This window comes from Mytilus californianus, unplaced genomic scaffold, assembly GCF_021869535.1.
Source record: "Mytilus californianus isolate M0D057914Y unplaced genomic scaffold, xbMytCali1.0.p SCAF_82, whole genome shotgun sequence".
NCBI classification, from domain to species: Eukaryota; Metazoa; Mollusca; class Bivalvia; order Mytilida; family Mytilidae; genus Mytilus; species Mytilus californianus.
Genome location: NW_026262737.1, coordinates 179226 through 251314, shown reverse-complemented (window position 1 = coordinate 251314; position 72089 = coordinate 179226). Strand labels below are relative to the sequence as shown.

General features: G+C 32.7%; 3 protein-coding genes and 1 long non-coding RNA gene across 4 annotated transcripts; 3 read left to right on the top strand and 1 right to left on the bottom strand.

Annotated features, from left to right (window-relative positions):
- The first annotated feature begins 12724 nt into the window (after positions 1–12724).
- LOC127713870 (uncharacterized) lies at positions 12725–18835 on the top strand. The gene is made up of 4 exons (XR_007987506.1): positions 12725–12831; positions 14249–14292; positions 14967–15026; positions 17243–18835. It is a non-coding gene; the product is annotated as an uncharacterized LOC127713870 (long non-coding RNA).
- Positions 18836–24992: 6157 nt separating this feature from the next.
- LOC127713861 (uncharacterized) lies at positions 24993–26875 on the top strand. The gene is made up of 3 exons (XM_052219830.1): positions 24993–25555; positions 25897–26086; positions 26348–26875. Exons 1-3 carry the CDS (start codon positions 25160–25162, stop codon positions 26662–26664), a joined length of 903 nt encoding a protein of 300 aa, XP_052075790.1. The 5' UTR covers positions 24993–25159; the 3' UTR covers positions 26665–26875.
- A 48-nt stretch (positions 26876–26923) lies between these two features.
- LOC127713862 (uncharacterized) lies at positions 26924–28102 on the top strand. The gene is made up of 3 exons (XM_052219831.1): positions 26924–27009; positions 27399–27550; positions 27830–28102. Exons 1-3 carry the CDS (start codon positions 26999–27001, stop codon positions 28015–28017), a joined length of 351 nt encoding a protein of 116 aa, XP_052075791.1. The 5' UTR covers positions 26924–26998; the 3' UTR covers positions 28018–28102.
- Positions 28103–37201: 9099 nt separating this feature from the next.
- Positions 37202–58687, bottom strand: LOC127713867 (uncharacterized). Its single transcript, XM_052219836.1, has 3 exons — positions 53577–58687; positions 49037–53423; positions 37202–37291 (listed from the first exon to the last, which is right to left on the bottom strand). Exons 1-3 carry the CDS (start codon positions 55709–55711, stop codon positions 37202–37204), a joined length of 6612 nt encoding a protein of 2203 aa, XP_052075796.1. The 5' UTR covers positions 55712–58687.
- Positions 58688–72089: the final 13402 nt, after the last annotated feature.

The following is a 72089-nucleotide window of genomic DNA, read 5'->3' as shown; positions in this document are numbered from 1 at the left end:
AAAGATACAGTAAAATTGAAATATATACATCATGAAATCATATTTTTTTACTTCTGAGAACACAAGATGCATTTTCAATAAGTTTATCGGATATATATTTCCCGTCTAGTGAAAGGATTAAGACTAAAGTCAGAGATTTTTCTTACAATTTTATTTATTTCTTCGTAGCAAAAGTTCGGACCATCGTAAAAAGAAAAAGTCGAAACGTAAAACTCTGCTTGAAATACGTGCGTCGCTAAAGCAGTTGTAAGGTACCCATTTCAAATCGATCATTTCTATCAAAGTTAAAGGATAAAAGTTTAAAAAGTCGGAGATTTTTCTTGCTTTTAAACAATTTTCGTCGTTACAACAATTTTCTTCTCCGGATCATCGTTAAAAAGAAAACGAAGAGAAGTAAAACTATGCATCAAACACGTGCGTTTCAAGTTGCAAAGTTGTAAATAAATCCTTTAGGTGTCATGTGACGCCATTTTACCACATCATTTCGTAAAATAAAACAATCAACACCTTTATTAATTAATCCATTGTTGCCTACAGCTGTATAATGCACTCAGGTTAGGGACTTTCCGTTTTGAATTTTCCTCGGAGTTCAGTATTCTTTTGATTTAACTTTTTTCAGCTGATTATTGATTTTCTGTAAAAGATGTTACGAGTTCAATGTGAATTCCGAATATTGTCTGATCAGGCAAAGTTCGAGAAACCCGAAAAAAAGTAAACAAGATGGATGAAATCGATTTTTTTATTTCTTTCGCCAAATTCTTTCGCCAATAATGAATTTAAATCGCCACAATTTTTATTTTTTCGCAAAATGCGAAAATGGCGACCGCCAGCAGACACCCTGCACTTAGCATGTTTATCTATTGTCATACAAATTCATAATATCAAATGAAATTAGTAAATAGGGCTAATGTAGTCCTTATAATTAATTAAAGTAACATTCATTTTTAGTTGAACATTGTTTTAACGTTAATTAAGCTCTTATCAAAAATGTTTGTTAGCCCCTCTTTGTGATTAATGTAAGATAACTCTTGTAAATTTTCTCAACACTTTATCATTATGGGGAGATAATGTAATTCGGTTTTCATATATAGTCTTTTTCAAAAGAATTCAAATGCTTTGCGTAGGTTGCTATCATAATATCTCACTTAAGCATTTGACATAAGTTTGAAGTTTCTGGAATAAACTGGTGGTTATGGTGTTTTATGTTTGTGTTTGTGCGTATGTATCTTGTGTGTGTTTGTGTTTAGGGTGTTACATAGCATACATGCATTTGTCTTCAGGGAATCATTTATTGCAAAGAAATTAAGACAATGTCTGCTTCATTTGAATTCAGACATAGTTATATACATTATATTAAATCAATAAATGAGTGTACAAGAAGCAGGATCAATACTTAGACGATGCAGACAACAACTTAAATAATGTATTCTTAAAAGCAGAATGAAACATGTGTTATTCCCCATGAATATTTTACTCAAATTAAAAGCAGACAGATAACTGTTTTTACATAGTATTTCAATAATATGGCTTTAAAAGTAAACAACTCCAGGATTAGTTAAAGGCAGGTTTACTATCCGTAGATTGCCTCATCGATCGAAATCACTTAACGACGAGGTTTTTTAACAACCTTGACTACCATGAAGGTCTTGCACAGTCGGTAAACTTACTTAACTTGAAACTAAATCATATTTATAAAAGTATAAAAGGTTTTTTTATATTGGTATACAATAATTTTAAACGTTTCAAATCAAACAGATAAAATTATAGATATACATAAATGTCTTTAATAAACCAATGATTAATACTAAGATCTATTAAATTTATACATTTTGTAATGATTAAAAAATCAAATCAAATAACTATACGTAAAGATGTAATTATGAACATGTTCAAGGGATACAATAAACGCATTGAGTCGATAGACTTTTTGGAATTGAAACATAGTTCAAGGAGATCCAACTCTTCCATACAAATGACACATCACACGAATTAATTATTACATTATTCGTACTCATGCTTCAATGAAGATTCTACATTATCCCGCTTAAGGTTAAAGTTTTTGGTCAAGGTAGTTTTTGATGAAGTTGAAGTCCAGATAACTGGAAACTTATTACCCATGTTCCCTATGATATGATCTTTCTAATTTTAATGCCAATTTAGAGTTTTTATCCCAATTTCACGATCCACTGAACATAGAAATTGATATTGAGAGTTAGGCATCAGTGTACTACGGACACATTCTTGTTCTATCTGAATCGTTTGTTTTTTAATATTTTCACTACTTCCTGTTAAGATTTGACTAACAACCCATATCCTGATATCATCAGGTCAATATGCTAATACACGTGGTGATTTCCAGCAGTAACATATCCTATTCACCTCTCCTATGGCGTGTACATATTGCAATTAATACCTTATGGCCGTGCATGCTAACACTATATGAGCTTTGTGAGCAAGGGTGTGGTACGTACTCAAAAACAGCTCCAACAGTGAAGAGGGAAAACAACTGAAATCTATACTGCATACATGTAGGTTTTAGGACCGCCATCACAAACTGATTAAGTCTGTTTCACGACTCACTAGCAACATGTTTTTCAGTGTAGGATCTTTAGATTTCAGGAAATTTGTCTTTTCTGTAATTTTAAGATGGTGTCTTATTCTACATTATAACATTTTACTGCGTGTGAAAACAAAGTGAAAAGTAAACGACGCTTACCCGGTCAAATATCCCGGGCCTCGCACATTGTGGGGTCAATTGATTCCATTAGTTTTTCTGTGTACCTTTGATTTGTCTTGATATGATATGAGATTTGAACAATGGTTAACTACTGCTGCCTTAATTTGCCACACAGATAGATAATGCAGAGGGATATTGTTTCATTAGAACTTTCAGTAGTTTCTCCCTCCCATGTCTATATACTTTTTGGGTGCTTATCTAATCTTTTGAAAATTCTTTGAAGCCAAAGTTAAAGATCTAGTTATGTTAGAGAAAATTAAATCAAATGTTTAGTGATTGAAAAAGCGATCAAAGATTAACAATGATTTTAACAGCTCTAAAATGAAAGTACCCCCTATCTTTAATGTCTGTCTAATAATGCTTAATAAAAAAATAAAGCTAAAGTTTGTTATTCCATAATAATACAAATGTTTAGTATATTTCTGTTGTTTTAAAGTCATGTATTAAATCTGATCAAATCAGGTGCAAATGGCAAAAGGGTCATCGATACATTTTGTGCTACTGTCCTAAGTCAGGAACCTGATGTTCAGTGGTTGACGTTTGTTGATGTGGTTCATAAGTGTTTCTCGTTTCTCGTTTTTCATATAGATTAGACCGTTGGTTTTCCTGTTTGAATGGTTTTATACTAGTGATTTTTGTGGCACTTAATAGCATGCTGGTCGGTGTGAGCCAAGGCTCTGTGTTGAAGATCGTACTTTGACCTATAATGGTTTACTTTTACAAATTGTGACTTGGATGGAGAGTTGTCTCATTGGCACTCATACCACATCTTCTTATTTCTATTATGTTATCAATATATGTGATGTAAGCAGTGGTTTTATTCTGATTACTTAAAAACAGCAAGCTCAGTAGACAATGATTCGGAACTGACGTGACATATTTTACTAATTTACTATTTTTTTTTTAGAAACTTAGGTTCTAAATCAATCGAAGTATTTATGTACGTGGCGGGTGAATATCATAGTTTATTTATAACATAAATAGCATACTAATCAGTTTTATGAACCTGAGTATATAAATCATGTAGACTCGAGTTTATAGTATTGTTTTACATGTTTTATTTGTCTTGGTAAATTATTACTTTTACTATTTAGTATTTTGTTGGTAGTGTCCATTTGACGTGGTTCGGTACTCGTATATCCCGTCATTGTGATATTGTGCTTTGTTAAATTTTTGTATTCTTGTCTTTCGTTTTTGCTAACATGCTTTGTCTATATGCCTTTTTGTTTTTCTTTGTTGACATATTTGGATATTTGGGATTTGACACAATGTTGACTGCTGTACCCCTATTTTTGAGTTAGTACTTCGGTACTGACATGATTCATAACAAACGATCTTAAATTATACAGAAACTAAGGTTTCAACTCCCTCAGGCAAAGTTGGCCTCAGATGGATTTGGCTATGTTTAGGTCCTTTTTGGTTTATAGCTCTTCAACGTTTTCGGTCCTTATACAGTTATACATCGTTGGCTTTGAAATATTCGGCTTTGAGTGTTCCTGGTGAAGATAAATCAAGACAACCGCTTAAAACGCATAAAATTGATATTAACGTGTTGATTTCATTTTTTTGTGTGTGACATTTTTACCTATTATGTCTGTTTGTTTTGTTCACACATCGTTGTCAGTGAAATGGAATTTTATGCGACAGTCTTACAAGTGAGAGGTTTAACTAGTTTTATTTTGTTTTATACAAGGATTAATCCACTATTTCCTACATAAGAAAATGCCTATACCAAGTCAGTAATATGACATTTGATATCCATTCGTTTGATGTGTTTGAGTTTTTGACATTGCCATTTGCTAAGGGATTTTCCGTTTAGAATTTTCCTCGAAATTCGGTATTTTGTTATTTTTATGTTTGCTACTTTTGTTAGGTTCGTTTTTGTTCAAATAACTTCTCCATTGTTTCAGTTTCAATACATACTTGGCTTTCAAACTTTGAGCATTCCTAAATTTGGAAAAGCGCTCCGGACGCATGGAACTTATAACGTGTTGTTTCATCATTTGTCGACAAATGCGTTGATCATTCGCCAGTATATACATGTACGTTTTTTGTTAACTGTTATTTACGAAATCTGCCATATAATCTCCGATGATAATGTCTGATATTGAGCAGGTGAACAGCAATGTGTGTCAACTAGAAATGTTCACGAAATGACGAATGTTGATTTTTTTTGCAGCTAAAGACTTATATAAACAGTTGTTTATCTGGCTTGAAACTTTGTCACAAATATACTACGCCAACTTTAAAAAAGTAGTTAAAAAACTTTCTTTTAATTGAAGGGACACCAAGTACAGTGTGAGCTAAATGTTAATTTGCAGTATTTGATACAGAGAGTGTTGGCTTATTTAGGGAGAAATAAGTCTGATACGGCGGATACCATCTTTAAAGAAACATTCAACCTTTTGAAGAAAAGAAACAAGCTCATATGAATTACAGATTAGTCAGAGAGATGTTTCATACAGTACAAGAATATTTATCTGATGATCTAGCCAGCGATTATGAGAATGAAAAGAAGATAAGAGCAACCATGCCGCAAGACAGTTGAACTTCAAAAAGTTTGTGGACAAAAAGCAGTACGTGCACAAACCACCCGCTGAATCCGCAGGTTCAAATACACGGTCTGCTCACAACACAAGCCCCGTATCTGTTAGTAAATCGCCTTTTTAAGGGATAAACCTGGTTACGGAAGCCAGGTCAAACGGTCAAGAGAAGAAGACATGTTTTACAGGTGTGGTCTCGTTAGACATTGGACTTCAGAGTAAAATAAAAAGACACCAAGACTGGATTTGAAGCTCCCAGGTTAACTTTTGAAGGATTCAGCTCTCATACGGACACTTTACAGGTACAAGATCTTTCTGAATCTTATTTTGTATATGAAAAAGGTTATTCTGATATTCATATAAAAGAAAGACTTAAATAATTAATGCTTATAGTTTTGTTGTTGATGTTATTGGCAATGGTAACAACATATCTTTGTAAAAAGAACAAGAAAACAAATATCTGAAAGAAAAGGCAATCGTTATAGAATGCGGATTTTTTGTCACCTTATATAAAAGAGTTCTACTAAGGCGTATCAGTGAAACAAGTACCGATTGAGCTACATGTTGTTAACCTTTTTTTTTCACTATCAGTTAAGGTAAACAGATATTGATTTTAGACCTTAGTCATGTAGATAGACATATTATCCGATTATATCTTTTATGAATAAGCCCAAGCGTAGCCAGAAGTCTTTGGTACGCGGACACACCGGACTGCACCGTAACTCTTAATTTTGTGCCGTGGTCGACATGGAGAATCTCTCAGTATAAGTAGGACACAATAGTTAAGTTGAACTATATAACAAACAAGGTAATCCCATACGGGTAACACGAATGACCGAATAACACCGTTATTATCCAAATAACACTTGAAATTTTAATATTAGTACATATTGGTAACTTTTAAACATTGATTATTAAATAATATTATATTATAAGTGTATTTTATAACTTAAAAATGATTTAAAGAAGGCAGGTAAGTTCATAAAGATCGTTTTAAATTTAGTGTATACATCCAACATGGCGACCATTGTGATTTCCTTGGTCGCCATGTTGGATGTACACACTATATTTAAAATAATCTTTATAAACTTACCTGCTTTTTGTAAATCATTTTTAAGTTATAAAATACATTAATAATATACTATTATTTATTAATCAATGTTTAAAAGTCACCAATATGTGCTAATATTAAAATTTCAAGTGTTATTCGGTCATTACAAGTGTTATTTGGATAATAACGGTGTTATTCGGTCATTCGAGGTACCGATCCCATACCAGCCTGTGCTGCCACACTAGTGAGTGTCTATGATATCTGTGCTACGTACAAATGTAGAGAACAAACCTTTATAGACGAAATCTGTACGGCGATAAGCTATTGTTTACATAATCATTAGGTCTTTTCTCCTTACCGTGGAATGACATTTTGAATTTGTTTTTATTTTTTTTCTTCCGCCTCCCTTGCCTCTTTTATATCGCTATTGTATTGCAACATGCCGATAAACTATTTGGTATATGATACCGAACACTTATCATATACTTGGAGTAAATAACTTAAATATACTATTAACAGTATGATAATAGCATTAGATTTTCGTGAATTCCATATTTTCCGAAATGGTAGCTTAGCGGGTTGATACGAAAAAATTATTAACTACTACATTGTACCGGTTATAATCTCAATCCTTTCTGTAACGTTATCGCATGGCATTCCGCCGTTACTCGACAAATTCTGGAAAATACACCCAAACGGTACGTTTTTCAGGAAAAACATAACAAAGTAGGGTACAAAACGAATATTAGGATACAGAAAAATATGTTATGTAAAATGCAACACAAATAATACAATAAATGCATTCCAGCATAATATAGCAAGCTACTTTACAAATGTTCAAACAGTGTTCATAATGTTTTGTTGATTTTTTGTTATCGTCAATATAAAAATATATTATACTGTTGTTTATCTCCTAGTTGAGGCATATGATAGAAATATTTCATTTCGGATGTATTCCATTTGGCGTCCGTTGCCAGTAAACGTTTCACTTTTTGAACTTGTACTTGAGGACCACTTTTTACAAGCATATGAGAAATTGTTGAAGCATATGATAAAAAGATCATAACATGTCATATTTCATATCGGCTGTATTATCAGTCCTCGCGGATCGGTCAATATCAGCCCTCGAGCCTTCGGCTCCTGGGCTGATATTGAACCTTGCTAACATCGCTAAGAAAAGAAAAGTAAAACAGTCGGATTACTATCCTGCATGATCTGGAAGGTCCTATCGTTGTCGGAACGCAGTCGTATTCGTTCGTAACAGATTCCTACGGATCGGGAAAGGTCCGATGAGGTCGGTCAAGCACCCTGACGGTAAGGTTCGATCCGTAACATTCGGGGAAACTCAGTTGATTTTGTCTAGTTGGATTACAATCGTGACTATTTCGTGACAGATTCTGCTGTATCGGATCAAAATCGTAACAATGTTCTGTGTTTTCTGGACGGTGTCCTGTGGAACAGGCATGATCTGGAGAAATTTGTCATTGCTGTTTTTTGGTTGATTGAGTCCAGATTGCATCCAGATCTTGCCGAATGCAAACCGTCTTTGTCGAAACCAATCCGGAACAATCCCGTTATTAATACAAAATTCGGCAATGATACCCAAGTCAGAGTTCCGTCAATTACAGAACACAATACGACTGAGTCCAGACAAAGCCATTTGCAATGCGGCACAGTAGACTGTGATGAGATTGCGTTCCGACAGTAGCTGATCATCTCGAATATGGCGACGGTTTTCTAACGGATATTTTCCGTCAGCGTCGGTTCACTGTCTGGTCACTGTTTGATCTCTGGTAGAATCTGGACGCTGTCGGGACGGATTTGGTCGTTTTGAGCCATGCAAAAGATACAAATCGGATTAGAATAGGATTGAGAACGGGATAATCGGAAAAAATGCGGCTGGAAACGGCTGAATTAAGACGCTTCCTGAACAATATGTGATTGCCATATTGGCACATAATAAAGGAATAAAATATTTTGCATTACACTGTACGACAGATGACTTTGCAATTAAACCGACTGAAGTGACCTTTTTCAATCGGATTTAGTATTTTCGGTTCTTATTTTATGTACATTGCAACAATATTGTATAGTTTAAGAATCAAATTGAACCAACCTTTCATATACACTGGAAGTGACATTTTTTAAACCGGAAATGGCAAATAATTTTCTTGATTGCAAGCATTTTTTCGAAACTGTTATTAAGACAATCATTTGACACCGTAATTGGCATTTTGTACACAGGAAGTAGCCAAATTATGTCCTTTTTTCAAAGGAAAATACATGGAAACCATATCTTTTTGTAATCAGTGAGAAGTAATTTTTCAGCTGATCATTTCCTTAACTTGAAAGAAAATAAGTACAAACCATAGATTTTGGGAATCTGCGTTAGAATAGTTATCTTCAGATATTTCTTTTTTTTTCGACATTTACTTTTTTGTAATTAACAATTGTGTTGGCATGTTAAACTCACAGTGCACATAAAACATTATCAGATTATAGCTATCAACATATAAAGTGGACAGACATTCAATAGTTCAATATCTGATTAAATTAGTTTTTTGTTGCAATTTTTTATTATTTCAATATTGCTTTAATGACATACATAGAAATGTACAATTTCAGGAAATACTTGCATTATATTTATAGATGAATAAACTATATAATCATTTCCTGATTGTAATACAAAAAAGCCGAACCTTTCGTTTATTTCCTTGAGTAGACTATTTCATATATATTCTTTCTCATGGAAGTATGGAATTGATTGTAGTCGATGTTGTGTTTTTATTGTTCAGTACTGTACAAGCTACAACTCCAACCCCCGGAGTGTGTCAGATATACCGCAGGTATGTGATTTTTGATTGCTGCTACAAATTATAATAAAGATTAAAAGGGGATATTTGTCACATCCGTTACTAAGTCAACTTAAAAGAAAACCCAGATATGATAGATTGTTAATTTCTTCATGCAATACAATATGATAGTTTGTTTTTAATACTCTATCCCACTCCCAGACGGGCAAGGCTATCAATTCATTTTGATAACTCGTATTGCTGTTTTGTTACATGTACTGACTGATCTCTGCTATCATGTGATATTGGATAATAATTAGGAAAAGTAAATAAGAAGTAAAAACTAATGTTAGTAGTTCACTATTAGTGATTAAACGATCATCAACAGATTATTGTCGGTAAAACTTCCCATATATACAATTATTATGTTCTACTTTTGGAGTTTCCAGGATTTGTATTGAAACACCAAAAAAAGAAAGTAAACGGTCTTCCTTTTTGTACATTTTTATCCCATTTTTTTTTTATTACCAAGAACATAATACTAATGAAACAAGCGTAACAGAGATAAAATTTCGCATCATTTCGTTAACATTCAGGATTGATTAAATTTTTTATCAGAGAGGCGAAATATGTTATTGGGATATTCAAACTCATAGGTCGAAAACAAACTGACATCAGACAAATAACAGTATACAAAACACAACATAGAAACCTTACTAAAATTGGTGGCGATCAAGGGTGCTCCTGAAGTGTAGACGGATCAGGATAACTTATTTATTGTTTATATTGTAAAAAAAAAAACACCAGAAAAATTGCATGCATGCATGATAGCATAACCAGCATTGGAAATGTTTTGTGTACTTTGCTTGTCGTTTTCAACAAACATTGTGTGAGAAATCTTTAATTTTACTTCATTATGTACATCTGGTATTACCATTTTCCGGCTTCAAACTATAAGCTCATATTTGTTAATCCTGAAAAAGTTCATCCCGCAACATTGTGATATGAACTATGCTACATGAATGATGTCTGTTCCCGTAACTCCAAAAGAAGTATGTCTGTGAATCTGTCTGTCTGTCCGTTCGTCAGTCCGACATATCAGTTTTCCACACTTTTTTTCCTCCCTTCTTGAAGATTAAGTAGTTGCAGATCAAATTTGAATTTTGTTCCAGTCTGAGGATTTTGTGCAGAGTAATGGTCCTTGGACTTAGTAATTTCATGTAAGTAATCAGTTTTCCACACTTTTTTTTCGTCATGCTTGAAGATACTGATTTGAACGCTTTAATCTGATATTGAACTAAAAATTTGTCCTTAAAAGTAATTTGTAGTTAATACAGTGATTATTTCAAAACACTAATACTACAATCAAAAGATATGTCCAAGGTTAAAATAAGTGTCATAAAGGAGTTTTTACACAAGTCTGTACAAAAGACAGTTGATTTAGCAATGTTTGAATCATAATAATATTAACATCTTGTGAAAAATCACCAGCACAGTATCAGGACCCACCAGCACAATGTCGGGACTCAATAAACGGACTCAATTATCACTTTTGTCTGTTCCAGATCTTCCGAAAATGAGGACTTGTGTGTTTATCATACTACAGTAGTGTAGACGGTTAATGATTTGGTTTCTTACTTTTGAACCAATAAGAAACAAATTTGAAACATCTTAACAATTTATTTTCATCTGTTATTCAATAAATCGTCAAAATCATTATTTTCGTCTTTGTTTACATTTTTGAATGGTCATCAGCACCGATCAGAACCGAATCACCAGCACTGAACGTTCTTTCGCAGGACAACCTTACCCATCGTTGTGTTGTGTTGTTCACACAAGGGTGTTGTGAGGCTATAGCTTGTCGATGGTGTTTGTATACTAAATGTATTACTTTTTACTTTCGAATTATAGGGCGAACACAGATTGCCTTATAATTCCTGCTCTCTTGCCACCAAGATGTAAGCATAATGTTAGGTACTCCAATTAAATCAGATTTGAAAATATGTATAAGTGTTTCTCGTTTCTCGTTTTTATATAGATAAGACCGTTGGTTTTCCCGTTTGAATGGTTTTATACTAGTATTTTTGGGGCTCCGTGTTGAAGGCCGTACCTTGACCTATAATGGTTTACCTTTATAAATTGTTACTTGGATGGAGAGTTGTCTTATTGGCACTCATACCACATCTTCATATATCTATTTACAGTACCATGTATTCCATCTAAATAAAGTACTGATTTGTTTCCTATGGTATTAATTGTTTTAGTACAATGATGTCGACTGGGCTTCTGTAAAGAACTTTATTATATATATTATACATTTTTTTTTCAGAATAAGAAATGGTGTTTCTTATACGAATGTTAAAGTTGCGATTTGTTGCAACAATCATTACATGAGCAATGACAAGGTTTGTGTTGGTAAGTTTAAATAACATAAGAAATTCGACATTCGATGTAAATTGGAGACAACCTTTCATTTTTTTTAAGACTATATATAAAAAATATGTATGCGGGAAATCTTCAAAGCTGTTGATAAATTCAAAATTAGCCAAGTTGTGCTTCGGAAACGTCAGTAAAATTGTTCACATGTTTGCAAAAAACACGGGTTTTAATATGTTTAATAGTGTTTCCCTGCCACATGGTACAAACTAGGAAAAATCGGGTAGTATGAAATAGTATATAAAGAATAAGTCCAAACTTCTATCAATAAGTTGAAAACACATAGGCAAATTTGAAAGGTTGTCTCAAAAGCATGTTATCAAGTTTATTTAAATGAAAGCTGGTAAAAATCATATTGCCAAGTTTTACACAATTTTTGGAGAACTTCCCAGCCTGGGAAAACCCGAGTTTCTCCATCTTCACGTCTGTCTTTTAGACAACTGTACACCATGCACAATAAAATCCAAGAACAAGGAAACGGTAGAGACTTAGTAAACTAGTGCTAAAATGTCCATGCAACTTTACCAGCCTAACTAATGTGGTAAAATCTGTTTTTTTTTTAATAAATACCACTGCTCAAAAGTAAAAAACAAATTCTGAAACAGGATACCGCACAGAAGTGTCCTGTTTATTCAAGGTTTACTGACCCAAATGAGCATACTTTGACAAAAGTATTTAATTCGTCAATATATTACCTTTCAATACATTTTTAATAGTATTTCAACAATTTCCAATCAAAGGTATCATATTATCCCTAAACCATCAAAAGACACCACCACGTTCTTATATAATTCAAAATACATTTTGCTTTACATTACATGTAGTAAATTCGAATAAATGAATCATCAAAGATATGCTTATACACCATACACCAACAACTTATTTAAACAATAGCACAGCACAACATATTATAATGATTTGTCAAAAACAAACAAAAACATCAATGTACAACAACCTTCAAGGAAAAGAAAATAACAATACCGTTAATTAGAACTTTAAAGACTAGTCTTCAATTAATATCTGAAGAATTTTATTTGTTTATTATACTTTTTTATTGTCGAATTCAATGTTATCATGTCTCGACTTTATTGTTAACTATTTTCAGATGGTCAACATGCTTAGATATATGCTTTCTATCTCTTTTCGCAATTTATTTTCAGAATGTCCAATTGGCCAACATTCCAAGGGTGAAGTACATGTATGTACAAAATGTGAGGATGGACTTTTTGGAAGAAAGTGCAGTTTTACATGCAACTGTAACCCAAATGAGAGGTACAATCATGATCATAGTAAATAAATATGAACATATGACAATATTTATAGTAGATTTGAAAATGAATTGTAAACAACGTCTACTAAAAATACTTGGAAATATAAAGAAGTACCACTTTTTGTTCTTCATTAAGCTACAGTATATTGCTAGCTACAGCTGTAGTTCGAATATGTCATTTTAACAATTATCGATGTCAAGGTTAACGTTTTACTCTTCTACAAAAATTATTCGTCTGTGCATCAATATTATTATACGACGTGAATTCCTCATGATTTTTTATTCTTGTTATATGGCTTTGTACTTAAGTTTATTCAAAATTATGATATCGGCATGCTTCGTGTAAATTTATCCTTTTAAAAAAGTACAGTTTTTACTAGAATTGTCACTGAAAAGCGCTTTTGACGCAAAAACAAACTTAAGATGTCATTGCAGGGCCTTTTAAAGCTGAATATGCGGTATGGGCTTTGCTCAATGTTGAAGGCTGTACGGTGACCCGTAGTTGTTAATTTCTGTGTTATTTGGTCTCTTGTGGAGAGTTGTCTCATTGGCAATCACGCATACCACATCTTCTTTTTTCTATTTTTACTTTTTAGTAAAAAAACAAATCTTATGTATACATTTGAAAGAACAATATCTATAACATACAAAACATGGAAAAATGTTTAATAAAATGGTTTTGATGAATTAGGCGACGGTAGTTTTCCGATGTTCACTGTCAGGACAGGAATGGGGAATTTAAGAGTAGAATAGAGCTTTTATTTTTACAAAACATACATAATGAAATATGCAAACGTGCATTAAACACGGGTTGAAGCTCAAAGATTTATAACTGAGAGAAAAAAAATATCGTTAATATATTAAATTTAAAAAGGAAATTGTCAAACTTTAAAAAGTTATTTCACTAATTGTGCTAGTGAATGGTAAAAATTATCTGAAATCACACCTGAATCAACTTAAAGTTAAGTAAAAATATAGAATTATGTAAATGCATCAAATATGTAACTGTAATCAAATATGCGATCTAAATGATATGACAAATGCGCATTTGAACACAGATCATATTGATGGTGTTGCATATGAAGTGAAGAGAGTTTTTGTTATTTACAAAATAGAAGTGTTATGATCTCAACGGGCACCATCAGAGACAAAATGACGAGGATGATGTAAGCAACGTTTTGTCACCATACACATGATACAGCCTTATATAAGGCAATATGCAAAACCCATACCGTAAAGTATGCTATTGAAGGTCCTGATATGACAAATTAGGAACAAATGAGACAATTATAGATCTTATTTATGCTAAAAGAATAAACTAAAATAAATAGCACAGATAGCAACCAACGACAACTGAATTACTGTTCCCTTAGTATCATCTGTTTATTTTCTTATCGACTTTATTTTTTTCATCTACAGATGTGACCATGTAAAGGGATGCGTTCCGAAAGACATGATAGACGGTAATAATTGGTTGACTTATCCCTGCATACATATTTTTTATACAATTGAGGCTAGCTGTTCAGTTGTGTTTAGAAACATGCACAGGTTATTTCTAATGTCCTCTATGCGATAAAACATCACAATCCCATAGACTTAGAAGAAATGCCAGTCTCAGTATGATACTTTTTTCAATTCAGGACGTTTAACGATCATGTATTACCAAATTTAAGTATTTAATGGTTATTAAACAAATTCATCTTAAAATCCTCGGTGTAGATTTGGAGAAACAAGGTAATATAAGCGTCCGAAATTTTCTTTGGTTTATATCGAAGAAAATCTCTAAAACACGAACAGAAATGATGTATAACAATATGTTACTGTGACTATTTTAGGACAAAATTTAAAAAAGGATTCATAACGAAACCACTGATGTAAAGTTCAGTTGTATATCGGATGGGTATCCGACTAAATTGTATAATTAATGGTACCGTAGTAAACTCTTTAAATATTTTCAATGTCTTTGCAATATATTTGACACTGTCATCATGAACGCATGCAAATGCTTGATAGGTTACACCGATGACAATTTGTCTCCGAATATAGCTATAATTATTTATTTTTAGTAACTTGTGTAGTAAAATTACATACAATTGCATCATACATAAATTTTGATTTTGTTTTTATTATAATGTAGTCAACACAAGGACTGTTGTACTTACTGATAACAGGCATAATGCTAACGTCAAGGAAGCAGGTGAGACAATACATTCGATAAAAGATAGCATGAATTACATGAAACTGAATTTAAGTTCAACTAGGCTTTTCGTAAATTCATTTTAACTCGTCATTTTAAAAATTATTTTACTTTTTTGAAAGATTTGCACAGCAGATATTCAAAGCGTACCATACATGCAATATGCATGCTCCAATGTATGAGATGTAACACACTATTTGCATACCTAAAAATCTAACCTATATGCCTAAATAATTATACATCGTATTTCATCTATACAGCTCGGAGCCTCGTAGGCCGAGTTGTATTAGTATTCGAACTACTAAATCACTAGCCTGTAAACACTGATGTTGTGTATTCGAATACCGCACGTGGCAGGTGCGCTCGACTCCAATCTTAATTGACTAGGATTATCAGTTTTCCTGCCGAATAACGATGGTTCTCCCCAGGCATTCCGGCATCCTCCGCCAATAAAAACTGACCTCCATGAAATAGCACAATCGTGTTGAAAGCAGCGTTAAACAGCAATTAATCAATCAATCAATCAATCATCTTTACAGCTAAATGGCAGATTAAATGGCAGTCCCGTTATATTCATGTAACTTCCTTTGATAAAGATAACCTTTATATACTTTACTGAGTACAACTACTGTAGATTTACATTTTGCGCGTTTTTTTTTTTTTTTTTATTTTCAAGTATTTTGCGATAGGTAAATGTTCGTGAAAATAATTACACGCGAATACAAGTGCAGTTCACTTTTATGTCATCACCACATAGTCAATATCATTTATATTTTATAACTGTACATATTGGTTTTTCTCAGTGTTTAAGGCTGGACAGGGACTTAAAATTAACTATTGCTTCGTCGTTTGAATTATGGTGTCTCTGCAATACCATACATGTATCAGTTATTTCAGCAATGATCCTATCTCCTGAAGAATATGTATATGTCTATTTGACATGATGTTGATATATAAAATCGTTAAAAAAGGGTTCTTCAATTCTGTATGCCCTATTTGTTTTAAGCAATTGTTTCTATTTTTATATTTTAGCACCACCTTATTCTCTAATTTTTATTTTTTAGCTCACCATTCTTTTCTGTTCTTTATTTCTTAGCCCAATTTTCTCTTTGCTTTCTTTTTTTGGTCCATTTTTCTGTAGGTTTGGCCCTTTTATTCTCTTTTCTGTAAACCCCATCCAGACGATCATGTTTAGTAATTTACGACCTTTTTCGGAAAATGGAAGCAATATAAGCAATATAATACTGACTGGTCGGACAAAACTTTTGTTTAAGGACGACTCTTTTCATTATACCCACTTCGTTAGCAGTGTGTTCTCTACACCCTAATATAAAAACGGCTCCAACAGGGTTATTAGAAAAAATAGACTGAAATCAACACTAAATAAGTTTTAAGGTATGACAGCATCACGAATTGGTCGACCGATACGATATGTTTGTGTCTAAACTAACCAGAGACATGTTTTTTCAGTCTTACATGTTGATATACCAGTCGAGTATATAAAGTCGTCTTATCTGTAATTTGACGGATTTTGTCCTATTCTCAATTGTGCAATTTTGAATGAAATGGATTTGCATGACGGGTAATGCATACATAGTAAATGGCGCTTATTTTGTCGACGTACCCGACTCGCCCCTCTTTCTTCTTTGAATTGCCTAACTATATATATTGTGTTATCGCGGGACATTTTATAACTACACAGTTGGTGTTGGTTAATCTAATAGATTGTACAATGAGCGATAGATTTTAACATATTTTTTTTTTTCCTTGGTTGATAGTTGTCTGATTGCCTATCATAGCATATCTCCTTATTTGTATATTCCCAGACATATACGGATTTTTTTGTGAGCGGGAAAAATAAGGTCGTTATAAGTGCACTGGCCTGTTAATTGATAAAGTTTGGCAACAGGTCTTAAATAATATTGCAAAAAACAAGTCATTATCCAATACCAGGTACTCGTATAATCCGAAAAGACCAAGAATATGATATTGAATGATGGATCGATCAAATAAATAAATTGAGGTTGACAGATAAATACTAGTAATCATTTGAGTGTTTTGGTCGTTCGTTTGTTAATTGGCGTATACCCTAATCTCTGTTTACTCATATATTTTCAATTACAATTATATTACCTTGCTAATGGATAATTTCACAATTTACAAATATAAACAACATAAGCATAATAATTTTATTATTTTTTTTTTATAACTTCCAGAAGGCAACAACGTTGTTATTTACATGACCTGTGTTGCAGTTGGAAGCGTTTTAGTTGTCGTATTTGGTCTAATTGTAAAGAACAAAGAGGCAATATGTCGACGAAAACCAAGCACCAAAGCAATGAAAACTGAAATAAAGAAGAGAAAGTGGTCCAAATTTAGTTTTGGAAAAGGAAATATTAAAAAAGAAAGTTTGTATGCCGATATCAATGAGAAATACATGCTAAATTTTGACGGGGAATGAATCATAACGTTGGAATATATTTTCAAGACAATTAATGTACACATGTGTATATATTATTTTTTTGTTTTATAGTTTTCCTTATTATTTTTTTTATTTATTCTTTTTATTAATTGTGTCGATTCAAAAAGATAGATTTTTTTTGTTTTTGTTTTTTGCATTAAACACACTTCTTATTTAAATGACATACAGTTTTTTTTTAAGGCTGAACACAAACTGTTATATTGTACAGCTATACATGTTTTCCTTGTGACAGAACTGTCTACCGTCAGTTATTATTTATCAAATTTGATCTATTCCTTTAAATGTATTACCTTGTTGCTTATTTCCACGTCATGTGAATGCGTGTAGCTGGTTGTATCTTTAGCAATCATACCACATCTCTTTATTAGCTCGCCTGGCCCAAAGGGCAAAGTTAGTTTTTCCCATCACTTGGCGTCGGCACCCGACGTCTTCCGTAAACTTTTTCAAAAATATTTTCAACTGAAATTACTGGATCAAATTTAACCAAATATAGTCACATTCAGCATTAGGGTATCAAATCTTTAAAAATTGTCCAATGATCCCGCCTGTCAACCAACTCGGCCGGCATTGCTAAAAATAGTCTATTATCATGAAAACCGATATAAATAGAGAAAAAGTGAGAATGTCAAGACCTATACTGACTGTCCAATTTCATTATAACTGTCGGACGACTTTTCATAGAGTTATTGCCCTTAAAGACGGTGTTAACCATTTATTTTGGCGTTTTTGCCTAGTAACTTGAAAACTATTTAAGATAGATAGACACTTTATATAGCAATACAGATCGGGAAGACAAGATTAACTGATAAGTCAACTTTTTTTCGGAATTGTTAATTGACTCTTTATCATGTTTATAGGAGTTATTTTCCTTTAATAACAATGTTCCCCTTTTTATAGGGGTGTGGTTTTATGTTGTACCTGAAATGATTGAGAAATGACATAATTTAAGTCAGCAAAACGTCTCTAACCACTTTTTTGTATACTATTTAATTTTCAAACACTGAAACAAGACATGCATACTGCCAGATAACAAAATTATTTGGATGTGAGTGGTTCACACATTGTTCAGTTTTTTTATTTTCATTAGCTGTATACACATACTGCCCTTGGATGAAGCTGTTAGGGTAGATTAACACACGAGGGAAAAAATCATCACCGAAGACGAAGTTGCGGTTGATAATCTTTTCACCGAGTTTGTTAATCACCCTATCACCTTCATCCAAGGGCAATATGTTTTTTTTTATTAAACTGAATGCTTTATGATTCAAGTGTGCACTACATGTATGTTATTAGAAGGACAATTGTAAAAAATAAAGTCATAAATTAAGATAGTTTACTAAATAACAACAACAAAACGACGGAAATGATGTAGAAATAAGAATCGGTAAACCTCGGCCGGAGCGGGTGTAATTTGTTCCGGATCGGCAAACTTCGGGCTCAGCGGGTGTTAATTTAGGCATTAGCACCCGTTGCTAATATCATCACATGTTGCTATGGGTGGGCGGGCCTTATGAAAGATTAGTGAAAATTAACAAATACCGCGTGTCCAATGAAATGAATGGATAATATAAGAAATTTGCATAAAGTATGATAATATACATTATCATTTTCCCCCTTTTAGTAATGATGATGCAATCGCATCCTATCTATTCACTATAATACCGTCAGTGGTTGCCTTATAGTTTGTTGTTATTTCACCTCTTAACGAAAATAAAATTTTACAAACATAACTAATTGGCATTCATTCGCAGTTCTCTTAGGATAGTTATCAAATAGCATTGAGATAAAACGCGAGTCAGAAGAAAAGACCACCTGACTATGTAATGTCTCTCTTTGACGTAGAGGAGTCTGTTTGTTACCCTTTTGGTGTTTTTTCCATGGTCTCGATTTATTGTATCATTGATTACATGGATTGGGATGCTCCCGAAAGTACGGCTTACCATATATGCATACAACACCCGTAGTATTGCCAAACGGGTGGAAACAAGAATAAGACAAATTACTCATTTTGTAACAAATGTCCAACACAAAATGTAATGTTAGAATAAGTTATGTATTCAAGTAAAAGTATTATACAGTATTCTTTATTTAAAAACCTACAATTCTGATGAACCATTTACAGTAACTGTAGCTACTAATGGTGGGCTATTCTCTGCAGTTTAGACCAAATTTCCTTATACCCCACATCTCCTTGCATTTAAATTAAATATCATAACTGATGTATCTATAATTATTCTTCAAAAATAAGCTTGGAATTGAGTTGTTTAAAAAAATTTGATGATTGATAGTTGCCTAATTATTATTCAGAAGCAAATATTTCATGCATATCATCGCCCTTCATATGCATGCAATAGATAGGTATGTTTTGTAGATAGGTCCACTTTGATGACGAGTTGGAAATTTTAAACTAGTACAGGAAAATGAACATAGCTTATTAGATAAGAGAAGAAATTGTGCCTTGAAACAGGCCATCTACATGTACGAACTCATCTATCTTTGTGATTTGATTCCACCATCAATACAAAGAACAACTAGATATAGATTAAGAAATGGTGAAGATATAATTATGTAAAAATAAGAAGATGTGGTATGATTGAAAATGAGACAACTATCCACCAAAGTTCAAATGGAGTGGATGTAAGCAATTATAGGCAACCATGGGGCTTTCAACAAGGTTGGCAAAAAGCGGTCTATATTAGTATTGACCATGCCGGCGGTAAACAGCGGTACATGTAAATACAGGGTAATACTGGTCCATCGAAATTGTGAGTGGATATTACAAGAAAAACAACTCTCTACCTGGTCAATCACTGTTAGTAATTTAATAATGAAAATGTTAAAGTCATTTTAAATGTTCTTATTTCTATTTGTATTGTAAATTCATAATAAACAGTGACTTACAAGTTCGGTCTATTTGTTATTTTACTTTTTACAAGGATTTATTATTAGTAGTACAAAAGTAAACACTGTTTCGTCCCTGCCAAGGGAATTCATCGGGTGGCTTTTGCACTGACTATTGTATTGCAATCACTACATGCATTTTGCTCAGCTGGTTTTGTTGTTGTTTTCGAATATTGTATAAAAGTTCCAAATAGGGTCTTTATGTTTCAGTTTCGTGCTCAAGGTCAAGGTTGTTGTCATATAACTAACTGGTGGTGTTTAACGACCTTGACTGGCTAGTAAAGCCCTCGCACGGTCGGATCGGTGTCCGGAGGCGTTTTGTGACCTTTAAATAATTTGTTGTCGTAAACATGGAGAAAATGGAAAGGACGGCTGCCATTTTGGTAGTGGCTTGATGTTTTAGTATGTTGACTATTTTGTTTAAGTTGATTGTCTTCACAACGGATGCTTTCAGGGCCACGTTGGTCAGCTGGGCAGCCCGCTAACCACACTGATGAAGTACTGGTCGATGAGTCTCGGACGTAGTATTAACGATGACAGGAAGCATTATCAGGACCAAACTCGTGAGACAGTGAAATGGTGGTCCATTATCTAACACAACGGATACAGGCTTTCGGACGTCAGTCGGCATAACACTCCCCCATCCATATATATATAATGGGTTTTAGTGTGTATGCTGACGCGGGTATTTACACCAAGCAAAATGTAGACTGTACAGCGTGGGATTGGTTGCAGTCATCGAAAGTAATGACTGCGGGGTCATCGAAAACCCCAATTATGATTGTCAAATCAAATCAAATAAAGTTAAATAAAAGTCGATAAAAAGCATGCAATACAGTAACACATTAGCTCTTTAAACCTTTTAAAACCGACATAAGATTGTGGACAAGTTTGATTTAAGGTACATTTTTGTAGCTCAGTATTTTCAGAGGAGAATATTTTTGTAAAAATGAACGGAAGACGACGAACAACGGACGATGGGGGCCAAGTGATGAGAAAAACTCACTTTTCCTTTTGAGTCAGGTGAGCTTAAACCAACCATAAATTCCAAACAGGATTGCATCGTTCTTAAATTAAAAAAAAGTGTCTAACAATTCATAATTAAGTCTTACACAAACGGGATAAACTAATTAGACATTTAAAAAAAACTTCACTTGTGTTTTTCAAAATAAATAAATACTACATATTATTTATAAAAGAGTGCACGCACTGAAATGTCGCGACTGCTTGAACGATCATTATTGAATTTATTTTGAAGGTCTATAAGATAAGGGTTTTACTAAAGTATCAAATAAACTTAACATTGTTCATTGAACCATAAAATAGTCAAGGTCAAATGAAACCTGCCAGACGGACATGAACACATTACAATCATTAAAACCAACCAAAAAACTTAACATTTACAAAATAATCAAGAAAATAAGTTCAAAGTCCCATAAATAGCTATGTGTGCGCCATACGAGCAAATATAGTTGACCTATTACTTATGGTATTAGAGTTACGGACTTTTACATGAAATGTCAACTTTGGTCATAGTTATCGACCATTATCAGTGTGAAATTCACTTGATGAATAAACAGCTAACATGTTCTTGGATTAATTTGCACTTCTCATGAGTGCAAATTGGAACCACACTTTTTTAAACGGTAGAATCATCATATTTGGCAATAATGTACCCCTGGGGATAAATAACACTATACAAAAAAAAATTGGTGTGGCTCGCCTGGTTCGGCAACTGGAGTGAAAACAGTGACAAAATCCTGTAGGATATTATTTTCTCCCATAGGATTTTTAAAAATCCTACAGGATTTTGAGAAATCCTATAGGATAAAGTCATAATCCCGTAGGATTTATTTAATCTATAGGAAAATATATTTCCTATGGGATAAAATTAATATCCTGTAGGATTTTCAAAAAAAGTGTTAAATCCGATGGGATTTTTTTTATCCTATAGGATTATCATGAACGACTTTTTCTCAGAAACAAATGTCCCTTAGGATTATTTTTCCTCCTAAGGGATTTATTTTGTCCTGTGGGATGTTTTTTCTCCCATAAGATAATTTTTCTCCTACCGGATTTTATTTTCTCCCGTAGGATAAATTTTGTCCTGTAGGATACTTTGTTCTCCCTTAGGATAAACTTTGTCCTATAGGATTATTTTTTCTCCCATAGGATAAAATTTGGATACGTTTTGTCATCTAAGATGGTTTTGTCAGTTTTGTTGGTATTTTACAAACGTTTACAATACTGTTATGATTGTCAATGCAAATAATTTGTGTGGTCCAGACTAAGGAGCATCACAAATCAATAGGAAAGATATTAAGGAGACCTGACATGAAATCGGGTTTTTGCTTTATTTTCTATAATTTGGCTTGAAAGATGTTTGTGTAAAGGTTTTTTCAACTACCTGTATCCAGTTTCGTATATATAGGTCAATTTGATTGACATCTCGTTGACCTGTGAAATATGCAAAAATTCATTGCGAAAACGAGGCTCTCGAGCCTGTGACGTCACATGCACTTTACGACCATTCTGACTGCCAGCATCAATCACTTATCTTATCATTAGAAAAAAATAATCAAAATACGTTTTCGTGCAACACTGACATCAATGCAAACCAGCCATGGTGTATTGTGCAGCTTATGGGTGCAACAACGAAGCGAAGAAAGGCACTGGGATCAGTTTTTTTCGTTTCCCAGCTGATGTTATACTCCGGAAAGCGTGGACACATTATTGCAGAAGGTGGAACTTTGTACCTGGACCAAACCACAGATTATGTTCGGCGCATTTCTCCAAACAGAGTTTTACAAAAGATCCAGATTTTATGTTACAACTTAAAATGACATACAAGCTAACTCTACGTCCCGACGCAAAGCCCGATGTACCTGTACCTGACACCGGTATCAAAGATGGCGAGAAGCTGAGCATCCCCACCAGGAGAGGTGCTTTTGAGAAACGCCGAAAGGCAGAGGTAAATTTTATTTTTGTCTACGGCATTTAATAGTTTCATGTTTTTATTATAGATATGTCAGATCATTTATATGTTATTTAACATTGATCGTGTTTAATTATTTAATCATTGCACACAGCTTCACTACTAATTTCGATTCAGGTGTGCACTCCCCAGGTGTTTGTACACGCGCCATTGATCAGCTGATCTCGTTGTTAGCAGGTGGTCAAGCGGTTAGTTAAATACCTGATTACAGAATTTTCTCGATAAATGTTTTACAGATACGGGGATTTTCATTACACGTGGGATAGAGTGACAACTTTCTAAAGGGGTTTGTGTATTACAGTAAATTAATTCTACTTCAGTGATGACGGTGAAATTTAATTATACAGGTAAATGGGTGAATCGCGTATTGTAAGACACAGGTGTGTGCAATTATTAATATTTATATCAATAACTGTGAAATCAGTTTTGCAAATTTTACAAACTTATTTAACTATAAATTATTTTTTTTAATTGTTATTAAGATGTGAAATTTAAGTGATGAGCATATAATTTATACTTATTTACTTGTCTTCAAGTTTACATATATGTACAATGAGTTTCACTAATTTTAAAATGTATGTTACAGAATCTACAAATGGCATTTGACAGTCATGTGAGAGCCCAGACTCCAGAGCAAAAAGACACAGCCACATCTGTCCAGTTGGATGACACAGACGTTCCTACTACATGTACTCCAAGTGATCCAGTTGAAGTAATACCACAGCCGAACATGACAGTGGAAACATCTCCTCCCAAGCCTATTACATCAACATCTCCTCCCAAGCCTATTACATCAACATCTCCTCCCAAGCCTATTACATCCATCAGGATGGTGAATAAGAAGCTTCAAGTAAGATTGCAGCCACAACGGAGAACAACGGGTCACCAGACAGACACCATGATAACAGGTGTAATGACTGTCCAGATAAAGACTTTTAGCACAATAGCAACCCAGACAGATGAACCATCACCCAAAGAAGCAGAGAACCCTAGCGACAGTGATGATGATAGTGCAGAACCTGAAGATAGTGATGACTCAGACTACAATCCAACAGATGATGAAATGAGGTAAACAAATAAGTTGTATTGTACGTGTTGTAGGTTTTATATTGTTGGATTGATTTAGTATATTATTGATATTCATCACATTCATCAGTGAATATTTTCAATATGAAAATGAAATAGTTACAAGATTTTAATTTTTTTTTTTTAAATCTTGAAACATATAATTAGTAAGTATGACATGTATGATTGCCAATGAGACAACTCTCTACAAGAGACTAAAAGACATAGAAATTAAGGACAATATGTCACTGTACAGCCTTCAACAAAAAGAAAAACCCATACCACATAGTCATAAGTCTATTTCCGTAATAAACGATTTACATATAATATACCAATTAAGGATATTCACTCAGTCGAAAGGTTATATATGAACCATATAAGTAGATCATATCGAACGTGTCCTCAGACTTCATCCTCTCTCAATATAATTTGAGAACCAGTCAGTCCATATTTGACCTTGTCAAAAGTCCAATGATCTAAACAGTCATTTAGAAATATTTTTTTTTATTTTCCAGTTCTGATGATGATTCAGATACTGATTCTGAAATGAACTACAAACTCAACTCCAAGGCTACCCCAGCTGAAGAAAAACAGTTCATGGTGAGTGATTCAGCACTAGCCGAGCTCTTATCTGTTTGACGTTACTGCTCTGGGGAAGCTGTTGCCCTTATAAAGAATACCAGAGGTTCCATGGTTGTCACCAACACAGTCTGTTTGAATGGGCATGTATCCATCTGGAAGAGCCAGTCTTGCCACAATACCTTACCATGGGGTCATCTGATGACAGCAACTGCCATCCTGTGTAGCGGGTCCAACTCAAGTAAAGTTCTTCAGATGTTTCAACACCTCAACCTGCAGACGATATCTTCAAGAACTTACAACAGACTGCAGACTTTGTATGTTTCTCCATCTGCTTCTATGGCCTGGGATGCAGAACAGACAGCACTTCTCACAGACCTGTATGACAAAGAAGTAATTGTTGGTGGGGGTGCAAGATGTGACTCTCCTGGTTATTCGGCAAAGTACGGGTCATACACCATCATGGATTTGGAGACCAGCAAGATTTTAGACTTCCAATTAGTACAGGTATGTTGAAATAAGATGAAAATCATCAGTCCGAATAAAAAAGAAAGCTTTTTCTGAATATTTTAATTTGGAAAAGACGATAACTCCAAGTATCTGAGAAAAGGATATTCTGGGTAAACACCAACTAAAGAGAGCATGCAAACAAATAATGTATTTGTTTTTATATGAAGTTAGTCAGAAATTTACAACATTTTCAGTACAAAAAAAAAAACATTGAAAAAAAAGTTTTTTAATCTTGTTTACGGTTGTTGTATTAACATTGTGGCCAATAAATATATTTTTGTATACATATATTTAAACCAAAGCAGTTCATGTTTTAAAACGTCCTTATTTTTTTACAGTGTAACGAAGTGAAAGGCTCTGCACATATGGAGTTGGAAGGTTTGAAGAGGTCCATCAGATACCTAGAGGACATGATGCACATCAAAATTAAAGATCTAGTCACTGACAGGCATTCTTCAATCAAGAAGTTCATGCGTACAGAGCAAGGCACAACAAACCACCTGTTTGATGTATGGCATGTAGCTAAAGGTAACTATAAATTTGTCATTTAAGCCAACAACATATATGATAAGATTTAAATACTTTTAATGCAAGAAAAATTATTATATTATTTTATTTATTAAATTTGAAAATTTGTGCAGTACATGTACTAAGCTACCTCGTCCTGAACATGCATGAAATATTTGCCACTGGACGTTGAGCAACCAACAATCAATCAATGTACTAAGCTACAACTCATATCAATAATTTTGCAAAGTCTGTTTATACATTATCTCTTTTATTTTGCAGGAATATCTAAGAAGCTGGAAGCTGCTGCAAAGAAGTCGGGCAGTAAGGACATTCGTCCATGGATCAAGTCCATAGTCAACCACATCTATTGGATATCGTCTTCCTGTGGTACTAACGGAGACCTGAAGTTGGCAAAATGGAGGTCGATTGTAAACCACATCAGCAACAAACATGAGAACCACTCCATACTTTATCCGAGATGTGAGCACCAGCCTATCACAGTAGACCGACAGTGGTTAAGTGAAGGTAAAATCTGTTCTCTTTATTCTCATAAAAAAAAATCAAGAAGAAAGAAAACCAATATAGAAATATCTTAACCTTGTTTTTTCATCGAAGTAATTTAATATGATACACATATATTAAAACAAGGCGGGTGTACATAAAACATGAAATGACATATTTCAATATGATAAAAAAGAACATTGAATAATGAATAAAGTTAAATGATTAGAAAAAAAAATGTAATGTTTATTGGTAATTCATGTTTCAGGCTCAGTTCCATACAAGAGACTAAAGGACATTGTGGAAAGCAGGTATCTGTTGGTAGATGTACCCAAGTTATCACTTGTTTACCAGACATATTCCTTGGAGGTGTTCCATTCTTTGGTGAACCACTTCTGCCCAAAGAGCACCCACTTCTTTTACCCAACAATGCTTGCAAGGTAATAACTGATAAAGTTAATTTTATAAAAATTAGAAGATGTGGTATGATTGCCAATAAATCAACTATCCACTGGAGACAAATAACATAGAAGTACTAGTAACTATGATTTCTATATATAGGTCACTGTGCAGCCTTCACCAATTAGCAAAACCTGCACTGTATAGTAAGCTATAAAGTTTGTATTTTGTATTACCAATGCATGCAATACTGTATTTCATACAATGAGCCGTTACTGGACTAGAATTGGATAAAACCAACTGTGTGATTTATAAGAGAAACTGTTTAAACACATGTTGTATTTCATTATTAAAATATTATACAAACAATACACTAGTTATGCAAATGTCAGAAATATTGTCTGACTAATTTATATATTCATATTTACAGATTGAGTATTGCCGCTCTTCATTATAACGAGAACAGTGGGCGACAGCAAGCAAAAACCAAGACTGGGGAACAGCGTTTCAGTATGTGTTACCCAAAGGCCAAAAAGGGTACTGAGGCAGTGGTCAAGCCAAAGAAGACTGCAACAACATTTGGTAAGTATTTAAATAACATTAATGGTAATTTTACTGCACCAGATGTCTATTTGTACATTTAAAGTATCTTCAGTGATACACTATGTGAAAATTTAAAAAGTAAATTTAAACCAGGACAATGAATCCAAGCTATGGATAAGGGAAGTAACTAAGTTTGATATTGAATTCAATCATTTGGATATACATGTATATCATAAATACTTCTTTGACAATTAAAAAAATAAGTTGTGGCTTTCTTTTTTATTTGTTTATTCATAGCATTATCTATTTTTTTTTCAGTTTACGTGACACTTATCAAACAGGCTGTAGTAGGGAGACGAAGAGAAGAGTACACATCTTATACATCTGCTACTGGTGATGTGCGTGTTTACAACAATCACCATCCAGATCACATGACATCAACATTCACCCCGTTCAGGAAGATCGACCTTATTCAGAGACACAAATCACGATTTCAAAGACAGTAAATAATGACCCATCTCTTTTTCAACCACGAAAAAGAAAGAAAAAAACACTTCTTATTCAAATTTTAAAATTTTAATAGTTAAATAAATGAATCTGTCATACAACTGCATACTTAAAACCACAATATGTCTCTGATGGAAAAGTTTCTCTTATTTTTTTCACCACACATGCTGGTAATATCTTTCTGTTGTGTCTAGTCTATGCCAAATCCATTGAACAAAACGTCTGTATGCCATGAAGCGGTACCGCCTGTAGATAAAAGTTTCATGTTAAAACTAACGATTGTAGTATACTTTATTTCAAGCATGATAATTGTAAATATGAAATTGTTCATAAATAAACATATTATTGTATTTGTATATATGAATGTTGCATTAATAAGAATAGTATTGTCATTGTAAATATAAAATTGTTGCATAAATAAGAATATTATTGTATCAATTGTATATAACTTTTATTATGATGGATGTTAATAAATTTGTCAAAACTAATACTGTATTCTAATTGACTGTTAAAGTTGTACTTCTATATACTGATGGAATTTGTGTTCTTTGCTTCTGTCGGGTGAATGAATAATTTACAGATTTTCATGCATAATGACATCTAAATAAAAAAGAGATGTGGTATGACTGCCAATGAGACAAACATCTACCAGAGTTCACAAGGACTTTGATGTCATAAGGCATTCATCAGATTCATATGGTCACTCTTAGTACATTTGCCAGGTCCTGTTCGTGAGGCTAAGTGATCTCAAAACAATGTAAGAGATTTGAGTTGATTCAGTCAATGCATGGGGTTACATTTTTCTACATCATGACAGATCGTTCGATTTTAAGTTATGGGAGCTCGTAATGAAAAGTTAAAATGAGACAGCAGCCTACCAACACGTGCAATATGCAAGTTATCACGAAGGTTTTTATTGAATATGCAAGTTATCACAAAGGCTGAAAATGAATATGCGAGTTCAACATAAATGTAGTAACAAAGAAAAAAATATTTACTCATTTATTGGCTCGTTGTCATCAAAAGGTCCTACATTTTCCAGGTAAGCATACATGCTAACCTGTAAAACGTGTCTGTTGAGGCAGTTGGCAACAAACACATCGTGTTCTGTGATGCACTGCAGGTCTTCTGGTTCGGCATGTGGAAACTTACAGCTGATACATTCGAACAACATGTACATTCTTCAGATGTTGTCATGGGTTCACAATTCCCACAGTCACACCTATAACAGCCGAAAACAAAATATAGGCCTGTACATATATTACCAAACTACTTCAATATTGATAGGATACTAGATGCCGTGTATACGAAACAAATAAACAAGTTAAAAAGATAATGACCAGATGCATTTAGAATTTCCCCTTTTACATGTATATTTCTACAATCTACATTATATTAAAAGTTGACCTAATAAAAGCAATCTGTGTGATTTTTTAAACATAAAAATGTACGATTTCGGATGGGAGGCGCACGTACAAGTATACGACTTTCGGTTCAACTAAACATGGGTTCGGGCCACTTTCAAATTGTTTATAAAAAGAGATAACTTAATTTCAACTTTGGTTTGAAACAAAAATAATATAAAAAGGAACAATAATGAGTAAATACGAACCAGTCGGTGTTCATCAGGCGGTTTTCGGCCTGAGACAAGTCGTCGATGTCCGAGGTCTCTGACGAGGAATTATTGAGTGTCTTCTCCGGAATTAATTTCGTTGCCTAGTGGTTCGAATTGGTACGGACGTATATCTACTAATCTAGAAACATCGGGAATATCACTGTCACAGCTGCCCATACTTCCTATCATTTAATTTCTTACAACTCTTCAACCGCTTACCACTGTCTGACCCAGAAAGTGCCTGTGACGTCATCGGGTCACGTGATCGCCTATCTAATTAAAATTTATAGGTCAGGGGACGCGGTGATTACAAAACATTTAATTAGTTTAATTTGGGGTTTTTCTACAATTATTTTGTTTGAAATGTGTTTATATAGTATAATTGAGTTAAAATTAATTGATTTTTGTTTATTTTAAAAATCGTGTCAGGTCTCCTTTAAGACAATAACAACTGTTAAGCTTGTATTTTTGGATTGCAGTCTCATATATATCACAGCGATTCCGAAATGATTTACTTTTATCAAATCATTATTTTTTCATTCTAATTTGTTGAATCGTACTAAACAAAATGAATGACATTTCAATATCATATAAAGTTGTCGTTAATGCAATATATACAATGGCTATTTTCGGTAATTTCCGTTACATGCATGGATTTTTTTCATTGATATTTGCTGAACGTTTAGTGGCAAATATTTCATGCATGTTATTGATAATCCTATTGATAACAGACCTAGATGCATAGGGTCCTTGAGAATATTCAGATAAATGTTCAGTTTGGTTTTGATTATGTTCTTTGCCTGCACTACGTGACAAGCAAATGCAAAAAGTAATAAATGTTCTCTGTCCAGTCCAATTGATTAATAAATATTGTTTTGTTTGTTTGTCTTAATTCAAAACTGTGCCTGTTAACTTCAATGCATAAAAATAATAGATATTTTGGCAAGATTGACAATCGTTCTTAAATTGAAATACAATGTATTACATGAAAATAAACACTTTTATTTTAGTCATCCGTCATTTCCTTCACACGTCTTAACTTAGAAATCACCCCTTGAAAATCTATTCTTACATGTCTTAGTTCCATAATAAAATGGCATAATCTTATATGATAGACCGTGAAAAGTAGATCTAAGAACGAAAGAAAAAAATTTAAAAAGAAATATATATTACTGTTCATCCGTGTAGTGGTTTTCAAAGAGATAACTGAAAAAAGGCCGTTAAGGTTTCCATAATTATCGAAACATATACATGGAAATATTACTTTATAGCATTGTGCAATATCTTGCCTTCGTATTATGTTTACAAGGAATTATTTATGAAGTTGTTTGATAAATGTTGTTTGTTTTACGTCTTGTGGCAAATATTTCATATATGTTCATAACAAGAACACATTAATTATCAATACAATAGGTAGGCCCTTCATAGCAAAAATAAAAGGTCGAATGTGAGAATGGACATGAAACTTGGAATGCCACTGAAAAAAGAGGGTATATTGGATAAAAAAAAAAGAAATTTAGCCTTGCAACAGCTGGCCACACACGGATCCCTCAAATAATTGTTGCAAGAGTACCTAATGTGCAGAAAGCGTTCGTGCATGAAATCTACTCTGAAGTCAACCATCGATATTCAATTGACGTTTTCAATGATATCAATTGGTTAAATACTTTTTGCTGGCTTAAATAAAAGGGAGAGTTCTTTGAGATTGGATTATTTATTGCACTTTAATTTTTTGGTATGATATTCTATTTTTCTAACAGCTTCGGATTTCTCGTGGTGGTGTTTTTGCCTCTAGTGCGGGAGGTCGTGGGTTCGAACCCCGGCCGGGTTAATCTCGTTCAGAACAAACATGCATTTAACTTTCCGCTGGACATAAAGCCATCATCATCCACGTTCATCATCTACTCTACCGTTTATATATATATAGTGAAGTATTTTTCTTGTACTGTTTTTGTATTTCATGTACCTGTTTTGATTTCCACTGATTAAGATTAAAAATGGGATGGTTTAACTTTTCATCCACACAAAAAATTTCTGTGCTTGTTGGGATATCTTTAATGATAGGTAATATTTAATTACCTCCTTACTTTATTTATACATGGGGCGGTTTTAGCTTGATATTTTGTATAGGGATCTCTCTTTTATAAAATACTGCATGTTGACTCTAAATTTCTTGATTTTCTGTGTCGTTGGGTTGTTGTCTCATCATTATTTACCCGTATCCCCTTTTATTTGAACCCAAAGGATTGACTTGAGTATAGAAATATTGTCCTCTCTTGACTTTTCCCGCTCGACAGTAAACCTTGCTGAAAAATAAAGTCCGTTTGGAATAAGATTGATCTTTGGCAAGGATAAAAGTCACTAAAGTTGAACCATGATTAAAACCTTACGGTAAGCTATTACCGCCCCAACCTACCCTTTTTTTTCAACGGTAGATGAATGCCTCCCCCCCCCTAATCCCCCAAAAAACGAAAATGAGTTAACAGGCTATAACGGCCCCTTTAAGTAAATGATTTATGGTGTTGTTGTTTTTTTTTAAATAAATGCCTATTGCAGCTAAAATTTCCTGGTTTTGGACAGAATAAAATAAGGAGATGTGGTTCGATTGACAATGAGTCAACTATTACACTTTTACTATCCACCAAAGTTCAGATGAAGCTGATGTAAGCAAAAATAAAATTGAGAATGGAAATGGGGAATGTGTCAAAGAGACAACAACCGAAGGCCACCAATGGGTCTTCAATGTAGCGAGAAACTCCCGCACCCGGAGGCGTCCTTCAGCTGGCCCCTAAACAAATATATATACTAGTTCAGTGATAATGGACGTCATACTAAACTCAAAATTATACACAGGAAAATAAAATTAAAGATGATATAAGACTAACAAAGGCCAGAGGCTCCTGACTTGGGACAGGCGCAAAAATACGGCGGGGTTAAACATGTTTTTTGAGATCTCAACCCTCCCCCTATACCTCTAGCCGGATTTGTACTCTAATTTGTACTCATATTATCGATATAACCGCAGATAATCAAACAAAGGCACTTTAAATGTTTGAAATTATGATATTTCACTTGCCTGTTCTTTTCACGATCCTATTTTGGACCCCCTGCTTCTAAGGGGTACATGTGTTATTAGTCATGCACGATTAAATTTTGCTAAATAAGTTGTCTACGTGTCACTGTGATTAGGGTCTCTAAAGACACCGCAAAGGACCTCCTTTGTGCACAAAGGAGCACAAAGGAACACAAAGGACCACAAAGGAGTTTCATAAGAGCACAAAGGACCTAAAATTCTTTTCAAAACATAAAAATATTATAATTCATGAAGAAAAATGTAAAAAAAAACCAAACAATTTCAATAAAAATTGCGATTTTAATAATGTACGATTTGTAGTTTTCACCGGTATCGGTTTGGAACCGACTTTATATCCGGGTTAAGTGATAGTTCATGTATTTGAATTTTTAAATAGTTAAAATGTAACATAACTGATAATAACGTCAATTATTATTCTTGGTATCTTATTGTTGTAATTTTTCAAGGGTAAAGCATTACCAAAACTTCGAAAATTATATAGGATAGCAATGTGTTGTTGTTTTTTTTTTTGTCTCATATATCATCACTTTGTTTTCTTTATACGTATGATAATATTTTTAAGTGAAGTAAGAATACTTGCATTATAACAAAAAAGTCAAAACTTTATATTTCCAATTATGATTTAATAAGATTAAATAAACATGATAAATAAATACATATGATTTAACAATAACATTTAAAATTTCGGTTTTGTCCTCACTGCAGCTGTCCTTGGCCGGTGACGTTGACCAGGCTTCTTGGCGAGACGTTTAACTTTTGGTATTGCAAAACCATTTGCTGCTCTTAACATATTGTCACTAAACTTTTTGTCACTGGCAAGCTTTCGGTAAAGCACTTCTTTTTCAATTTGGGTAAGACTGTGCCATTTGGAATGTTGTATTCTGTGTTTTTTGAAATTTCCGAAAAGTTCATAATTGCCGTTTCCAACTATACTGCGTCTTAAATCTGTGTGATGAAGTTGTATCACATTGTATATTTTGTCTAAAAGTTCTGGTAATTGATGTTTACTAATTTATGGTGTTAATAAACACATACAAGTAAACTTGGAAAACCATTAAAAAGGGTTCCTTTGAAAAGTAATAAACATATATTGTTTTTGCAAAAATGTTAAACAAACTTATCGTTTTGTTTGAAATAATTGAAGCCAATTGAGAAATCTTCACAAAATCTGAAAATTTTTCATTCAATTTATTTCATTTGAAAAGGTTAAAAAATATAGATCGAAATCATTATAAATATAAAATGTGGCGTCCTTAAAAATTAAAGCCCCGTTTTAACGGCGTTTGTCTACTTTTTCCTATTACCGAACATTCAAAAACATAATGAAACTCGTAGCCAATATCACCGGAATTACATAAAGTACAAATAAAATGTTCTCTGATTATTTCGCCATCTACAAGTCTCAATAGAAATGTTTGTGTTCAAAGTTCTAAATCTACAAAAAGAATCACTATGTCTTGTTATATAGAATATCAAAGTAGGCTTCGCAACTTAGTTTTGTGCAGACTTTAATCGTTTTTTTTTTCGCCTAAATTTCTTGAAAGTCCTGATTGGGTTGAACATTATTAATAGACAGCTTACATATGCAAATTTTATTTTTAAAAAAATATTGCGCAATTTAAATTCATTCTTGTCCAGTAAAAAATTTCTTGAACGAGTGGAATTCTGAAATAATTATTTTTTAAAGCTTTTATCTTTATAGCGATAGCTTATTTGTGAAAAAAAATCGTACGATCTAATTTCAAATTTCATTTAGTAAGATTTATTCCCCCATTTAAAATTAAATCGTTCTTATCCAGTAATTTGTCTATACATGATTTACATTTATGATGCGGGAAAAGCCACACATATTTGATATTAGTAGGATAAAAGTCACATATATGTTAGAAAATATCATCCTATTGTACACGTTGGGAAAAAGTCCGTGAAAAAGGTTTAAATATTTTTCTAACGTCTTCATATTTTTATTTATATTTAATCTCAATTACCAGATTAAAATTTTCAAACCCCACCATGTGTATATACCCAGAAACTGTAAGGTGTGAAAATGAAATAGATGTAAGAAACTTTTGTCAATTTTATGAGGGTCTGTATGGGGGTCCTTCAACACTTTATTCTATTATTTTTTCAGTCTTTTTCTTTATTCTTTATATATTAGCACTTCATAATTCTCTATTCATTATTTTTTTTCTATTTTTCTGTATTCATTATTTATTTGCCTTTATTCGGCACTTTTTACCCATTTTTCTCTATTCTGTACATCCCATCCAGACCCTCTTTTTAATGAACCGTTAGAAAAAAAAATCTTGAAGGTGGCAGTAGCTTGAATTTACCTACACCAACCACAGGTGTTCTTTATAATCTTTTGTTGTAAATAACAAAGTGTCAGCTAAGATGCGACAAGTGAAAAATGTTTGAGCAATATATTTTTGGACAAAAACGAATTCAATATGACTATAAATTTTTACTACATGCAACCAATAAAAAAAAATGTGGTATGATTGGCGATGAGACAACTCTTCACAAGAGACAAAATGACACAGAAATTAATAACTATAAGTCACCGTACGGCCTTCAACAATGAGTAAAGCACATACCACATAGTAATTATTTTATACAATATCTTAAACAGACAACTTGGTTAAAAAAAATACAAATCGGATTTCCTACTGGCATACTTGTTCTTCTGAAAGAAAAAATAGATTTGAAGAAATTGTTTTTGAAAATATTTTGTGTTGTTTTTATAGTAATATATACAAATCCTTGTTTTTTTACACGTGATAGATTAAGGTATAAAGTATTCAAATGATCTTGTATTACAAAAAATTATTATTTTCACATCATGTGGTAAAAGTATATTTTCAAGGCATTCGTACGAAGCATAACCTTTTTATATCAAAATTATATCTATAGCTCTAAATTAACACATACGGGATAATTTTCGTAAATAATGTGCTAAAAACTGTGGAACATTTAAAAAAAAACATTTGTCTCCTTTATTTTTTTGAAAATGAAACTTCAGAGTTCGATAAATGATATTTAAACTTCTTATACTTTCAGAAAAAAAAAAAACAAATTTCGAACAATTACAAAAAAATAAGTACCGTATGAAGCCTTTGTAAACAGATATCAAACTGGTTAAAAACTAGGACGCCACATAATTTTTTTTTTCCAAATCAATCATAATTCGTACTAAGTATGAAGCAGTAATAGAACTTGAAGTAGAAAAGCAAACACCAGGTTTTGATATTTTTTTTCTCTCAGAATTTACTCATATTTTTTAGTGAAACCATTTGTATTTGCACACATCTTTGTCGGAATTCAAATTAAAACAAAAAACTTATAAATATATCTATTCCTTTTGTCTTCGTTTCTCTTTCTTAAACATTTAACAAGCTGACCACACTCTATCTTATTAGTTGGCGCACATCAAAGACGTGCACTTTTGGCAAATAACTTTGTCGGGGAAAACATAAAACGATAGCAAAATTATTTGTCCTTTTAATAATTGTAAATAAGAACAACACATTTAATTATAAATCATATCAAGCATTAATCTTCTCGATACAATTGTTAATAATTTAAAATAAAAAGATTATGATTGTTTATTCAGTTGTTATGTTATATGGCACGTGTCAATCGGTTCACTGATTTTCGGCATATCAAAGAAAAATGGGCACGTGCTTAAACAATCCTTAATAACTCGTTTATTTATGATTTTTTTTCTATTAAATTTGAAATTTATGCATTAAATATCAATCTCTAACTTAATATGTAACAAGAGTGGACACACAAAATTGTCTCGCCTGTCGAGTATTTCTATTGAAAGTAAATGCTATCAGACATACATTATACATTTTAAGTTGTAAATAATGAGATAATGTTGCTGCTGCTGATGCCTGTATGAACGCTAAAGCTGCTGCTAGTCCTGCTGAAGACAACTATCATAGTGTCTTCATACTACCAATTGTATAGGTTATTATTAGCTATATGGAGATATGCTGGATAACTGTGGTTAAGAGTGAAATAATTTAGTGATATACCATTATATTGATAATGGTAACTAAAGATGGAGGTGAACAATGATAGTGTAATTGTTAGATTTCAATATAAGAAAAATATCTAAACACAAGCTTTGGAAGTTAAGTGCTGAAAAGTAACATAGTTTGACATGTGATAAAGTTATAAGTTATGAAAACATTATAAATACTGAAAAAGAAAGTTATTATTATCAACTGTTACTGAATGAATGGAATTTTCTTGATACCAGATCCACCAGAAATGCTGTTACCTTTTTATGGTCTGTAAAGGATATCTAAAGGAAAAAATCATTTATTAAAAATGTTTAAAGACAAAGATGTATTTTTCTACATGGATATTACAAACAATACAGTTTACAACACATATTATTACACAGAAGACAAATTACAACATTAAACAGTACATTATACATAGTAATATAAATATAATCAGTTCATAGTGGCATTTCTGGCAGCTGACTCAGTAGAGCATCTTCTTCATCACTATCAGTGGTATCATCATCATCATCAACTTCAGTATTGACCTAATAGGAATAATATAATAAGAAACAAACTGGTCATATGTAAAATCTGTAATGCAATAAATCTCCTTGAAATATTTTGTTGTAATGATTTATTTCATTATAGTTGAATTTTATTAAAATTGAGATACTAGTTATTTTACTTTTTTAAATATTTTTTTTTGATATGAATGATTGATTTCAATTGAACATTGATATGAGAAATTAAGATAGAGAATATCATGCCTTTTCATCATTATCACTTTGTTCCACATTACTTGTGCCAGTGCTGTTACTGGTAGATGGTTTATCTTCAGGTAACATTTCTTTCTGTTTAAAATTATAAATGTGAGATTATTTGTGGATCTTATGTATGTCAATTAAATTAATTAATTGAAAAAAAAATTATTGTTAATGAAATGATTGTAAAAGACAGTTTAAGTCCAAACTTTAATAATTTGCACATCTTTTATCAAAAAGTTAGTTTGGGTTTATTATTACCACATTGTAATATGCATCAGAAGGATAACTGTTTTTGAATTTATTATAGCTTTTAAAATTGTAAAATGTGAACATGCCTTCTGAGGGGTTATCAAATTACCGGCTTCTGATGTTGTAGCATCCTGGGAATCCTGTTGTGAAAAAAATATTCATTAAAGCAAAGAAAAATTGACATTAACTTTCTTTTATCATAAATGTTAAAAAGATGTGTGTTAGGGTAAACACATTTGTTAGATTTTGAATGTCTTATCTATTTGGATTATAACATAAAATCTTAAATCTTGTCTTTTCAAAAGAGCAAGGTAATAAATTGCTAATAATTAAAACATTACTTCACAGATTGAAAATGTTATTTGTATTTAAATATTATTTTTTTGGCTTTGTAATATTTTATGCATTCATATTACGTTTATTATATTGTTATTGATAAATCTAGTTACATAAGTAATTGTTTCATCAAGTAAAAATATTAAGTTATTATTTTTAATTTGTGCAGACTTGCCTTAAATTGTGGAAAATTTTCAAATGCTTTTAAAAAATCTTGAAGATGGTCAATCTCCTTTGGCAAAAGTTCTGAATTATTTTCTATTTCATTTAATGATTCTTCCATAACGGGTAAGTTCATGTGTTTATGAGCTTCCTGCAAGTGTTGTGCTGATGTTTGAACAAGTTGCAGGGCACTATCAATATCTCCGATAATAAAGTTGGCAAATAAAGAGGAAAATGAACGAATGGAAGCCTTCATGATCCTTGCAGATTTTGTGATGTTCTTTACACTATCTGCTGTTTTGTAGGGGTTTTTTTGCGATTTAATTTCAGTTCATCAATATTCCTGCAGAGATTTGTGGCATTTAATTTTACTTTTTCTAAGGCTTTATTAATTTTCCCCATTGTTTACTGAAAAAAAAGATGATGTTAATAAAGGAAAAATAATCCTCTCTTTTTAATTTACATGATAAAAGTCAGGTTTTAACGTTAACTTCTACTTTCCTTGATTTTTTGATGAATTAATTTAGGCCAAAATATAATTTTTGAAAAAACATAGATAATATGGATGTAGATGATACAATTGCATATGCTTTATCTTTTAACAATAATTTGGAAAGATTAATTGGGAATTGAAAGTGTAATATAAATGTATAGTTTTCCTTAAAGGGAAGTGATGCATGTAAATTAAAAAGAGACAGTAAAAATTAATCATAATAATGAATAAACATTGATAGCTGTAAAATATGATTAATATGAAAAAATAAACAATATATTTTAGAAATATATAATATATAAAGAATAAAATGTGTATACAAGTCATCATAGAGTGTCTGTGGATTGTATCACATTTCATGCAAATTCCAAATTGGACTATAAAATCATGATATGATATAAGGTAACAAAAATGTCAAATCAATAGCTGATCATACAAAGCTTGAATTATATCTGTTGAAATAAGCAAATATCATTGGATTGTCTGTTATATTTGTATTTCATAAATTGTATTGCTATAAACTAGACCATTAGTTTTAGCATATGAATTGTTTTATTTATATCACAAAAGGGCATTTTATAAATAGATTTTCCTCATGGTTGAAGGTCGTACAGTGATCTAAGATTTCATATTGTCCCAAACAATATTTGATACTATAAACGTTTGATACATATTTTATAGAAATCTGGCAAGAATTGTAAATTTTAAGAGCAGTTAATAGATCAGACACTGACAGACAGACAATCTCTATTTGAATAATCTCCGAACTTGTAGACCAGAGGACAAAATATGAAGCTGTTTCAAATTGATTCTGTTTAATATAAAACACTTGAAATGCATTCTGAATGGATATGGCACATATAAATGAAACGGGATGTACATATTTTTTGGGATATATAGGGAGTTGGAGGCCTATTTATATACCGCGGGCACTCCACGCGGTGTCTTAATTAAAGCCTAAATTGAAATGGCAATTCATGTCTTATAATGAGAAATCATAATATGAACACAATTTGTTTCATTATTGATTAAAACATTACCTGTCTAATTAACATGGGAAATCAGGATCCTCAACTGAGAATGATACTTCATCAGAGGAGTGAAGATTTACAAAACATTCTTTGTATGTATCTTTCAGTAGATATTTAGTCCAAGATAAACTTAAATATTTTCCTGGATGTATTCCATCTATATTTAAATTTGCATTTACTGAATACCTTGTTTTTTTTCCTTTTTTTTTTCTGCTCCTGAGAAAATATTGATTAAAAGCTAAATTGTTTTTTGACAATGTTTGATTTAAAATTTTTATTTCTTGATTTAGATAATTGATCTGTTTTGTAGCAGTTTTATCATCCCATATATACAATTCCGAATCAAATTTTCCATGATTTTCATTCCATTTTTTAAATGAAATTGTTGGGCATTCCACAAATTTTATTTCTGCTTTATTTGGATATCTTTTTACAATCCCTATTGCTCTATGATATTGTTCAATGACTCTATCTACTACCGTAAAATTTGTTGATCGAATTTCAATGTATTTTCCAATTTTTGAACTAATGTCACATGTTCCAGACCAAATATACAAAATTATGTTCCTATGGCGTTTTATTGCCTTTTCAATACGTTCCTCTATGATATCTACTAATTCTTTAGTCCTTGCAGATGATAAACACCACAGTTCTAAAGGAAATTCATAATCTAAACAATTATTCCTCAATGTAAATCCTTTACTGTCAGATACTAATATTGGAATTTTAAATTTGAGTCCGTCAGGTTTTTCAGGTTGTTCATTTATATATTTTTTCAATTTAGAAACACTCATCCTATTCCTAATGAATATAACATTATAAGATTATACTCACTTCAAAATTGTTTTTATTTTTAATGAGTAGATTTAAGAAGTGAACTAAAAATCAGCATTAAGTGAGGGTTAGGTAAACAAATGAAAAATAGATGTGTAATCAATCAATAAAGTATAAATTAAAAAGACATTTTATTGTTGATCATATATTAATTCTTAACTTTACAAAAATAAGTGTTAGTAATTTTTAAAATTTCAACATGCTTATTAAATACATATTGTATACATATAACATCTATAATACTTTGAAATATGATACAAAATACAACTATCCATAGGGTTTAAATATTAAATTTAACTTCTGTTTGCAGCTATTTAAAAAGTTTAATTTGCACCAATGTCACACCTTTTCTTCTGGATCTTGATTGGAAGGTATCTGTTTTTAAGTTTTGTTTTTGGTCCCTTAGAAAGGACATTGATCAGAACAAACCTGGTAAGGTCATAATGTTCTGTTTAATAATTTTTTTCCAACAAGTATTACAAAATATCAATAATATAAAATGCTCCGCTGGGCGCAGCTTGATACGACCGCAGAGGTTGAACCCTGAACAGTTGGGGCAAGTATGGACACAACATTCAAGCTTGATACAGCACTGAATTTGGATTGTGATTAAATATTTGACACAGCATAGGTTTCTGACACAGAATGAATGTGGTCTAAGAACTTAAAAATTTTTAATTTACCTATCCAAACCATATCATTATTATTTGCTTTTATATATAAATTTGAAATAACCAATTTAAAATGGAAAATTTTAAAGAAAAAAAAGGGGAAAAAAAATCCCCCCCCCCCCTCCAAATTTTTGGAACCACCTTATGATTCATCACCCCCAACTCAATCCCAGCTTTCCATTTATGGTATGGTACCTTGCAGTACAATTTCAGAGAGATCCATACACTTGAACACCAGTTATTGTCTGGAAACTAGAAAAATGCTTGTTTTTTTGCCCCTTTTTGGCCTGAAATTCCTAAACGTTTAGGGCAAATACCCCAAAACTCAAACCCAGCTTTTCCTTTGTGATATGGGACCTTGTAGTACAATTTCTTAAAGATCCATACACTTACACACAAGTTATTGTCCTGAAACTAGAAAAATGCTTGTTTTTTGCCCCTTTTTTGCCCCTAATACCTAAAGTTTTGAGACAATTACCCCCAAAATCAATCCCAGCCTTCTCTTTGTGGTATGGTACCTTGCAGTACAATTTCAGAGAGATCCATACACTTGAACAAGTTATTCTCTGGAAACTAGAAAAATGCTTATTTTTGGCCCCTTTTTGGCCCCTTATTCCTAAACATCTTGGGCAATTACCCCCAAACTCAATTCCAGCTTTCCCTTTGTGATATGGAACCTTGTAGTACAATTTAATAAAGATCCATACACTTAAACACAAGTTATTGTCTGGAAACTAGAAAAATGCTTGTTTTTTGCCCCTTTTTTGACACTAATTCCTAAAACTTTGAGGCAATTACCCCAAAAATCAATCCCAGCCTTCCATTTGTGGTATGGTACCTTGTAGTACAATTTCAGAGAGATCCATACACTAACACACAAGTTATTGTCATGAAACTAGAAAAATGCTTGTTTTTTGCCCCTTTTTTGGCCCCTTATTCCTAAAATTTTGAGTCAATTACCCCCAAAATCAATCCCAGCATTCCCTTTGTGATATGGAACCTTATGGTACTATGTCAGAGAGATCCATTTACTTAAACTAAAGTTAGAGTGCGAAAACAAATGTGTCTTCGGATAAGGACGAGGACGCCAACGTCATACCGATATACCACCGCAAATTTTTTTGTGGTTGTATAAAAAGAAGACCCAGAAACAGATAGTTTAGGGGATACCAAGTGTTGACAATAAACCGACATAATATGGACAGACAGACAGATGGACCTAGTGATGACAATAGCCCCAACAGTGAGTCATTGTCTTGAATGAGCCAAAAAGTAGCATGTATATTGTAGTAAATATATATATATTAAAGTTTATTATTAATAATTAGACAACAAATTAATTAAACTGACTTACATATACATATAAGGTTCAAGTTGATCTGTCAAGTACATAAAGTTTGGTGTGATCTTTTATGTCAGTTAGAATGCCACAAAAATGCAGATGATGTCCAACATTTCATAAAAATGCTCATATTGCCCGGAAAGTATTAACATATCTGTGCAGGGTCAAAGAACTGTCAGTAATGATATTTGTGATTAGATAAAGCAACGTCTAGTTAATATATATGTAGGTTTGTTGAACTGTCAAAAGTGGTATCTGTGTTGAGATAGAGGAAATTCAAGGTCATATCTGTAGAGATAGAGCAACATCAAGTTAATATCTGTGAATGGTTTAAAATCTTTCAGATGATATCTGTGAAATATTGAGAATCACAAGAATGATGATATTGATTCACCAAGTTATAACTGATAGTGTTTCACCACTGAGTTATAAGTTGAAAAATGGGCTTATTGCGAAGAACTGTTATCTATATACACACAAAGCAATGTGTGTTATCTATGTAGACATGAAGAACAGCCAGAGCTGTTATCTGTGTAGACATGAAGAACTGCCAGCGATGTTATCTGTGTAGATTTGAAGAACTGCCAGAAATGTTATCTGTGTAGATTTGAAGAACGACTAGAGATGTCATCTGTGTAGACATGAAGAACTGCCACAGATGTTATCTATGTTGACATGAAGAAAAGCCAGAGATATTATGTATATAGACATGATGCACTGCAAGAGATGTTATCTTTGTAAACATGAAGAACTGCCAGAGATGTTATCTATGTAGACATGATGCACTGTCAGAGATGTTATCTTTGTAATCATGAAGAACTGCAAGAGATGTTATCTGTGTAGACATGAAGCACTGCCAGAGATGTTATCTATGTAGATATGAAGAACCGCGAGAGTTGTTTTCTGTGTAGACATGAAGAACTGCCAGAGATGTTATCTATGTAGACATGGTGCACTGCCAGAGATGTTTTCTATGTGGAAATGAAATGAAGAACTGCCAGAGATGTTATCTATGTTGACATGAAGAACTGCCAGATATGTTATCTATGTAATCATGAAGAACTGCCAGAAATGTTATCTATGTAGATATGAAGAACTGCCAGAGATTTTTTCTATGTAGACATGAAGAACTGCCAGAGATGTTATCTGTGAAGAGATGGGGTACTGCTTGAGGTAAGAACTATGTTGAGATGCTGATCTGCTATAAATTACATGGATAAACATGGAGAAATGCCAGAAATTATATCTCTAAAGGGTTGAAAATCTTTCAGATCATATCTGAGAAATTTTGAGTATCACAAGAATGCTGATATTGATTCACCAAGTTATAACTGATAGTGTTTCACCACCGAGTTATAATTTAAAAAATGGGCTTATTGCGAATTACGGTTATCTTTTTAGAAATGAAGAACCGCCAGAGATGTTATCTATGTAGACATGAAGAACGGCCGGAGATGTTATCTATGTTGACATGAAGAACTGCCAGAAATTTTATCTATGTAGACATGGTGCACTGCCAGAAATGTAATCTTTGTAATCATGAAGAACAGCCAGAGATGTTATCTATGTAGACATGAAGCACTGCCAAAGATGTTATCTATGTAGATTTGAAGAACTGCCAGAGATGTTATCTATGTAGATATGAAGAACCGCCAGAGTTGTTATCTATGTAGATATGAAGAACCGCCAGAGTTGTTATCTGTGAAGAGATGAAGTACTGCTCGAGGTAAGAACTATGTTGAGATGCTGATCTGCTATAGATTACATGGATAAACATGGAGAAATGCCAGAAATTATATCTCTAAAGGGATGAAAAATTTTCATATCATATCTGAGAAATCTTGAGTATCACAAGAATGCTGATTTTGATTCAGCAAGTTATAACTGATAGTGTTTCACCACCGAGTTATAATTTAAAAAATGGGCTTATTGAGAAGTACGGTTATCTTTTTAGAAATGAAGAACCGCCAGAGATGTTATCTATGTAGACATGAAGAACCGCGAGAGTTGTTATCTTTGTAGACATGAAGAACTGCCAGAGATGTTATCTATGTAGACATGGTGCACTGCCAGAGATGTTATCTATGTAGATTTGAAGAACCGCCAGAGTTGTTATCTGTGAAGAGATGGAGTACTGCTCGAGGTAAGAACTATGTTGAGATGCTGATCTGCTATAGATTACATGGATAAACTTGGAGAAATGCCAGATATTATATCTCTAAAGGGTTGAAAATCTTTTATATCATATCTGAGTATCGCAAGAATGCTGATATTGATTCGCCAAGTTATAACTGATAGTGTTTCACCACCGAGTTATAATTTAAAAAATGGTCTTATTGCAAAGTACGGTTATCTTTATAGAAATGAAGAACCACAAGAGATGTTATCTTTGTTGACATGAAGAACTGTCAGAGATGTTATCTATGTTGACATGAAGAACAGCCAGAGCTGTTATCTTTGTTGACATGAAGAACGGCCAGAGATGTTATCTATGTAGATAGGGTGCACTACCAGAGATGTTATCTATGTAGACATGGTGCACTAACGGAGATGTTATCTATGTAGACATGAAGCACTGCCAGAGATGTTATCTATGTAGACATGAAGAACTGCCAGAGATGTTATCTATTAAGACATGAAAAACTGCCAGAGATGTTATCTTTGTAATCATGAAGAACTGCCACAGATGTTATCTATGTTGACATGAAGAAAAGCCAGAGATGTTATGTATATAGACATGATGCACTGCAAGAGATGTTATCTTTGTAAACACGAAGAACTGCCAGAGATGTTATCTATGTAGACATGATGCACTGTCAGAGATGTTATCTTTGTAATCATGACGAACTGCCAGAGATGTTATCTGTGTAGACATGAAGCACTGCCAGAGATGTTATCTATGTAGATATGAAGAACCGCGAGAGTTGTTATCTGTGTAGACATGAAGAACTGCCAGATGTTATCTATGTAGACATGGTGCACTGCCAGAGATGTTATGTATGTGGAAATGAAATGAAGAACTGCCAGAGATGTTATCTATGTTGACACGAAGAACTGCCAGATGTTATCTATGTAGACATGGTGCACTGCCAGAGATGTTATCTATGTGGAAATGAAATGAAGAACTGCCAGAGATGTTATCTATTTTGACATGAAGAACTGCCAGAGATGTTATCTATGTAATCATGAAGAACTACCAGAAATTTTATCTAAGTAGACATGAAGAACTGCCAGAGATTTTTTTTATGAAGACACGAAGAACTGCCAGAGATGTTATCTGTGAAGAGATGGAGTACTGCTTGAGGTAAGAACTATGTTGAGATGCTGATCTGCTATAAATTACATGGATAAACATGGAGAAATGCCAGAAATTATATCTCTAAAGGGTTGAAAATCTTTCAGATCATATTTGAGAAATCTTGAGTATCACAAGAATGCTGATATTGATTCACCAAGTTATAACTGATAGTGTTACACCACCGAGTTATAATTTAAAAATGGGCTTATTGCGAAGTACGGTTATCTTTTTAGAAATGAAGAACTGCCAGAGATGTTATCTATGTAGACATGAAGAACGGCCGGAGATGTTAACTATGTTGACATGAAGAACTGCCAGAAATGTTATCTATGTAGACATGGTGCACTGCCAGAAATGTTATCTATGTAGATTTGAAGAACTGCCAGAGATGTTATCTATGTAGATATGAAGAACCGCCAGAGTTGTTATCTATGTAGATATGAAGAACCGCCAGAGTTGTTATCTGTGAAGAGATGGAGTACTGCTCGAGGTAAGAACTATGTTGAGATGCTGATCTGCTAAAGATTACATGGATAAACATGGAGAAATGGCAGAAATTATATCTCTAAAGGGTTGAAAATCTTTCATATCATATCTTAGAAATCTTGAGTATAACAAGAATGCTGATTTTCATTCACCAAGTTATAACTGATAGTGTTTCACCACCGAGTTATAATTTAAAAAATGGGCTTATTGCGAAGTACGGTTATCTTTTTAGAAATGAAGAACTGCCAGAGATGTTATCTATGAAGATATGAAGAACCGCGAGAGTTGTTATCTGTTCTTTTTAGAAATGAAAACCGCCAGAGATGTTATCTATGTAGACATGAAGAACTGCTAGAGATGTTATCTATGTTGACATGAAGAACTGCCAGAAATGTTATCTATGTAGACATGTTGCACTGCCAGAAATGTTATCTTTGTAATCATGAAGAACGGCCAGAGATGTTATCTATGTAGACATGAAGCACTGCCAGAGATGTTATCTATGTAAACATGAAGAACTGCCAGAGATGTTATCTATGTAGATATGATGCACTGTCAGAGATGTTATCTTTGTAATTATGAAGAACTGCCAGAGATGTTATCTGTGTAGACATGAAGCACTGCCAGAGATGTTATCTATGTATATATGAAGAACCGCGAGAGTTGTTATCTGTGTAGACATGAAGAACTGCCAGAGATGATATCTATGTAGACATGAAGCACTACCAGAAATGTTATCTATGTAATCATGAAGAACTGCCAGAAATGTTATCTATGTAGATATGAAGAACCGCCAGAGTTGATATCTGTGTAGAGATGGAATACTGCTAGAGGTGAGAACTATGTTGAGATGATGATCTGCTATAGATGACATGGAGAAACATGGAGAAATGCCAGAAATTATATAAAGAGATGAAAAACAACCAGAAAAAAAAATGTTTGTGATGATGTAGCTATGTCAGAGATGATATCTTTGTGGAGATCCAGTATTACAAGAATGCTGACTATGTTTAGAAAAGTTATAACTGATAGTGTTTCACCACCGAGCTATATGTTGGAGAATGACAACTGTCAGAGATGATATCTATGAAGAGATGGATTACTTTTAAAGATGATATCTGTGAAGGAATGGATAACTTCTAGAGATGATATTTGTGAAGGAATAGATAACTGCTAGTAGTGATTTCTGTGTAGAGATGTACTACCAGAGATATTATCTTTGTAGAGATGGAATACTGCCTGTGTAGAGATGGAGGTGATATGTGTGTAGAGATTGACAACTTCCAGAGATGATATCTGTGTACAGATGATGAACTTCCAGTTATGATTTCTGTGTAGGAAGAAAGTAATGCTAGAGATGATATCTGTGTAGAGATCAACAACTGCTAGATATGAGATATGTGTATAGATGGAGTGGCCATTGAGATGATATCTGTATAAGAACTGTCATAGACAATATTTGTGATGAGATAGTGAACTGCTGGAGATGCTGATATTGCTTGTCCAAGTTATAACTGATAGTGTTTCACCACCTAGTTATATATTGATAAATTTTTATTGTAATCTTTTGCTTAGAAACTGGTATGAAAGCTATCTAAAGCTATCCAAACTGGCTTGTGATAACTATAATATGCTTCTAATGTTCCATATTGAATTCCTTCACAACAGTTTGTGAATATTAAGTCCAGAATTGTTTGCCCATCTGTAGTCATGTGATTAATAACTTGAAAAAACCCCTGAAGTTTCATATATTCTAATAACCTTTTCGTACTTTGTGATGGATTCTGAATATCACAGTTGAAGTCCCCGCCTATGACAATAACTTTTTTATGATCTAAAGAAGAACAAAGATTCTGCATTGCACTAAATAGACTGGCAACTGATTCTTTAGGACGGGAATATATACAAACAAGTTGAAGAAATGGATTGATAACTTTCATAATCTCAATATTTTTAATGTTCATTTTGACTATGTTTGCTTTTAATGATTCTTTGAGATATGCAACAGTGCCATAACTTGTTCTCTTTTTAGAAAAGTCATTGCGATACAATTTAAATCCTGGTAGATTATAGTCAATGTCACTATCTTCTGAACACAATCTAGATTCTACAAACATATTTACATCTGTTTCTCTAAAGTTATAATCAGCTCTAACATCCTCTATATGTAAGTGTAGTGATTGGCTGTTATGAAAGCATATGACAAATTTTGATTTATCTAAACAATACAAGGGAGTAAATGAAAGCAACATATTTCTTTCTGTTCTGAGTCTTTTCATTTCTTCTTTTACCTCTTGAGATACTGTAATATTGTTTTCATATACATTTTCAAGTATAAACATTTTTTCAGCCTTTTCAGCACGACTAAATGCAACGTAATGCATATGACATTCTTTTCGTGTCGGCAACTGTATTACAACTTCAGTCAGAGTGTCACCTTGAGATCTATGTAAAGTTTTTGCAGCTGCTAATCTCAATGGAAACTGTTTTCTTGAAATTTTGATACTTTTGTACTTTCCTACAGGAAATTCTCTGGATATTTTTCTAATAGGAGTCCAATTTTTCATTTTTTTCATGAAATCTTTTCTCAAATTTTTTCCAATTTCATCATTATCAAAAATTACCCATATAACATCTGGTTGGGAACACACACATTCAATATCCTTGATAACTCCAGCAGCTCCATTAACTAATCCATCAAATAGATCAATGTTAACTGTTAACTCTGTACGCATTCCAACAGCTAAACCACATATTTTAGACAGTCCCATCTCAAAATCCTTTGCTTTTTGTTTAATTTCCTCTTTTGTCTCTGCAGATATATCTCCTATAACAATGTCTTTGCATTTAACTATCACTTTATGGTTTTTGCACTCATTGTAAAGTTTGTTGTTATACATATCTACACTTTTGTTGTGGTAAAGCAGATGAGTGGCAAATGTAGGATACTCTGGAATATCAGATTTTATTACTCTTGTCTTTAAAAAATTCACATCTTCAACAGTTTGGTTTCCTTCTCTTATTCTATTAAGTGTCTCTGCAAATATTTTATCATTTTTCTGTCTCATAATATCTGTCAGTTCGTAAAACATGAATTTTTCTTTCCACACATTTTGTGATAAAATTTCAGTAGAATTGCCAGAAGGTTGTTTAAAAATCCAGGAATCCATTACTGGCCTAAGTTGGAAAAGATCTCCTATAGTGATGATATTAATACCTCCAAATGGTTTTGATACACCCATAATTTCTTGCATTCTCTGGTTGATAAAACAAAATAATTTTGATCCACACATTGAAATTTCATCTATGATAATAAGTTGAAGGTGTTCAAGTTGATGTCTAAATGTATTTAAAAGTTCATGTTTTAATGGACGATACTGAAACCCCTGGTTTGCTGGAACTCCAAATGCTGCATGCATTGTAACACCTCCTACCAAATAAGCTGCTTTACCTGTTGGTGCGGCCAGAATAATGGACTTCTGATTTGGATTTTCTCCCTGTGTTGTATTGTAATATTTTATTAGTGCTTGGTATATGCATTTTGTAAGTCTTGTTTTTCCTACTCCTGCTCCACCACTTAAGAATAGCATGAATTGTTCGTTATCAGATTTTGATATATTAAGCACATGATAAAAAAACTCCATTTGTTTCTGGTTTAATGACCTAGCCATATTTCTAAATTCTGTATCAGTTAATCTGTTTCTTAATTTTTCTTCTTCTATATCTGTTCCTGTACACTGTAAATCATTTGCAATATCATATTGTGTGAAGATGTCTTCACCCATCTGATGAAGGTCTTCAGATTCTTTTTCGTCTTCATCCTTCAGTTCTATATGCTGTGTTACAGGGGCAACCTCATCAAATGCTTCTTCCTCTAACTCATTTTCAATAAGCTGTTCAGCTTCTTCAATTTCTTCAGCATGATGTTCATATTGAGTTGCATTGCAGTCAGTACCTTCTTTTACACTGTTATACTTATCTGCATATGTGTCAAAGGGATATATAATCCTTTCTTCCTTTCTCCAAGGATGAAAAAGAAGAAGTTTTTCTCTATGGAAATTTTCAGGGTCTTTTGTCTTTGAATATCTTACATATCTAATGACTTTTTTCTTCTTTCTGTGTTTTAAAATTACTCCATTCCTATATTTTAAAGTTTTAGGATCATTTTCAGGATCATATTCATCTTGACTTAAGTTCTCATCTTCCAAATTATCTTCAATGTCAGTTTCCTCTATTTCTTCTTCATTTTCTAATCTATCTGTTTTTGGTTTCTTTTCTGACCTAAGGTCATACCATGCTGCAAAATCTGCCAAACATATAGTTTCTACCTTCTTGGGTCTCTGTGAATATCGTTTTATAACGTTGTTACATTGAACATCCGTGCTGTTATCTGGTAATTTCTGTAACTCCTCATTTGGTTTTATAATAAATGGACGTTCATCTGGGGGAGATGTATTTATGAAAATATGTCCACAGCTTGAATTTTTCAGCTTCATTTGTAAAACTATGTAAACAGCCTCCTGTGCAGATATTTCGACATGTTTTAAAAATTTGTTACCCATAGTTTTTACTTGATTGTTCATAGAGCTATTTTGCTTGTGAGCTTCCTCGCATGCTCTTCTTAAAAGGTTACTCATCCCTCTCTGTCCTTTACTAACATAGTTAACAATATACATTAAGCATGCAAATGCATTGGTAACAAATTGTATGTCCATGTTAGCCATCCATGCTTGCAACACAGTATCATTGTACCCGTTGATGCGAATGCATTCTGGATCTCTCTTTAAAAAAACCTTTGTTTCTTTTAAGGATGATCTAATGGCAAGAATATAGTCATCTTCAGTCATTTTAATGTCTTTCAAAAATTCTGCAAAAGAACATTCTAAGGACATTTGTTGTGCTAAATGTTTTTGAATAAGTTCATAGTGCTTTGTATGTCTCTTCGCTTCCTTAGGAGTCATATTTGATGGCAGTTTATCTAGAATGATAGTCTTTTTCATAGGTGGTAGTGGAAAATTAAAACGACAGGTTTTTTTCTTCTTCTTTCTACATGTATGTGTATGCCTATGCATTTGCAGTTTAACTAAGTCTTGTTGTCCATCCTCAACAGGCAAATTTCTATTTGTGGTGATATACTTAGATATAAAGTCTTCAATATCTTTGTTTTCGTTTATTTCCAAAAAGGGTGCATTCTCAATCCATAAAACTGAATGAACATGAGGTGAACCTCTTTGTTGGAATTCTATTCGATAAAAAATTTCTTTTACTTTCCCAAGAGGCATTACAGATGAGTTCAAAAATGAATGGAAAAATTTCTGTACTTTGTAATCAAAGTAGCGAGCTGTGGTGACTGGATCAGATCGCACCAATCTGCATTTAGTTTGCCAGGTCATGGTATTTATATCTTCATCTGAATACTGCACTCCATCAATTATTTTTCCAAGTGACCTTAATAGTGGTTTCCATCTTGTTTCTGCTGATGACAGGGAAATAAACCAAGTTGGTAAACCTAATTGTCTAACCATTGCAAATAAATCTTTTTTGGCAGATTCCCAGTATGGTGGTGATCCTCGTAGTGTTCTAAATATTCTGTAACCATCATCTAACTTTACCAAAGTATCAACATTGCTTTCGTCTTTTAAATCTTTTGCTGTAATTTTCTTTCCTTTGGTTTTTACTCGTCGTAATGACAACCAAACCTTATCTTGAATTTGTTTCATTTGAATTTTTTTGGCTTTGAAAAAAATATTAGTAATATTTTGTGCTGCTCTTCGATCATTTTGGCGCAGTTCAGACTTGCAAATTTCGCTATATTTCACCAGCACTGAACGTTCTTTGTTTGATGGACGTTTTTCACCACAAAATAAACCGGGAAATGATAATTCTTCAATAGCATCTCCAAAAGGGCTAACTGGTAAGTTACCTTCACTTGGTGCAAATGACAGTATATTTCTCTGACTATCTAAGTTTTCTGGGTATAACATTGTGTCATAGATGCCATCACATTCCTGCTGTTTTTCCATATCATCTTTATTCAAAAAATCATCATCATATTCACTCCAGAGGTCATCTTCTTCTGTTATGTCTGTCTGTTGTTTCATTTCAGCTTTTTTTTCATTCTGTTTGTTTTTTATTTCGGGTGATTTAACGGGATGAGGATTATTTGTTTCTGGATTTTTTTCAATAAATGTATCCCAATCTGTGTTTTGTAAACTTTTCATATGTTCAGTAAGCCATTTCTCATCAAGACCATCTGTGACATACTGCTTAAATAAAGGCTTAGTCAGAAGATATTTTGTTGCATCTATACATTTTTGTGGTCTTATATTCTGAAACATTACATGTGATTTATATCTCAATCTTCTTTTCAATTTTACTGGTATTGTCTGTGACTCTGGCAGTCTTCTTGGAAGCATTTTAACAGTTGACATATTATCAGCTGGAACATTGACTACATTTCCTTGAATACCAAACTGACCACCACTGGGAAGTTCACGCATTTGAAAAAATGTTGATACTGGTGCCACAAGCTTTTCTTCCAGAGAATTTAGCATCAAAACTTGTGGTTTTAATGGGAAATTTAGTTTATTATGAATTGCTAAATTTGGCAGTTTACCCTTCTTCAAAGATTTTAAACATGTGCGACAGACATACTCAAATCCATCAATACTATTTTTCTTTCGAACACACTGTGAAAATAAGGGTTCTTTCAAATTTTGTAGTTTTCCTACTGGTTCAACAGATTCCTTAAACCACAGCTGGTCACAAGATGTACATCTGTAAATGCACGCTGTAGAAACCTCATTTTGAAATGCATCAATCAATTGATGTGAATCTAAAGCTTTGTTAATACTACTATTGCGGTTCCTGTCAATGTCATGCTCAAAAGCTTTAAAGGTTGGGTCACTTCTTCTTTTATTATTGTAATCTTTTTCAAATTTCAAAAATATTGGATTAGTTCTTCTATTTTTATTATGGTCTTTCTCAAATGAAACAAATTCTGGATTTGACCTTCTCTTTTTGTTGTGCTCCTTCTCAAATGAAACAAACTCTGGATCTGTCCTTCTCTTTTTGTTCAGCTCCTTCTCAAATGTAACAAACTCGGGATCTGTCCTTCTCTTTTTGTTCAGCTCCTTCTCAAATGTAACAAACTCGGACTCTGACCTTCTCTTTTTGTTGTGCTCCTTCTCAAATGTAACAAACTCTGGATCTGTCCTTCTCTTTTTGTTGAGCTCCTTCTCAAATGCAACAAACTCTGGATCTGTCCTTCTCTTTTTGTTGAGCTCCTTCTCAAATGCAACAAATTCTGGATTTGACCTTCTCTTTTTGTTGTGCTCCTTCTCAAATGTAATAAATTCTGGATTTGACCTTCTCTTTTTGTTGTGCTCCTTCTCAAAAGCAACAAACTCTGGATCAGTTCTTCTCTTTTTGTTGTAGTCTACTTCAAAATGTTTAAATTTACTTTCTAGTCTTCGATTTTGATGACCTATTCTTTCTTTTTCTGCATAATCTGTATTGGATCGTCTCATTTGCATGAATTTTCTCATATACTCTTTTTTCCTTATTTTCTTTTCTCCAAATTTTTCAGATTCTTGGTTTTTTGGTTGTCTATGTTCCCTTTTTTCAGCAAAAAATCCACAGGCTAATGTTTTATGTACAGTTGAAGTTGACAAAACAATATCATAATGATTACCATTTGTATGGTTTAGATAAATACCTATTTCGTCTGTTCTAATATTGGGATTTAGGTAGTTAGCATCAAATTTGTTCCACTTATATGAGTTATTGCCAGTGTTGACATAGGTGAAAATATTAGTTCTTAATAAATCAGATGCTACAAAAATCTCAACTTCTGTTGCCCAACTTCCTGGAATATTTATTTGATTTTGCAATACATAAGAAAAGCATGTTTGACCATGTTGTAGAAGGGAATGAAGATTTGTCCCTAACTGATGGATATGATTAACTATTACAGATCTTATTTTGATATGATTTGTCTCAGTTCCTGTAATAGCATAAGAAATGGCTCTGTAAAAGCAGTTTCCATCACCTATAATTTTCTTTAAATCTTTAGGATTTCCTATTATGTTTGGCGCAGTTAAATCATACAATGGATATGATGATTTCTCAAACCTTAATCCTAAATTTGTGCAATGTTTCATTTGCCATGTCAAGTTTATCGGTTTAAATTGGAAGATTTCATGAATAATATCGACTGCAACAAGATCTTGATTTGAATCCATGCTACTTATGTTATTTGTATGTGTTAAAGCTGAATTATGGTATACATTTCTGGTTTTCCTTTCTTTTCCATAATGGTTTGTTTCCAAATTATCATGTGTGTTTTTCCTGGGAAAATGTTTTGCTTCTAACTTCTTGGTGTTGTTTACAATTTGAGAAAAACACTTTTTTTTATTTGTTTGTATGCTGTTTGATGCAGTTGTAGTATTCTCCTTTATCTTTTTTTCTAATGTTACTTCATCTGTCTTCTGAGTGTTATTCTTTCCTTTATCTGTCTTCTGAGTGTTATTCTTTACTTCATCTGTCTTCTGAGTGTTATTCTTTACTTCATCTGTCTTCTGAGTGTTATTCTTTACTTCATCTGTCTTCTGCATGTTATTCTTTCCTTCATCTGTTTTCTGCGTGTTATACTTTCCTTTATCTGTCTTCTGCGAGTTATTCTTTACTTCATCTGTCTTCTGAGTGTTATTCTTTATTTCATCTGTCTTCTGAGTGTTATTCTTTCCTTCATCTGTCTTCTGTGTGTTATTCTTTCCTTTATCCGTCTTCTGCGTGTTATTCTTTCCTTCATCTGTCTTCTGCTTGTTATTCTTTATTTCATCTGTCTTCTGAGTGTTATTCTTTCCTTCGTCTGTCTTCTGAGTGTTATTCTTTCCTTCATCTGTCTTCTGCGTGTTATTCTTTACTTCATCTGTCTTCTGAGTGTTATTCTTTATCATTGACATATTTAAATCTTTTGTTTTATTTTCTGTATTCAAGGTTTTTCCTGCATGTTGACAGATATGACTGCAACATTTTTGGTATGTTGAGAAAAGAATTGAACACATTTGGCAATATGAGCATTTATGAGATCTTAGTCTATTCTCTGTAGAATATTCCTTTTTACAAAGTTGGCATTTCAGAATTTCCCTGTTTGATATCTGTTGTTTGCAATTATGTCTTTTCAATTTCTGTGCTGATGGGAAGGTTTTTCTACATAGTTGACATATATTACATGCATGGTTTTGAAGACCTTTTCTAGTCTTGTAAGATTTACTGCATTCATTGCATATATACATATCTGTAAAACACAATGTATAAATGACACATGTGCAAATCGCAACAAAGAGTTGCTCACTATGTTATGCATATGATACTTACGTTTGTTTATCAGACATTTGATATAAACAAGGTAATTTGTAATTAACTTTGCATGGCCATGTGTGTTTATTATGAATATTAATTATCACCAAATAGGAAGTAACTGTCTAGAAATAAAGGGCAATAAATATTTGAAGAAGTGATTGAATGACATTCTTTTGTTTTGTAGATCCCTAAACAAACAAGTGAAACTGTGAGCAACTGCTCACTTATGATACCCCTGCCAAAATATTTCTGTAAACAGGAAGTTTTTGAGTGATGAATCTGAAAACACATCACACAGTGAACTCAAATTTCAGAAATCCTTGTATTGTAGTTCCTGAGAAAAATGTGACGAAACTTTTCAACTTGGCTAATATGTTTAAAATGATACAAGTGTTCGGTAAACAGGAAGTTGTTGAGTGATGAATCTGAAATTGCATCACAAGGTATAAATGACTAATATAAACCCTGAAACCAAATTTCAGAAATCCTTGTAATGTAGGTCCAGAGAAAGATGAGATGAAAATATTCATGTGACGGATGAACGGACTGACGGACGGACGGACTGATGGATGGATGGACTGACCGATGGACAGACAGAGGTAAAACAGAAAAGCCTCACTTTTTTAAAGTGGGGGTATAATTATTTATTGTAAAAGGACATTGCTACATAATATAATTAAGCTTAAAAATATTATTAATTGATATTTCTCACATCTATATACTTAGTATTATTATTATTTTATGTTTTAAATAAGAAAATAACTAATTTAATCAATAAGAATACTTGTATAATTATTGAAAATTATATATCTGCAAAAAAGATAAATTTTAACAATATGTTAACTTAAGTCATGTAAGTCATATTTGCTACCATCAAATCAAAATTATATTTAAAAACAAAAGTATACTTATCTTAGATCATATGTACAAAACAATTCTGTAAATGTTATTCTTTAACTTTGTAAAAACAAGATATTGTTCAATCTGAACACATTCAGACAATAAATCCTATTATATGTAATATGGTTGTGGTGAAATGTATTATAGGACTAATGTTCATGCATGAGTGAGCTTGTTTTAACATTTCCACACCTTCCAATGTTTTATTTAATCATTGTTCAGTAATTATCACTTATAACACAAATGTATGATTTAATTATATTGTCATTATTGTTATAAAAAGATTCTTGTATTTAATATTCAAATGCATTTCTGATTAAAAATAAATAAATGAATTTAAAAACGAATTACACCTTATAATTATTCAGTACATGATATAATTGACTTATCCCTTCTTGTAACTGATAAATTGGATAAACTTTAAATAATTAACATTGACCAATGAACTATGAAAATAAGGTCAAGGTTATATGTTACCAGCCAGTATGATATATAAATCTTAATTCTTACAGTAATTACATAAACCAAATATATTTCACAAATTCCATATAGTATCTTAAAAACAAATCAAAAAAGAAAAAAAAAAACCTTGACCTATTAACCATGAAAATAAGGTCATGGTCATATGAACCCTGCCAGACAGACAGATATGCCTAACAATCATTCCATACACCAAATATAGTTGAGCTATTGTTTATATTTTCTAAGAAACAAAGTTCAGCAGGAAAACTTAACATTGACCAATGAGCCATGGTAATCAGGTCAAGGTCATATAATATCTGGCAGACAGACATAGACACCTCATAAACATTCAATACATCAAATATAGTTCACTTATCAAAAACAGTATAAGAATAAAAATGGAACAAGACACAAAAAAATTTACACTGAGCAATGAACTGTGAAAATCAGGTCACGGTCAGATGACACCTGCCAGCTAGACATGTACACCTTACAATCATTCCATACACCAAATATAGTAGACCTATTGCAAACAGTATGAGAAAAACAGACTAAAACACAAAACCTTAAGTAAAACCACCAAACCATGAAAATGAGGTCAAGGTCAGATGATACCTGCCAACTAGACATGTACACCTTACAATCATTCCATACACCAAATATAGTAGACCTATTGCATACAGTATAAGAAAAACAGACGAAAACACAAGAACTTAACACTGATCAATGAACTGTGAAAATGAGGTCAAGGTCAAATGAAACCTGCGCAACTGCATATAGATCATAAAATATTTCCATACACCAAAAATAGTTGACCTATTGCATATAGTATTAGAAATAAAGGCCAAAACTCAAAAACTTAACTTTGACCACTGAACCATGAAAATGAGGTCAAGGTCAGATGACACCCGCCAGCTAGACATGTACACCTTACAATCATTCCATACACCAAATATAGTAGACCTATTGCATACAGTATAAGAAAAACAGACCAAAACACAAAAACTTAACTATAACCACTGAACCATGAAAATGAGGTCAAGGTCAGATGACACCTGCCAGTTGGACATGTACACCTTACAGTCCTTCCATACACCGAATATACTAGACCTATTGCTTATAGTATCTGAGATATGGACTTGACCACCAAAACTTAACCTTGTTCACTGATCCATGAAATGAGGTCGAGGTCAAGTGAAAACTGTCTGAAAGGCATGAGGACCTTGCAAGGTACGCACATACCAAATATAGTTATCCTACTACTTATAATAAGAGAGAATTTAACATTGCAAAAAATGTTAACTTTTTTTTCAAGTAGTCACTGAACCATGAAAATGAGGTCAAGGACATTGGACATGTGACTGACGGAAACTTCGTAACATGAGGCATCCATATACAAAGTATGAAGCATCCAGGTCTTCCACCTTCTAAAATATAAAGCTTTTAAGAAGTTAGCTAACGCCGCCGCCGCCGCCGCCGCCGCCGCCGCCGCCGGATCACTATCCCTATGTCGAGCTTTCTGCGACAAAAGTCGCAGGCTCGACAAAAATCATACATGTAGCAGCACCCCTTCTAGTCCTTAGTGGCATAGTATACGTTTGTGCACTAAGGAGTCCTTAGCAGTGTTTAGACGTACCGGACAACGCCATGGCTAAAAAGAAAAAGACAAACAGACAAACAATAGTAAACAAAGCACAACATAGAAAAATAAAGATTAGCAACACGAACCCCACCAAAAACTAGGGGTGCTCTCAGGTGCTCCGGAAGGGTAAGCAGATCCCGCTCCACATATATAATATATCTCATTCGATTCAAAATTAAAATAAATTCTCAAATATTTAGATTGAATATGGAAATAATTTAAAGATATGGGTCATACAGCAACTGACGTCTAATATGTCATGCACGAACTATATATTTTCCTAATTTGTTAATTCGACAGTCAATATATAGAGGGCAGTCAAAGATGAAATGGAGCTCAATTCAGTTTTTTTCAACTGTTACAAAATATCATAGTCTTTTATGTAGAGTTACGTTTGAATACCCTCTAGTCTAAATAGGGCTAAGTATGACCGCTCAAGTTTACTCAACGTAATTATCATTTTCTAAGACAGCTTTATATTATATGTTCATAGTGTAAAATCTTTTTGTATCTTTGCAAATAGGCATGCATGATGAGTGGAGCCCTTTTCAACAGATTTTTATAGTTTGTTCTTAGGTTGTACTGTTTCACCACTATCCCAGATTAGGGGAGGGTTTGTGCGACATCAAACTAGTTTGAATTACAAATACTGTTGTTATAGGGGATCGTTTTTGATTTATAAACTAGAATCAGTATATGTATTAATAAATTTTAAAGATATGGATATTTTTACAACTTCGTTTGTCCGTATTTTACCGATAAATGGATGCAGTTTAAATTAAGAATGTAGGACAGAAAGTCATAGGACAAAAAGTCACGAACAAAAAGTCACGGACAAAAAGTCACGGACAAAAAGTCCCAGGACAAAAAGTCACAATTCAGTTTTGAGATTATTTTTCTTTGAACAAAAAAAAAACTAATTAAACTATTATTTATAAAGCAATTTTGTAATTAAAATTTATGCAATAAATATTAATAATGATCAAATAATTGCTATGAAAACAAAATGTCAAAGAGGCTTGATCTTTAAGTGGCTTCATGGTGCCAAGAAATATATCCTTTGCACGATTAAAATTTAATAAATTTTCATTTATCAAGGCTTATGAACTATTTCCCAAACTTAAAAATGAATATATGTAATAAAAAGAAAATATTTCAAGATCATTCTCTTATATATTCAAACAATTGTCAACAAACTACTTGTGACTTTTTGTTCTATCAAATTTGTGACTTTTTGTCCTATGACTTTCTGTCCGTTTACCTAAATTAACATTATTAAGAAAAGTATAAAGTCAAAAGTTTGTCAAACCTTTTGTGGAATTTGTGAAGCTTTTTATGACAAATAGAGTATTTTTTTAATTTTCGTTTGACCTTATCCATAATTTTATTTTATTTTATAAACCAAATACAAAACACGTGAAAAAACCCAACTAGAACATGCTGAAATAACAAACGTGCGTAATAAACTGTTCCTGGTTGAATGATAATGAATTCCAATCGATTACACAGGCGGCAATCAATATTGAATGTGGCACGTGTCGATAAACCATTAAATAAATTCGTAATTTTTAAAGAAAATGTTGAATTATTTATTTTAAAATAGTCTACTTCTATATTTTATGTCCTTTGTGCCAATTATATAATATCATCTGATCCCTTGTATTTGCGTCCCATTTTATATATTTTTTCATCAGAATCTTTCAACAATTTCGATCACAAAGATGAAACTTTAAAACGTTTAAAAATATTTTCACGGGTCAAACAGGTGCTTTCTTTATCATGTTCGACGCATGCGGGAACGTATTCTTAAAAATTTAATAGACACTAAAAAGTGAAATACGAAATCATTTAGTACAAATTTAAACGAGAGACTTTATTTCTTACTGAGCAACTTAATTTAAAAATTGATAATTTCCCGCCTTTTTGTTAAACACCAATCTGTATATGAATTTGGATTCATTCTAAATTTGTTATCCTCTTGTCACTTCCTGATTTCATTTCGTTTAAAAATCGAAAGTAAACGTTATCTATTCTTGATAAATTTAAATATACTGTCGTTTGTTAAAATGAATTCCAAATATCGATTTAATCGGGATACTGATCATACAGAGATATAGTTGTTACAATTTCATTAAGAGAGCAACTTTTTAACTTCAAAGATAGGGAGCTAGGGGATCATGATTGTTTTGTCTGATTGAGATAATTTAGTTTTTTAATGCTATCGATCAGACTATTTTTCAAAATTTATCACTATAAGTTATGGGGAAAATCTGAATTCAGAATATTTTTTTTCACCTCCTGGCCACAATAATTTTTGCATTAAATTGGGGATCAGAATATATTTTTTAGGAAGAAAACAAAACCCCATCCCGTTCCCTTTGAAGTTAAATAGTCGTTCCTTTATGCTGTGATTCCTGGTTTCACTTTTGTTGATCAGGAATGTCCCCTGAAAATAACAAAGGTGAAGTGAAATTGTGAACTAGATTTCCGGATCCTAGTTCTTATCTTCTTATTTAAGCATCACATCATGCAACAACTGCCTACATTTGTAGCATTCATAAGGCCCTCAGATCAAAGATCCTTGAAGGACTTGGGCATATGTATAGCTAGTAATATACGTCCTTTCAAGTTGGTTGTTTACTGTTGCCCCACATAATGTTGATTTCCATCACGGGTAAAGTGACTTAAACCCTCAAACTCCTAGCTGAAACCATAGGTACTTGGGGACAGGAAAATTTTTTTTGGCTTTGAGGCTCCCCCTTTTTTCCAAAATCCGCTTATTTTTTTGTTTTCTATTAATTTCAATTAATTTTACGTTTTTCTGTATTATAAGAACATAAATATACTACAAATAACTTGTATTTGCTATTTACTATTAATTCCAAGTTTACTTTCCAAAGTGGTCTCTATATATATATATATCTGTGACTAAGATATGTCCTAAAACAGCTTTGTGAAACTGGGGCCTGGTATTGCATGTCTGTATTTAAAGTACAATCATTTAAAGTCTTAGGACATCCTAGCTAAGATAATCCTAAGATAGCTTCGATGTGCATGCTGAGACATCTCTTAAGTCGGTCCTACCTTTATCCTAATATCTGTCCTAAGAAATTAGACCGATCAATAAACAGGCCCTTGGTCTTTAATCGTATTTTAACATAATTATAAGCGCGCCGATGATTAATTTTGATAACTAATTACCTTCCGATAGTAAGAAAATTAGCTTGGCATCCTGACCGAATATAATACTTCGTCTACTGTCGAGCAGTGAGCCAGGGCTAATATGCATAAAACTACTTAAGTTAAGATTTGTTCCGAACGGACGGATTTTTCTACATGTCGTACGATAGATTAGTACTACGATTGGATATCTTAACTTAAGTGGTTTTATGCATATCAGCCCAGGATCCCAGGGGCCAGTTTCACAAAGCTGTCTTAGGACTAAGATATGTCTTAGGATGGTCTTACGACATATCTTAGTCCTAAGTGGGTTTCACAAAGTGGTCCTAATTTAGGACATCTCTTAAAGTTGGTCATAAAGTTAGGACTACACGAGAGGTGTCTTAATATGATGGTCTTAGGATAGTCATAAGTTTATTTTTATGAATTACACTTATTTTTTATATTAATTTTGAAAATTATGTTATTATTATTTGATTATCTAATCTCCTTGTTCTACTCGTAACAAAATCTTTATAGGTTGGCGGATTATCAACAATGATTTATCAACAATGAACATTCGATTTATTTATATCAAAAATGCACGATTTTATCCTTTAACCTTTTTATAACCGATACAGTGAAAACTTGAATTCAACTCACTTGTACAAAATCAAATAATCACCAGCTTATTGGTTTTTTTTTCTCAAATTTTTATTTGAATTTTTATATGCATATTGGTGTATTATTAATAGATTATTTAAATAAATTAAACTAATGCCTTATATTAATTTTACAAAATATCTAATTCTGGAATGTTAATCAATACGTTAAGTAATTTATTGGAAACACATAATACATTTACATGAATTTTTCCATGAATCCATGTTAATATCTAAAAATTTAAAGAACTTGCGACAGGTTTAGGATATCTTAGCTAAGATCATCCTAAGACAGCTTCGAGGCGAGGTCTGAGATATGTCCTAGGATAGTCATAAGAGGGTCATAAGACATGTCCTAAGATATATCTTATGACAGGTCTTAGGATAGCTTCGTGAAACCGGCCCCAGGTTATTAGAAAAAAAAAATGAACAGTCAGACATGCTACTTTTTACATTCATGAGATATAATTGTCTATATTTATCGTTTCCGTTTCAATTCATTTTTGTTTACAGCACAAAAATTAAATCTTTTATATTTTTTAATATTTGCTTTTTCCGACGGATATGGTGAACAAATTAAAGTAAATAACTTAAACTGTAAAGACAATATATAGGTGTACGCTTATTGGCCTTTTACAATCTATACTTGGACTAGGTACATGTATATGCGACGTGTTCTATGACAATACTCGTGGAAGGCTTGTAACAAAGGTATAAGGTAATTAACAGATTGGAAATTAGCCGTGCCTCTAGGGCACACGTGTCAGGTGTGACTGTCAATTCGAATGGACCATAAGATAGAAGGTCGAGTTTAATACACAAAGTTAAAATACATATTAAAGGAGGTGGCAAATACAAATGGATCGTCGTGGAGTATTAAATTATATTTAGGGTTAATTCCGTTGTTAACCAAAATTAATGATGATTTTGAACATGTATTTCATATACATGTAGGATGGATAAATCCGATGTTATAAAATGATAAATAATGTAAAAATTTATAAATCTAAAGAAGAAGTAATTAAAACCAAAACGATTTCTCTATTTAATTAGTTTAAAAACGAAGATATAATCTTACTAGGATCACCAATAATCAAGTGTTATGATAAGAGTTTGGCTGTTTACACGAGAGAAAAATAACTTGATTTAAAAAAAACTTTTGAGCACCATTATTAACGTGAACCTCTATACGTAAGACCTCATGGGACGACATTTTATCATCTACAGGTAACATGCATGTAGCTCTGTAACACCCGGAAATGTCAAGGTAAATCACTACCTATTCAGAAGACTTTTGCGCCAATTGGCATTTCATTTGCGCCAAAATAATCTTTCATTTGCGCCAAAAACCATATTTCATTTGCGCCAAAATAAACATTTCATTTGCGCCAATAACACAGGTAAATAGTATAAAAAATAGTTTTATATTAATGATAACTTTAAAACACAGTCTTTGATTACAATTCATAATAATCCGAAACCAGTCATCGTAACCATATTGAAATCACGATACACTGGTCATAAATAAATTACAGACTTATTTCCTCTACTAACAATTAAGGATTTCCAATGATACAACTATCCACCAAAGTTCAAATGAAGGAGATGAAAGCCATCATAGACAACCATACGGCCTTAAAAAACCCATTCCGTATAGTATTGTCGGTTATAAACGGCCCCAACAAGAAAAATATGAACTAATCCAATTCGGAAAAACTATTTCAGAATTGACAATGACCATCTTGACACCTCATAAATATGAACAACTATATAATTTTGGTTTACTCCTGGTTTGCCCACATTTAATTATACCAATTATCTATTATTAAGAAAACAAAAAAGACAAAAGGTTTAATGATCATACAATTGTATAGTCTGTTCTAACTTTATAGGTATATAGTTTATCTGTGTTTTCTATATATTCAGGTATTTTTCATTTTGTAGTTCCACTTTTATTTATATTTTTTTGTTCACAATAATTTGATATCAATTCAATCTATTCATTTAGCAGACAACTAACATGACTAATGATAAAACAACTGCTTTATTCATTTATAAAAGTGTCTTAACAATTTGTTAGTATCTAAATGATTATGAAATGAATACACCAATATATGATAAAGTTTTCTTTAATTGCAAACATAATTTTCAACTTATGAATTAAATCTATACATGCATTGCATAAGAAAATAAAATAAAAGCAGTATGATAAAAATAATTATATAGTAACATGAGTCACTATATGTAAAATGATGAAAAATACAATATTTTATATATATTTCAAAAGTAACAAAACATTTTATATATATTTCAAAAGTAGCAAAACATTTATATATTAACAAAGTCACAAAACATTTTATTTACAAAGTCACTAAGTCACAAGTTACAATATTTCACAAAACCATTCTGCGTTAGAGTAGTTTATCACGTTAATGAGTCTGTGTCTTTCAGTAGTCGGAGGCTGGTGTATATAACTTTGTATCATCGTCTTTTTGGTGGGCAGGCTCCTCCTGCTGCACACTGGATAGTTGTACATTCTGTTAGTGCCAGAGTCTCCTTGAGTAACTCGATGATCTCCTAGATGTTGGGGTGGGCATGGTGGAGTCTCTTCTTAATTTTGTTGTGCTAACCTTCAAGGGGGGTGGTGATGCGGGGCCTTCGGTTAAGTAGTGATTCCATAAAAAAAAAACAGTATCCTTCAACCCAAGATTCTGTCAAATAATCAGTAAATGATGTTGTAGCGGGTATGTTGTCAGCTTCACCAATGACTTCAAAAGTTGTAAGCCAAACATCCTCAACAACGAGAGATAATACTTCGTCTTGTCCTTTAAGTCAGGTGATGTCTTCATTTACTTTATAGTATTACTGTAATCCACATTTCTGTGCCTTTCGCCAAATACACTGGGTAAAGGTGAAGAAGCAGCATTTGACGGTTATCCCTGTGAACACTGTTCCTGTTGCGTTGTTGGTTTCTGTCTCGTAATCGATAATTACTGTTTCTGGTTGAAGTTGTAACTTATGAAATTGAACGATGTAACGTATGTGGCTGAAGAAGCGTGAGTAGATGATCTCGTCTATTCTTGGCAGTAGAACATACACTAGTGGTTCCCTAATACCTACCTGAGCCCCGGGGTATATACAATACATAAACAGTACAATCCATATTTGAGACGATTTGAGGCTCTATACGAGTGCGACAATGGATAGTACAAACACAGTAGCGGAATTGGTCAATGAAAGTAGAGAAGTATTGTATGGCGAAACTAAGGAATGTGTAACACTTGAAAACTTGTATCAGCTTATGGTTGGAATGAATGAGAGATTAACCACAATTGAAAAAGGGATGCTACAAGTTACACAGATAAATAGAACTTTAAATACAATGGTACATAACTTTGGTGAGCTTAAAACGAAAGTATGCAACGTGGAGTCTGATGTAAATAAGCTAAAAAGCAAGTGTGATACGACTGAATCTGATATTGCATCTATAAAGAATAAGAACGTTAATATCGATAGGGACATGAAACAAATGAAGAAAGATAACAGCGAGACAAATAGAAACATGCAAGGACTTAGCGATTTCATTGACGATTTTAAAGCCAAGCATGAGAGTAATGTAAAAGAAGTGAGTGGAATAAGAACAGCGATGAGCAAGGCGGTAAATGATTTTGAGGACATGTCACACGAATTAAAACAGGAAATAAAGGTTTCGATCAACGAGGTTAAGGAAGAGAATTATGAGCTTAAAGATACCATAATTGATTTACAATGTCGCTCAATGAAAAACAATCTCATTTTCACAGGCCTAAGAGAACCAGAAATCAAAAACACAGAAAACTTGATTCGCGGTTTTATTAAAGACGAGCTACACATCTACCACAAGCTTGAACTAGGGAATGTGCATAGGTTCGGTACCGGAGCCCAACCTGGAAAACGTGGACGACCTCGGCCTATCGTCGCAAGGTTTATTTACCACAATGATCTGGCAATGGTAATGTCAAACACCTATAGACTAAAGGGAAAACAATACGGTGTAAACAAACAGTTTCCAGAAGCCATCGAGCAGGCCAGAAAAAGTCTCTATCCCATTATGAAAGAGATGAAAGCTGAAGGACATCGTGTGAGACTTGTTAGAGACATCCTATATGTAGACGGAGTAATATACAACCATCAGACTTTAAATTCTCCATCGCCTAACAATCGGAGAGAAGTATTAAATACGCCTGAAAACTACCAGTCGCGCAAGAGACGACGAAGGGAATCGCGAAACTCAACAGAACACTCATAGGGAGCCCCAGAAAAGAACAAGTGTAATGGTATGACAAACGTACCTGACAGTGAACAATGTTTAACTAGAACGAGTAACTGTAAAATTAATATGTTAACTTTAAATTGTTGTGGTGTAATTAAACGTATGCATTATCCAGAATTTATAGATATGGTTCAGAAATTTGATTTTATTTCTCTTGTTGAAACTAAAACAGATGATCTAGATAAGATAAATATTCCAGGATTTACTTTTCATCTGAAAAATAGAAAAAATATAGCAAGAGTTAAATCGGGAGGCATAGCTTTCGGCTATAAATCACACTTGGAAAATTTTGTAAAGCCAGTTGAAAATTTCAGTAGTTTAGTATATTGGTGGAAAATTTCTTCCGATCTACTTAAAACTGACCAAGATGTCATGATAGGAAATATTTATATTCCTCCAGAAAATTCTGTATATAAGGTTCCTGATGCTTTTAATGAATTAGAAGAAGAATTTTTGAAATTTTCTGTAGAGTACAAGTATATACTTTTAAATGGTGATTTCAATAGTAGAACTAGTCGAGATGTAGAATATATTGAAATTGTTCATAGTCAGCATGATATTGTTGATACTGATAATGTAGATATTTTAAACAATCTAGAATTATATGATATGTCTAAAGTTAGATGTAGTATGGATACAAGTAAAAACTCTTATGGTAACATGTTGTTAGAAATGTGTAAAAACAATAATATAATTATCCTTAATGGTAGAGTTAATGGTGACAAAGAAGGCAAATTTACTTGCCGTCAGGCCAGTGTTGTTGATTATTTTATTTGTACTTATGATTTTCTGTGTTTCGTTGTAAATATGTATGTTCAAGACTTTTCCAAGCTGTTCTCAGATGTCCACTCTCCATTAATATTATCTTTAAAGTTTAAGGATGGTATTGAGGAAGATGTGCATATTGCTGAGAACAGCGTGGAAAATGCAAGAGAAGTAAAACGGGTACAAAAATGGGATGTTGAGAAAAAGACTGAATTCGTAGAATTTATTGATAAGGACAAAATTTCAGATTTGGTTGCCGAATTAGATTCAGTTGACAGTAACCTTTTATCTCAAGGCAAAATAAACGAAGTAGTTGAAAAAATTAACAGCATATTTTTGGATGCTGCAGATAATGTTCTAGGTACATATAATGCTAGCCAAGGGAGTCGTACAGGGAAAAAAATGGGCAAAAAGGGGAACAAACCATGGTTTGATAAGCAATGTTGGAATAAGAGAAAGATTTACAGGGGAGCAAAAAGAAATTATAACAGTAACAGATCAGAAAGAAAAAGGGAAGAAATGAAAAAGAAAGAACGGGAATATAAACGCCAGATGGATAAATCGATGAGGGAATATAGAAAAAAATTTCAAAAACAGATGAAAAACCTGAGGACAAAAAATCCGAAGGAATATTGGAAAATTTTAAATAGGGGAGGGAAAAGAAATAAACCTAACATAGCATTAGATGTACTGTTTGACTTTTTCAAAAATTTAAATAACGCCGAGAATACAAATGACGTCACAACTGAGCCGAATAACATTCAAGGTGTAAATGAAGTTTTGAATTCAGAAATTACCGCAGAAGAGATTAGCAAGTGTATACGAGAGTTGAAAAACGGAAAGGCCAGTGGCGATGATTTAATAATCAATGAATTTATTAAAAGCACATCACACATTTTTATACCCGTTTATGTGAAACTTTTTAATATGATTTTTGATTCTGGTACTTTACCTGAAATATGGCTTATGGGAAATATTATACCTTTTTATAAAAACAAGGGTGACCAATCTGATCCCCAAAATTATAGACCAATTACTATACTCAGCTGCCTGGGAAAACTTTTCACATCTGTCTTAAATTTTAGATTGAGTTCTTTCTTAGAGGATTATTTATTATTAAATGAAAACCAGGCTGGCTTCAGAAAAGGTTATTCCACAGTAGACAATATATTTGTTATTCACATATTATTTGAGTTGCTAAAGAGGAAAAAGAAGAAACTATATTGTGCATTCGTGGACTTTGCGAAAGCTTTTGATGCTGTTTGGCGGTCTGGTCTCTGGTCAAAACTTATAAAACACTCGATTAACGGAAAGATGTATAACGTTATTGTCAACATGTACAATAATATCAAATCACGTATTCACTTTGGATCAGATATTTCTGAATTTTTCCCTTGTTCCATTGGTGTTAGGCAGGGAGAGAATCTCTCTCCTTTGCTTTTTTCCATTTATCTAAACGATCTGGAATTGTTTTTACAGAATAATAATATAGAAGGTTTGTGCGCTATCTCTGATGAGTTAGAAATAGAGTTAAATGTTTATTTAAAATTGTTTGTCATTTTATATGCTGACGATACTGTCTTAATGGCAGAATCTCAGATAGATTTACAAAGACAACTGGACTCCTTATATGAATATTGTGATAAAAACGGTAAAACTCGCTATTATTACAAATATATCCACAATAACATACAAAAGAGGAAAAAAAACAAAAAACAACAGGAAAACTAAAGAATAGGGACAACAAAGAGAATACATGGATTCGAACCTAAACCGTCAAGTCCCCACCTTTAACCCATTGATCTTAACCATGCTAACCTCGCGGCTACCATCTTATACTATACGATTGCCTATTATGTATATATAAAGGGTACAAGCCCTTTGTGTTCTTTGTACCGATGTATATCATATGTTCATTTATATATATAAAATAGACATTTAAATTGTAACCCATTGGTAGCCGAGAGGTTTCCTCGATATGTTGATGTCAGTCACACATAACAGATTTCAGGGAAGGGTTCGATTCCCAGTGAAGGCATATAGAAATTACAAAACATAAAGGTAAGTTTTTAAATTAATTCTATTAGTGAACAGAAATCAGTAAATTAGCTAATTCAAACTTAATGAAATTAGGCACACAAAGGAAACAATAGAATATAATTTGGTGAGTCCATATCAGCGACAGATTTAGGAAGCGTTGATTCTAGAAAAAGAATCCACGGTAAATGAATAGGCTGACGTCACGACAATGGTTTAAACACGTATACATACACAACATAAGAAAAGAATGGTGCTTAAAGACACCCAAGGTATATGTTTATGACTCAAAATGTTTTCACTGCAATGAAATGTAAGATTAAATCCCACAAGTATCAAATTCAATGGAATATTTTTTTCGATCATTTTCCGTATGTAACTGGATGTGACGTATACTGATTTGATGGTATTACACCTGATACAAAAAATGCGTTAATTTCTCAGACCTACCCTGCAATGTGTTTTGAAGATGAGACATGTCCATTGTCTATTCCTTATGTCAATGATGATTTGCAAAGAACGGAACGGACCCTTTGTAACGGATGTTTGTGATTAACTCAAAAATATACAAAATACAAGTATGTTGCACCTGCGAATATTCTCAATGTCAAATTAAATTCCATTACAATGCTTGGAAGAGGATATCTTTTAACCGAAACTGAAAATGTTTTATACTACCTCTAAGAAATTAAATCGCCAAAGTAATTATTTCTGGTATGATTTTTAAACGAATTACCCTTAAATGTTTAATAGATTTCATCATGTTCCATTATTCACCATTTTAAAACTTTTATAAAAATATTGTTCATTGTACAGTAATGGAAATAAGACAGTTTGGCACATTGTAAATTTTTAAAATTTATGAAAAAAAAGATCATCCGACACGTAATAGTTTTCCTTAATATTCTTCTTCAAACGCTATAACATTCCTTTATACGTGAACCTCTAATTTAGGTTAATCAGAATTATTATAGACTTTAGTAGATTTGGTTAAAACTTTTCAATCACACAGTTTATTTACTTAAATCATTTAACATAATATATATTCTTATAATAACAAAGGAAATGTACTGCTTCGATAGCTTTGCATATTGTCAATTCAACTGTGTAGTACCTTCATTTGTTGAGAGAGTTGTTATGTACGTTTTATAAGCAATCTTTAGCTTTAATAGATAATTAATAGTTTGTGTGTTCTTGTTAGTTTAAGTATGTTGGGTGAAGGTAAACGAGTGGAATTCTTTGTAACGTTTTTGTTAGTAATTACTCTCGTGAGCTCAAAATCACGAGTTGTCATAACAAAATATTCCGAATAATTAATCAATCTAATGTTAATACAGACGTTATTGAAAATGTGACCCTTTTATCTCTCCTTTTTTTATGTTGCTTTTGATGACAATGATATATATATTCGCTTTTCAATATTCTCGTAATGAATAGAAATATTGATTATCTTTATCGGTTCATTTTCACATTGTATTCCTTCAAACAACAAGTACAATATATAAGTATCAAAATAAAATCTACACTACCACTTTCCAACATAACAAAACACACACATAATGTATAAAGTGTCTGGTCATTGACAAACTATGTTTTCGTTCTGAACTATTCTCTGTCCAAATTTATCATATGTTTCACATTCATATCAGAATACTTGCTTTCCCTAATTTGCAAGTTATTTTTTTTTAAATTTAATTATGGTCCTTTTGTTATTTCTATGTTCCAAAATCGAAATAAGGATTCAAACTTTGAAAAATTCGGACCTAAAAAGGGGTTAGCCTATTAAAGGGCTTCTAAAGAGATTATTGGAAATTTAACGCAAAATTGCTAAATACGTATTGTTGAGAAGATACAGACGAATTATTTCGACAAGGTATCCAGAGGCTCTTTGTTACAAATTCTGATGCTACGTCTCAAAATATAAAAAAATACGCATCAACAAGAGCGGTTTGGCCTATTTCCGGACTTCTAGAACAAAAATGAGGATGTCATTGGACACTGTTATATACTTATTCTAGAGGAGATACAGGCGCATTGATTTCGCAAGGTATCCGGAGGCTCTATGTTCCAAAATATGAAATAAGGGTTCAAAAAATGGACAAAAAATAGGGGAGTTGACCTATTCGAGGGCGTCTAGAGAAAAATGATGGCGAGTGTCAAGGGGCTTGGCTTCATCAGTAACTTCATCAGTAATGTACAGTTACGTTCGAAAACTCGTGTAAAAAATTCTTACCCCCTAATTGGTGTCAAATTTAACGCCATTTATTACCAAAACAACATGCTATCGATCGCAGTCTCCTCTCGTAGATAAAAAAAGGAGACAACATGCTATCCCAAATAATCAACTAAATAAAAAGACAGACAAACATCAG

Excerpts from the sequence above, each read along its gene's own strand:
- LOC127713861 (XM_052219830.1), top strand. The coding sequence starts at position 25,160 with ATGGTTGTCACCAACACAGTCTGTTTGAATGGGCATGTATCCATCTGG. Across the intron at positions 25,556-25,896 it reads TAGACTTCCAATTAGTACAG|TGTAACGAAGTGAAAGGCTC; the intron begins GTATGTTGAAAT and ends ATTTTTTTACAG. Across the intron at positions 26,087-26,347 it reads TGTATGGCATGTAGCTAAAG|GAATATCTAAGAAGCTGGAA; the intron begins GTAACTATAAAT and ends TTTATTTTGCAG.
- LOC127713862 (XM_052219831.1), top strand. Across the intron at positions 27,551-27,829 it reads GAAGACTGCAACAACATTTG|TTTACGTGACACTTATCAAA; the intron begins GTAAGTATTTAA and ends TTTTTTTTTCAG.
- LOC127713867 (XM_052219836.1), bottom strand. The coding sequence starts at position 55,711 with ATGTATATATGCAATGAATGCAGTAAATCTTACAAGACTAGAAAAGGT. Across the intron at positions 53,424-53,576 it reads GAGCACAACAAAAAGAGAAG|GTCAAATCCAGAATTTGTTT; the intron begins GTCAGAGTCCGA and ends CAAAAAGAGAAG. Across the intron at positions 37,292-49,036 it reads CCCAACCAGATGTTATATGG|GTCAATACTGAAGTTGATGA; the intron begins GTAATTTTTGAT and ends TATTCCTATTAG.